Source organism: Amborella trichopoda, chromosome 3 (assembly GCF_054954075.1).
Source record: "Amborella trichopoda isolate Santa Cruz 75 chromosome 3, AtrichopodaSantaCruz75HAP2 v2.0, whole genome shotgun sequence".
In the NCBI taxonomy this organism is placed as follows: domain Eukaryota; kingdom Viridiplantae; phylum Streptophyta; class Magnoliopsida; order Amborellales; family Amborellaceae; genus Amborella; species Amborella trichopoda.
The window spans coordinates 16,471,458-16,543,546 of record NC_142338.1 but is presented as its reverse complement, the minus strand read 5'-3'; the positions used below and the strand labels follow the sequence as shown (position 1 = coordinate 16,543,546).

The 72,089-nt window shown below is 34.6% G+C and overlaps 3 protein-coding genes across 9 annotated transcripts; 2 read left to right on the top strand and 1 right to left on the bottom strand.

Annotated features, from left to right (window-relative positions):
* Nucleotides 1-14,324: 14,324 nt before the first annotated feature.
* Nucleotides 14,325-25,561, top strand: LOC18430455 (ATP-citrate synthase alpha chain protein 2). Of its 4 annotated transcripts, none has more exons than XM_088860241.1 (13): nt 14,325-14,468; nt 16,278-16,391; nt 20,633-20,809; nt 20,965-21,126; nt 21,455-21,535; nt 21,954-22,005; nt 22,112-22,226; nt 22,352-22,433; nt 22,522-22,617; nt 22,864-22,965; nt 23,710-23,826; nt 24,611-24,727; nt 25,200-25,561. In XM_088860241.1, exons 2-13 carry the CDS (start codon nt 16,293-16,295, stop codon nt 25,269-25,271), a joined length of 1,272 nt encoding a protein of 423 aa, XP_088716367.1. In that variant the 5' UTR covers nt 14,325-14,468; nt 16,278-16,292; the 3' UTR covers nt 25,272-25,561. The 4 variants fall into 4 exon arrangements, with proteins under 4 accessions (XP_088716367.1, XP_088716366.1, XP_088716369.1 ...); XM_088860240.1 differs by having other exon boundaries at nt 14,400-14,590; XM_088860243.1 differs by having other exon boundaries at nt 14,400-14,617.
* A 2,307-nt stretch (nt 25,562-27,868) lies between these two features.
* Nucleotides 27,869-47,054, top strand: LOC18430452 (tryptophan biosynthesis 1). 4 transcript variants are annotated; one of them, XR_016050812.1, is made up of 11 exons: nt 27,869-28,457; nt 29,647-29,790; nt 33,920-34,081; nt 34,232-34,315; nt 40,412-40,600; nt 43,594-43,684; nt 43,885-43,944; nt 44,203-44,321; nt 46,050-46,166; nt 46,377-46,511; nt 46,640-47,054. XR_016050812.1 is itself a non-coding variant. In XM_006840601.4 (10 exons), exons 1-10 carry the CDS (start codon nt 28,203-28,205, stop codon nt 46,670-46,672), a joined length of 1,272 nt encoding a protein of 423 aa, XP_006840664.1. In that variant the 5' UTR covers nt 27,869-28,202; the 3' UTR covers nt 46,673-47,054. The 4 variants fall into 4 exon arrangements, 3 of the variants coding, with proteins under 3 accessions (XP_006840664.1, XP_020520683.1, XP_088716365.1); XM_006840601.4 differs by lacking the exon at nt 46,050-46,166; XM_020665024.2 differs by lacking the exons at nt 40,412-40,600; nt 46,050-46,166.
* Nucleotides 47,055-55,294: 8,240 nt separating this feature from the next.
* Nucleotides 55,295-69,128, bottom strand: LOC18430451 (glutaredoxin). The gene is made up of 4 exons (XM_006840600.4): nt 69,022-69,128; nt 67,930-68,018; nt 55,812-55,910; nt 55,295-55,651 (listed from the first exon to the last, which is right to left on the bottom strand). Exons 1-4 carry the CDS (start codon nt 69,126-69,128, stop codon nt 55,581-55,583), a joined length of 366 nt encoding a protein of 121 aa, XP_006840663.1. The 3' UTR covers nt 55,295-55,580.
* Between the last annotated feature and the right edge of the window lie 2,961 nt (nt 69,129-72,089).

The window sequence follows — 72,089 nt, the reverse complement described above, 5'->3', positions numbered from 1 at the left end:
TGTTATGGGGATCATTAAGCCAAATACTTTCAGAAAAATTCCAAATATCACAGAGAAAATTCTCTGAATATAATAATGCTAGTCTAAAACGAGACTATCATTTATATTTCATGGCCCTATATCAGGTTCTCTGGATTTTAAAATGGTCCTACCAAATTTCGAGTGATGATTCAGACCGGTGGGCTTATATTCTAGAACTACAAAGGTAAATTTCGATTAAATGGTGGGACAACTATAAGAATGATTCTCTAGATCCGAGAAAAATCTGTATGAAGGCAATCCGAACTCTTCATCAAAATCAGATATGAGATTCTCCGACCACATTGCTCTAATGCAACAGAAAAATCCCACTATGTCAAAAGCAAAGCTCAGGAGAAAATTACTCTTTGCCCTGGAAGAAGAATTAGAAGTTAAAATATCAACTTTCTCAAATGATACAGAAACCGAAGATTTGGATCCTCCAAATGAAGATGATTGTATTGGGATATTTTTCCAAATAAATTAGATAAAATATTAGGGATGGTACGACTCCATCACCATTCAGGACACATATCCTAAAAATGATGGTAAAAGAAGACGGTCAACACATCAATTACTATTACTACAGTAGAAGAAGCATTATTGCCGACACTATTGCTACAGTTAAAAACGACAAGAATATTTGTCTTTTGCTTTGACGTGAAGGAAAAGGCATCTTACCTTGTCGGTGCGGACTTAAGAACGTTTGGAATCCGCCATCCCCTCTTCTATAAAAGGAGGACCATGCCTCCGAAGGAGAACACCTTGGGATTTCTTTTTACATATCATAGCTAAGGTTTTAGTAAGTCTGAGTAATTTCTGAGTGATTGTTGTAAGTTTGAGTGATTTCTGAGTAATTGTTGTAAGTTGGAGTGATTTCTGAGTGATTGTTGTAAGCCTAAGTACTTACTAGGAGTACTTTAAGTTGCCTCTCCCCTCAACTACGAGCTTTCATGTAAGTGCTTATCTCTGTTCTGCTTCTATACTTCTGTTTTATTTTATAATATAACGTTATTATGTTAGAATGTTATTCTTTCTATTTAATGAATTTTATTGATTCTCCTTCCGCTATTTACGGTAGTAAATTGGAATATTGATGGGATGTCTAAGAATCAAATTCTCGATCTCATGAAACATATGACTATGTATGCCACCTCATGTAAAGCAAGTGGACCACGAAATTGTTAAAGCCATTATATGTGGGTTTACTGGATGGCTTAGAGGATAGTGGGATTTTCATATGGACAAAGAAGCAAAAAATCAAATCCTAAATGCTACTAAGCAATGGGCTGTTAAAAGTGAGGTAGGACCAGGATAGGTCCTTAAGAACATAGTTACTGATGGAGATGCAGTAAATACTTTAATATATACCACCACACTTCACTTTGTATGGAGTACAGCTCTTTTATCAGCTAGATTTGAGGATCTACTTTCAAATCTTCGTTGTCTAACTCTCTCACATTTCAAATGATATAAAGATGTATTTTATTCCAGACTGCTATCCAGAGAAGATAGTAAAGCTGACCATTGGAAAGAAAAATTCATTGCTGGACTTTCTCATTTATTTGGAGAAAAGGTTAAAATAAGATTGAAAAATAAGCATAGAGGAATTAGTCCTTATTCTTTGTACACTCTTGGAGAATTATCAGCAAAAATATGTACTGAAGGTCTTGCTTTATACACAGACTTAAAATTGAAAAGACAATTGGAGAAACAAAGAATGACGAGGAAAAAGGAATTTGGAGATTTTTTTGAGCAATTCGGCTTTAATACAATACCAACTTCCAATCCCTCTCACAAACAGAAATTTAGAGACTCTAAAGATTCTAGAAAGATAAAGTCTAGATATTCAAAAGGAAAGAAAAATACCTTTCTTAAGAAATTTTTACATGTTCACTTCTTTAAACAAAAGGGGAAAAGGAAAATATCAGTTTACTATAACTGTGGAAAAGTAGGACACTATAAAGATAAATGTCATGTGAAAAAGAAAATAAATGCTTTAGAAATAGACCTTGAAATAAAAAAGTAATTATTTGATATCCTCTTAATTAAAATAAAGGATTTTGAAGAATCTTCTGACTCTGATGAAGAAATGCTCATCAAAGAGATAAATGATGAAGAATTGATTTTCTCCAGTTCAGATTCTGAAACAGATTCTGAAGATATAAATTGTCAGTGCAATTTTTTGAAAGACCTAAATTTAAATACTCTTACCAAAAAAGAAACTTTCATAATTGACCAAATTGATAAAATAAGTAATCCTGAGGCTAAAAGAGAATCATTAATTCATTATATCAACATGACCAAATAACCTTCAAGTTCTCTTGCTCCTAAACAAACTCTAGTTCTTACTAATGAATATTATAGCTTTAGTGATATTTTGAAAAGAGTTCAAAATAAAACTCAACACCAAAAAGAACCTACAATTCATGATCTAAAAAATGAAATAAATAAGGTCCGAAATAAACTAATAACTCTAAAAACTAGAGTACAAGTTCTTGAAGTAGCAGCCACTAAAAATGAAAGTGGGAATGAAGAAGAAAATCCTGAAAAAGAATTTAATAATCTAATGCATGATTATAATCACAATATGTTACCACCCGAAATGGAAGATACACTCCCAAGAGTAATAGACAATCCACAAACTTCCAATAACTGTAATATGTTAAGAAAAATACAATATTATAAATATGTAAACCTCCTGGATAAAGTAATAACCCAAAGATGGTTTACCAACATAAAAATAGTGGTACAAAAGGAATTCACTTTTCAAACTACTGCTCTGATCGATTCAGGAGCCGATCTAAACTGTATAAATAAAAGATTAGTTCCAACCAAATATTTCAAAAAAACAACCCAGGTTTTTAATACCTTTGATGGTAGTAAAATGATAATAAAATTAAACTCTCTAATGCAGCAGTTTGTAATAATGGTGCATGCTTTAAATTTCCTTTTATAATGGTTAAAGGATTGAGTGCAAGTGATACTTGGAACTCCCTTCTTAAACATGCTCTATCTCATTAAAATTAACAATACTGGGATAAAAGCTGATATTAAAGGATATGAAGTAAAATTTGACTTCATTGATAAACCAAGAATTCATGAAATAAATAGCATCAAAAATAAGATTTCTACAAGAGAAAGATTTATCTTTCATTTAAAAGAAGAGGTTAAGTATAAAACTATTGATGAAAAATTAACATCTCCACAAATACAAAGTAAAATCAATAACTTCAAAATAATATTGGAAAAAGTAGTTTGTGCTGAAATCCCTAACGCTTTTTTAAATAAAAAGCAACACATTGTGGAACTTCCTTATGAACCAGAATTTAATGAACATAAAATTCCAACTAAAGCCAGGCCAAAAAACTAAAATACAAGAAATTTGTAAAATACAAGAATAGTAGACTCTTAGAAATTTGTAAAACTGAAATACAAGAACTCCTTGACAAAAAACTAATCAGAAAAAGTTCTTCACCCTAGAGCTGTGCAACTTTTTATGTAGAAAAAGCTTCGGAGATTGAAAGGAGAGCCACATGCCTTGTTATAAAACCCTTGAATAAGGTTTTAAGAAGGATTCGCTACCCTATTCCAAATGAAAGGGACTTCCTTGATAGATTAGTCAATGCCCATATTTTTTCAAAGTTTGATCTAAAATCAGGATATTGGCAAATTCAAATTTTGGAGAAAGATAAATATAAAACATCATTTAATATTCCTTTCAGGCACTTTGAATGGAATGTAATGCCTTTTGGGTTAAAAAATGCCCATTCAGAATTTTAGAACATTATGAATGATATTTTTAATCCATATACTAAATTCATTATTGTCTAATTGATGAAGTCCTCGTATATTCTGATAGTATTGACCAACATTGGAAACAATTAAATATATTTTTAAAAGCTATAAGAAATGCCGGACTAGTTGTTTCTGCAAGAAAAATAAATCTTTTTAAAACAAAAATTAAGTTTCTTGGGCATAATATCTTTCAAGGGAGGATAATTCCTATCGATATAGCAATTGAATTTGCTTCCAGATTTCCTGACATCATAAAAGATAAAAAAGAATTACAGAGATTTTTAGGATGTCCAAATTATATTTCAAATTTTTATAAAGATTTAGCCTTAGATGCAAAACCTTTATTCCAGAGACTAAAAAAGGATCCTCCAGAGTGGACTAATGAGCATACCATGGGAGTCAAAAAATTAAAACAAAAGGCCAAAGAATTACCCTGTTTAGCTCTATCCAATCCTACAGCTTTTAAAGTTAATGAAACAGATGTTTCTGAAATAAGATTAGGAGGTATCTTTAAACAGAAAATCCTAGATGAGGAACAACTTATACGCTTTACCTCTAAAGCCTAAAATCCGGTACAACAGAAGTATTCTACTGTTAAAAAGGTGGCCATAGCAATAATACATTGTGCCACAAAATTTTAAAGTGACCTACTTAACAAAAAATTCTTCATACGGACTGATTGCAAATCAGCCAAAGACATTTTAGAAAAGGATGTAAAAAATCTCTTCGCCAAGCAAATTTTCCCTCAATGGCAAGATATTCTTTCCATTTTTTATTTTGATATTGAACATATTCAAGAGAAAAATAATCATCTTCCTAACTTTTTTACTAGGGAATTTTTGCATAGAGGGAAGGAGAAGCCAACAGCCGATGGATATAGTCTTTAGCTCAGAAAAAGGCCTAACTATATATAATAATCCAGGAAAACACCTGGCTATATATAATAATCCAGGAAAATCCGTGGCATCCTCGTCAAATCCGAAGGCTTTAATAAGAAAGCAAGCTCAAGAGATTCATATATCTCCTCAATAATCCCCTCTGAGCTACAATAGTCCAAACCCTGATAGAACTCTATTTCTTGATACAGCCTATATCCCACTGATCATAATAGAAAATGAACACAAGGAAAATGACCATGTTGAATTAGTCGTCATATATCTGCATCATTATCTACATCCTAATATGGGAGAAAGATGTAGAGAATGGTATGAAGCTATTTTAATGGAAACCGTGTCAGTGTCAATAGTACACCACTATATAAACAATGACTCGAAAATAACATATTCAAAATTTTAAATACATAAGATTATCTCTTATAATGACTGGGGTCTGAATCCCTTAATATCAAGGGCACTAATTACCAAAGGATTTAAAATCAAATCCTATCATTATTTTGAATACATTAAGGCATGGGACGAAGTCTTTGCCTACCAGAATGCAAAAAATACACACAGCTGGTATGTGCAGTTTAAAATAACTGAGCCAATAGAATTTCTAGACTGGTTTAAAAGTTGGTTCCTGTTTTGGGGATCATTAAGCCAAATACTTCCAAAAAAATTCCAAATATCATAAAGAAAATTCTCTGAATATAATAAAGCTAGTCTAAAACGAGACTATCACATATATTTCATGGCCCTAAATCAGGTTCCCTGGATTTTAAAATGGTCCTACCAAATTTCTGAAGATGATTCAGACCGGTGGGATTATATTCTAGAACTACAAAGGCAAATTTCAATTAAATGGTGGGACAACTATAAGAATGATTCTCTAGATCCGGGAAAAATCTGTATGAAGGCAATTCGAACTCTTCACCAAAATCAGATATGGGATTCTCCGACTACATTGCTCTAATGCAACAGAAAAATCCCACTCTGTCAAAAACAGAGCTCAGGAGAAAATTACTATTTGCCCTGGAAGAAGAAATAGAAGTTAAAATACCAACTTCCTCAAATGATACAGAAACCAAAGATTTGGATCCTCCAAATGAAGATGATTATATGGGGATATTTTTCCAACTAAATTAGATAAAATATCAGGGACGGTACGACTCCATCACCATTCAAGACACCTGTCCCAAAAATGACGGTAAAAGAAGACGATCAACACATCAATCACTATTACTACAGTAAAATAAGCATTATTGCCAACACTGTTGGTACAGTAAAAAACGACAAGAATATATGTTTTTTGCTTTGACGTGAAGGAAAAGATATCTTACCTTGTCGGTGGGGACTTAAGAACGTTTGGAATCCGCCCCTCCCTCTTCTATAAAGGAGGACCATACCTCAGAAGGAGAACACCTTGGGATTTCTTTCAATATATCATAGCTAAGGTTTTAGTAAGTCTGAGTGATTTCTGAGTGATTGTTGTAAGCCTAAGTATTTACTAAGAGTACTTTAAGTTTGCCTCTTACCTCTACTTCGAGCTTTCATGTAAGTGCCTATCTCTGTTCTTCTTCTATACTTCTGTTTTATTTTATAATGTAATGCTATTATGTTAAAATGTTACTCTTTCTATTTAATGAATTTTATTGATTCTCCTTCCTCTATATATATATATATATATATATATATATATATATATAGGAAAAGTTTATATAGAGCCGAGGCTCTAAACAATCAAATTTGAGCCTACATCAAAAATTTCACTAGAAGAGATTGTTTTGATGCCCAAATATCCTCAAATTGATCATCTTGACATCAATATGCATGAACATGATAAAAAAAAAGAAGTAGATTTCAAGTTTTAGAAATAGTATATTTTGTAACGCATTTTTTGACAATCAATTTTCAATATTTTCAAGTTTTCATTGATCTATAGATCTACACTGTTTTTTAAGCTTTAAAATTTATAAATAAGAATGGAAATATATTTTAAGGCTATCATAAATATTTTTAGTGTTGAAACTACATTTCTCGACACTATTTGATAGTAAGCTCTAATTTGATTGTTTGGGGCCTATGCTCTATACAAACCGCACGCTATATATGAGTAATGATCCTATGAGACCCTCTCACACTCATGTGTGGAGTACTCTAAAGGATCACCATTAAATTTGGTATAGATCTCTAGAAAAGTCAAGTCCCACACCCATGTGATAACTTTTTTAGAGATATGTGCCAAATTTAATGGTGATCATTTGACATCCTACACACATGGGTGTGGGAGAGTCTCATAAGATCATTACTCTATATATATATATGGAAAAAGATGGGATCAATCCACTAGCTCATATAAACATATGAGCCCAACGGCTCAGATTGAATATCGGCCGATCTAAAGATCACATATGTCCAGTAGTGTTTGAATTTTAATTTTTTTTGTATAAATACAAATAATTTAAAATTTTAGGAGTGTGTACATAAAAAATAGTTGAATTTTTAAAAAATATGAAAAAACTATTTTGTTTTTTATTAGGTGTACCTTGATGAGAAGAATACAAGCTTAAAATTTCAAGTGATTTGGATTTATAAAAAAAAAATTAAAATTAAAATACGAAATGATGTCGTAATTGTCAGATCGGTCGATATTCAATCCAGGCTGTTGGGCTCATATGTTCATATGAACTAGTAAGCTAATCTCAACTTTTTCCTATATATATATATATATATATATATATATATATATATATATATATATATATATATATATATATATATATATATATATATATATATATATATATATAAGAAGATACTACAAAACGTCAATAAGCGAAAATGAATAGTGATTTCGCCTACCCTCATCACCCTCATTTTGTACAAAAAAAATAAAAAATAAAATACTAACGTACAATCATGACCGTGCGATGAACTTTAGACAATGATGAGGGTAGACGAAATCACTGTTCATTTTCGCATAAGCATTAGGAAGAGTTTTCTATATATATATATATATATATATATATATATATATATATATATATATATATATATATATATATATATATAATATAACAATATAAATATTATATAAGATAATTAGTATATATTATATATAATATATAATAGGGAAAAGTTTTAATAAGGTTGCAACCTTAAAATGTAGAATCACAGATGCACTTAAAAAATCTATCGAAAATGTTGTTTTAATGTTGAAAAAAATCCTTTAATCGATTATCCCGACATCAAGATGTATGAATATTAAAAAAAAATGTTTTTGAGTCTTGGAAATAGTGCATCTTGCAACACATTATCTAGACCGTTCATTTTCAAGATATTGGATTGATTTGCAACCTTATAGAAACCGCACCCTATATAATATAATATAAGATATTTATATAATAAATATATTAGGATATTCTAAACTTTACAACCCTTCAAATTACAAAGGTTCAAGATAGAGAGAGTTGTGAAGGATGGATTTATTAATTTTGTAGTTTATTTTTTAAAAAACGTTACTTCTGTAGTGCAATTTTATAAGTATTGCTATAATACAAAATGTATTTCTGCCATCTCCATAAGGGGTAAAATTGAATTTTAACTGAAATACAAGGACACTTTATAAATAAAGTTTCAGGACACTAACTTCCAAAACGCCATTGTACTTTTATAAAAATTTCAAATTTGCTCTTGCTTAATGGTAAAGTTACTTATTTAAATAATTTTTTAATAAAAAAATAATGACTGTTTTGATAAATACATCTATTACAACCCCTTCTAACTTGAATCTTTATATTTTGAGGGGTTGTTAACTCTAGACAAACCCATATATAATATAATTATATTTATATATTATATAATATAATAATATTAATATTATATATTATATAGTATAATATAAATAGAGTAATAATCCTATGAGACCCTCCCACACCTATGTGTGTAGGACTCTAAAGGATCACCATTGAATGTGGCACAGATCCCTAGAAAAGTTATCACATGTATGTAGGACTTTCCTAGAGATCTGTGCCAAATTTAATGGTGATCTTTTGGGGTCCTACGTACATGGGTGTGGGAGGGTCTCATAGGATCATTACTCTTATAAATATAACATAATATTATATTATATCATATTGATAATATTAATATTATGTATTTATATCATGTAGAGTATGTAGTGATCAACAAAAAAAGTTCTAAAGATTAAATTCCTACCCCCACCCAAGTACTTATTCTTTCACTTTTTAACAAAAGAATGAGAACTTTTGTTGAAAGATTAATTTCCGAACTTTAGATGAAAAGTGTGAAACAAACACATAACTTTTTTAAAATCTGAAAGAATACTTTCAGAAAAACAAACACACATTTGGAAGAGAAAAGTTTAGGAAGAGTTTTAGAAGGCAGTATAAAAGCTATTGTACTAGAACGTATTTGGTGAATGAAAAAAATAATTTAGCGTATATATAGATATCGAAACTTCTTCTCTTTGTGTGTTTCTCTTTGGACATGGTTTCTATGAGCCCATAGACTCACAAGTAGAAAAGCGGGCCCCTTAATAAAAAAATTTTGGAATAGAATTTAATCCTAGTATTTAGAGAATATATACTCTTTAACATGTAGATTATAAATCTATACAAATAAATAAATTTTAAAAACTAAAAATGATATTTTTTAAAGAAAATATTTGAACCCTTGATTTTATTTTTCTTTAGATGACTATTATTTATGATGTAGAACTCCACTTTCTTTGGGGTATGGTGTAGAGCCAAGCCCGCGACATAGTAACTAGTACGGGCTTGGACACACCAAACAATTCTTTTGTCTTTTTGTATTGTGTGGTAGAGGTCTCGACTCCCTCGTTTTGCTCGTTTCGTCTTAATTTTCTTCTCAGTTAGTTTTTGCCCTTTTTAGAGCGCGGTTCTATTGTTGATCATTCGCTGCCGGTGATTTTCATTAACTTCTTTCATAGAAAATTGGTTATTAGTAATATTTGAGAAAATTGTTCTAAGGAACTCTTTTGAATTCACATATGTTTATATGCAAAATCAGGGAGCGACATGTGTCGAGGTCTACTCCACCTCAATTTGTGGTAAACAAGTTCAAATGGGAAAATGGGTGAGAGTGTGGGTTCCATGAAATTACAAATTACGAGAGATCCGCCTCTTGGGTTCGTTTTGTAATCCGTCTTTGTCGGCTTGAGATTTGCTTAAAACCAAAAAAAAAGAAAAAAGAAGTTTGAAATGTCCCATCAAATCAAATAGAGTTTTGGAAAATCTTTAGAAAAATAAATTAACTATGAAGGCAAATAGAAATATAAATAAAGGATGAAGTTTATGAAAACAAAATAAAGCTTCTCATCAAATCCTCTTTTGGAAAGCATTTTCAATAACAAAAATATCCATGATGGCTCTAAAATTAATTTCCAACGCCCATGATAAATTTCAAAAATAAAAAAAATGTAGAGATCTTGAAGATCTATGAACACTTATTTTTATCTGCAATGGATGATCTAGATAATTTGTTACGCTTTGTACTACTTTTAGAGCTTGAAATCCTAATTTTTTTTCACAACCGTTATGCTCAAGCCGAGATGATCAATGTAAAGGTTTTCCAATGCTTGAATTACAATTTTTGATGAATTATAAGGTGAGGCTTTACCTATTTTAATAGCCTTTCAAACCATTTTCCATAAATAAAACAACTTACCTAGTGTAAGCCTAGCACTTGGAGATGGGACCAAGATCAGAACTTGAAAGATAGGATTAGCCCCTGCCTTAATCCTTGAAATTTACTAGAAGCAGAGATAGAGTTGAACATGAACTTGAAGAGGGACTTGTGCTAATTGAGACCTAGGGCAACCTGGGACTTGGACTTCTGCTTGATTGGGCTTAGGTTATTAGGTTACTAGGAACTTAGAGACCTCTAGGTCTCCTGCAATCATTTGTGTGAAGCAGTGAAGCTTAATCTGTAAATTTTATATCACATTAAACCCTAAGGGAAAGGTTCATATAGAGCCGAGGCTTTAAATAATCAAATTTGAGCCTACTTCAAATTGATCATCTTGACATCAATCAAGATGCATGTACATGAGGAAAAAGTGGATTTCAAGTTTTGGAAATAGTGTATTTTGCAACGCTTTTTCAACCGTCAATTTTTTAGATTTTAAGTTGTCATAAATATGTCTATCTACACTATTTTTGAAGCTTTAAACTTTATAAATAAATATGAAAATATATTTTAAGGGTATTACAAAGAGTTCCAGTATTGAAACCACATTTTTTGATACTATTTGAAGTAGACTCTAATTTGATTGTTTAGAGGCTAGGCTCTATGCAAACCGCACCTAAAGCCTAATCTTCATATTGTAGAGCTTCTAAGCATGTTATCAATTAAGTATTTCAAGGCTTTGAGATTTCAAAACTTCCAGCTTCCAATAAATTAGAATTTTTGGTTTCCAGGACATCCCCAACTTCCTGTTACCAATTGTGCCCCCAAAACTACAATCGAAATTTCAAAGAGCTTGCAGCTTTTAGGGCCCCAAATAGGGGGTGCCCACTTTCTCCTTGTGGCAAATGTGGAAACTAACAAGACAGATCTTGCTTTCGGCCATTTAAAATGGCCTTTTATATATCACATCTACACTATCAAACTAGAATACACAACGTAATTTATTGCAACTCTGGTTTTACATTGGACAAGTATAAATAATCGGAACTCTGGTTCAACATTCTACAAGCAAGATCACCGCTTAATACAAACTTTTTCCTTTCCTTTTCGCTGTTAAGAGTGTCCAATAGCTATTTTAAAAAGGAAAAGTGTTGTATTTTTGGTCCCCAAGAGGAATATAACATCCATCTTAGAGATGGATGTGTATGGTCCTCCCATAAAAAGTTAAAACCAAAATGATATGTTATGTGGGGATGCTTCAGAATATACGTGGTTCGTCACATATGTGACTACATATACGTGTACAACAAACTAAAATTTACTATATCAATGAAAATTACATCATAGATTTTAGGACATAGAGTTACCTCTCTAACCATCGACAAAACCTAGTTGAAGCAACTCTTTTAGCCATGCTCTCCCGACCAGTACCATTCATCTCTATTCCATAACTAGATCACTGTCCAGGAAGAGAACCTTTAGAACAACCAAGGTTTTCTCTAACTAAGAGGAGAAATCACTGAAATCTCCACGAGAACCACTTCTCTACAAGAAACCAGCCTCTCACTCTGTAGGAAGTTCTTTCCATACAAAGTTTTCTTCTCTCAATGTTTCTTTCCATAGGAAGTTCTCTTCTCTTTAAGAGGAGGCCTTGCCTCTCATGCACAGGAAGCCCTTATCTCTCCTTTTAAAGAAAGCTATATTTCCTATATGATGACCTAAATAGGGCATACATGTTCTTTCTTTTTTTATCTCATATATATAACGTTAGGAATCCACTCTAAATAAGAACTTTCATATATATGTTACATATATCTCAAAAACCAAGAGATATATCCAAGAGTCCCAATCCTTTTGGATTTTATTTTCTTTAAGAAACTTATCAATATCAATCCCAATCCCACATAATATGGGATTTATTTATGTGGGTGATTTTGAATATCACCATATCTAACAATCTCAACCTTGATATCAAAATCACATGTTCACCATGCCAATATTCATTGGATAACTTTATAAATTCTTCATATTTTGTCAAATAAACTCATTCATCGTTCTTGGTGAAAAATAGTGCTTGATATCAAATTACTCCACCTTGAACCTTACATTCAAAACCTTTACTGCCATACCGACAACCCAACCCAATATCTGAAACTACTTGTTATGCGCAAAAGCTCCAGAATTTACGTGGTTTATCTTAGATATGACTACATCTATGGGCACGGTAAACTGACATCTACTATACCAATGAAAGTTATATAATAGATTTTAAGACATAGAGTTACTTCTCTAACCCTCGACAAAACCTAGTTGAGTTTGCCCTCTCTCATCTCTATTCCATAACTAAACTACTATTCAAGAAGAAAACCTTGAGAGCAACCAATGCTTTCTTTAACTAAAAGGAGAAGCCACCCAAAATCTCCATGTGAACTGCTTCTCTATAAGAAACTAACCTCTCACTTTGCATGAGACACCTTCTCAATGTTTCTCTCCATATGAAACTCTCTTTTTTCTACGGGGAGGACGGGGAGGCCTTGCCTCTCATGCATAGGAAGCCCATGCCTCTCTCTCTAGAGAAAGCTACATTTCCCATATGGTAACCCAAATAAGGCATACAGTCTTTTATTTTTCATACCATATATTAGGTTAAGAATCCATACTAACTAAGAAACTTCCTATAGATGTTACATATATCTAAAAAACTAAGAGATATACTAAAAAATTCTAATCCTTTTAAATTTCTATTTTATTTAGGAAACTTTATCATTATTAATCCCAATCCCACATAAGGGATTTCCTTATGTGGTTGATTTTGGATACCACCATGTCCAATATGGTCTATATGTTTTCCTTATGAAATTATCATCTTTAATTTTTAAAATTTATTTATTTTGATCAAAGAGACCCGAGAGTATGTCAACACAAAATTAGAACTTTGGAGGGATGCTCTAGAATCTAAAGGTTTTAAAATTAGACGAATTAAGTTAGAGTATATAGAATGCAAGTTTAGTAATAATAGGAGTAGATATGAAGAAGTTGTTACAATTGACGACCAAGAAGTAACAGAAGGAACGCACTTTCGATATCTTAGGTCAATAATCTAGAAAAATAGAGAGATTAAGATGTCGCACATAAACTTAGAGTTGGGTGGGCGAAGTGGCGATGTACAACTAAAGTTTACGTGATTGGCGTATACCAATGAAGTTGAAGGGCAAGTTCTATAGGACATATATGAGACCAACTTTATTTTATGGTGTGGAATGTTGGGGGCTTTAGAAACAAGATACCCATAAAATTAGTGTAACTAAGATAAAGATGTTTAGATGAATGAGTGGCAAAACAATAAGGGATAGAATTAGACATGAATACATTTAGGAGAATTTAACTGTGGCACCAATTAACAATAAGATAAGATAAAGTAGACTTAGGTGGACTAGCCATATGTAGCGTATAACCAGTACAACATCGGGAGGAGCGAGTTAGTTCCAGTGGAAGGTTAAAAAAAGGCAAGAGGCACGGCCAGAAGGATATGGTTAGATGTAGTGAGAAAAAATACGAGGATTTATCGCCTCACATAAAGTATGCCCCTGGATAAGGCACAATGACAGACTATAATTTATGTAGCTAACTATAATTAGTTGGAAAAAGGCTACAATGATGGTGATGATTTATTTTTAAATATACATGATCTCCATGATTACATATGCCATAGAATTTAAAGTCCTAAATCCATCTAAAAAAATAGATTTTTAAGAGGGGACTCATTTCTACATGTGAGTCCTAGGATTCACATAATCCTTGTACTTATAAAAATTTGAGGGTTCTTTGTACCCTTTTTTCTCAGGTCCCATCCGGTAACAGAAAAAAACCCCACTCACACGCCAGGGGCACAAGCGTCATTTCTAAGGTTGGCCAGTCCATTCTTCTCTATCAATTACACCCACTTGGATAATTTTGATAATGTTAAGGTTATTTTGTGTCAGATTCTCATAACAATGTCCACCTACTCATTAGAGCACGCCTGTTATTCTGTACGGAACTCGTTTTAGGGTAGTTAGAGAATAGCCGTTGGTGCTCAATCCTCCATTTTCAGAGCCATTTTAGGTGAGAATTTATTTGTTAATTTTTACTCTTCACGTCTAAAACCAAATTTTAGGGTTTCTATGTCTCGTTTCCTGCTACATTTTAACAAGAACGAGTCTTTAAGAGTTTTCTGCGACTCTCAGGTGCAGATCATAGCACGCTCGAATTGGGTCTCTGATTCCAAGTTCTTGAGTTTTTTTTTGTTTTTTTTTAATCTCTTTCTCTTTGTTTACCATATATCTGGTTTTTATGTTTTTCTGGTTTATTTGTTTTATTTTCGTGCTTTAGCATCTCCTCTGCATCTGCTTTTTATTAGTTCATTTTTCTGTTATTCTTATAGATTTTTTTGTTTTTTAGTTTCAAAGATCAGGTTTTCCTACACCATTTGACTTAATTTTTTGTGGAAACTCTGCTAATTGTGGCCATTTCTTCGGGGATCCAAGTTCCTTTTATGTTCTGCTCTTAAGAACCGTTGCGTTATCTTATAATAATCATGGATTCGTTCAAAATACGTTTTATTTTTATTATTTTCATAGAAAAATCACTTTCTTTGGAGGCCTGATTGTGTTTTGTTCTTGTGTGTTAAAATTTGAGATTTTTACATTTATGGGTTTTTCTTGTAAGTATTTGACTTTTCTTCATTTGTAGACGGAAGTGTTTAATTTGCGTTCTGGTTATTGTTTTTCCTAATGATTTTATCCTTGGTAGCTATAAGATTCGGTTTTCTAATTTTAAGGATCTGTTGCTTCAGCTCAAATCTGCATTTCTTTATTTAATTTGGCCGATTTGAAATTAAGTGTTAGTTTTTAATATCCAGAGATCAATATCGTCCATTAGTTTTCATTTCCATTATTTTTCTCTTTTATATTTTTTTTTTCTGATACGTCCTTCATTTATTTTTATTTTTTTTTTTCTTTTTTTTTTGCCTTCTTTGCTTTACATATCTGCTTTTTGTCTTTTCCCATTCTTTTCCTGACTGTATTTTACTTGTTGTTTTTGGCCAAATAATCTGGTTGCTTTTCTGAATTTTACTAATATGGTGCTCTTTTTATGGTTGTCACAGTTTAACCTTAAATTCCACATGTACGTTTCAGAAATGTGTTTATAAATTATTAAACATGCTTATTATGTTCTTCTCAGTGTTCAAAGACTCCGCTAAGCCCACTTGGACTCGGCTAAGTTACTCGATGGCCTAGGCGAGTCCAGAGAGCAACTCACCCTTGTTAATATTTTTTAAAAAATAATAATTTTGTTAAAAATCACTAATATATGACTTAGAAATACATTTTTACATGATTTATGTGGTTTTTTATGATGACTTGGGAACGTTTCTTATTACGTGCTCCAATTTCTTATTTTCCTTTTTTTTAAAAAATATTTCAAGGTATAAATCAAAAAATTCAATAATCCATCTCTTATGTACTTTTTCCATCTTTTTGTAGACTTTAAATGATTTCTATTACTTATTTTAATTTTTTCTGATTTTTAATTATTATTAAAGATACATTTTACTTTTTTCTTTGAGCTTTTCGGCATATTTTGTCCTTGTACAGAACTTGGTGAGTTACTTGGCCTGGGCGAGGGCTGACTATGAGGCCCAAGCCCAAGCCAAGTATCAAAACATTGGTTTTTATTGGTAAATCACACATAATCAGCTGCAATGAAGTAAATAAATGAGATATAGCTAGGAATTGATAGTTCGCTTTTGCTTATTGATCTTCCAAATTTATATTACATTTATTATAGTTTTCTTTAAAATGTCTGCCTCTTTCTCTTTTATCAGTTGCTTTTTATGGCATGTATTTCATTTCCTTTGGGATGCATTTGTAGGAAAACAATTAAATAATGGCGAGGAAGAAGATCAGAGAGTATGATTCGAAACGCTTACTAAAAGAACATCTTAAGAGGCTTTCTGGCATAGATTTGGACATCAGATCTGCACAGGTGTACATTGGCAAGAGATTGTTATTATTGTTATTTCATCTTACAATATTACAATGACATTTAACTTCCTTTTATAATAAAAGATTTTGATATTTGTATGATAGTGCCGCTAAAGATCCTGAAGAAAACATGGAAGATTACACCTAGTTGAGGTTCTTTCTTTCCCTTTCAAAACTACCATTAGATGTAGAAATAGGAAAAAAAAAAATAGTTTGAATTTACAATAATAAATACAAATGCACCCTTCTGGTACATATTAAAAACTATTTACCGTCAGGTGAGGTTTGAAAGTTAGTTTACTTCATATGCCCTTTTGTTTACTTCATATGCACTTTTGCTAAATCTCTCGATTTTGAAACCTCTTTGTTAATGCAGTACTTGTTTGTCTGATTATTTCTTGGGTTGCATGCTGCGTGTTTGGCACCCATGAATTTGGTGGTTCAATGGGCATGCAGTTTCTAAAATATATGAGGCTACATTTTGTGAGGTCTTACTTTCACCACAGATTAATTTATGCTTAGGACAGATGTAGTTATGGATAATTTTTGCATGATGATTAAGTAAATAGTTTTGAAGGGAAACCGATTTTGTGCCAAACAAATCTAGGCCATGCACTTTCAATATTCATAACCTGATACTTTTTAACTGGTGTGAGACAAAAGACTTTAGCTTCTTGCTACCTGTTGTATTCAAATCACTACATAGTAATATATTCATCAAACAATCAGGAGGCATATCTACTATACTCCCACACAAGGTGGAGTGTCATGCGCTATTTCTTCATTGCTTTTAACTTTCAAGATCTCCCTAGGCAATATTATTGTATGTAGTCACAATGCATAGGTAGTGTTGAAGCTACCTGCTCAAAACAAGAGAGAAAAGGAAAGGAAACCTTGAAGCTCTCCCATGCAATTCATGTTGACTAATGTTCAAGCTTCTTGAAGCTCTCAATCTCATGAAAATCATAGCCTTTTATAGTAATATCATGGACAGAGACACCTAGGAGAGATACCAAAGTGGTAATCAAGCCTACTCTATGTCTTCTTCTAATTCCATTCACTTCCAAGTGAGAGTTAGACCACTCAAACCACATACATATCTTGTTCCTTACCAGAAATGCCTTGATCATTCTGAATTCATATTTTATTCTAATGTGCTCCTTGAAGCCTTTATAATGTTTGCAATTACTCACTTAGTTTCTGTATTTCGTTCTGATGCATACACCTCCACCAGGCATTTGAACTTATATACCTTTGTTTGTTTCAAGCATCCGTTTATTTTGGGGAGATCGACTCTGAGTTCCAACTCCATCCCTATAGGCTCTATGTCATTTTTCTTGCGTGCAGTGCAGGGAGTAGGTTAACGTCCTTCCACAATCACATAGATCCTTCGTCAGAGTTCCACTAGTCTGTCCAGTTGGATGGACTTGGAATGCCGCCCTGTCTCCCTCATCAAGTCCTTCTCACACCTATTAGTACCTTGTTTGGGTTAGCTCCTGCTTGCACACAACTTTTCTTGGGTCTGGATTTGCTCCCAGTCTACTAGTTTTTGTTAGACTATATAATCTTACAGATATGCACGAGGTAATTCTGGATATTTATCTCCATATATTAAGATTGTACTACTATGTTAGATCATAAGGATATAGTATCATAATTTATACCCTGAGATATCATTGGGTTTAGCTGAAGTTTCTTTGGCTCCCATGTATGTTGGGTGAGAATGAGTACTGGCTAGCCTTTGTGTTCATTATTGGTTTCTATACTCAAGAAGTCGCTATTTGATCATGTCCTTCCACATATCATGAGCATCAGGGTAATAAGAAATAATATCACTGGGTTTTGTTCCCCCAGTGGCTTGCACCATTGTAGGGGCATGTGGGGGCAAATGGTTATGTACCTCAGCTATGAGATTTTACACTTCTTGTTCCTGACCCACTTGAGGTGGTTTCACTTGGGACACCTGCTTTGAGTCCTCTTGCAGTTTGTAGGAATTTTTATACATTGGCAGCACACATAATCACTTCAGAATTTTATATAAAACGAAGGTTAATTTGGAAATCCATCAGGCATGCTTGCTTTCTCCTTTCATTGATATAATACATAAAACAAGCTTCTTTTAGGTTAATCCTGTACACCTTGAGATAGAGTATGTATGGTTCTCTCCCAAGCTGGACTTTGCATACCTTTGGGCTAAGGCCACGATCCCACCTTAGGAACTTGATTACACAGTTCCTCCAAGGGATCTTAGAGGGAGCTGGGTTTGGAGAAATAGGGATTTTACTCCCTATAAGATGAGATCTCAGTCTACATACCTGTAGGATACCTCCAAGGAGATGAGCTATACTTTTAATTGAACTATAACGCCTCCCTTTGGTATTATGGATTTATTTCTTTTGAAGATGTTAAACTGTGGTGCATATCACATTGTGGAGCTCAAATCCCTCCAAGTCAAAATCTCAATCCTAGTCACAAGGGATCTCGCTCTCAGGTATCCTAGGATCTAGCTCCTTAACTTGTTGAATGTATGGGCATCGATCATAACCCTAGGGAGCTTCCACCCTATAGCGGTTAGGCGTTCCCCAAACTGATCCCAGTCCCGAACTCGCTCCTGCCTCCAACAACTATGGGACTTAGGAGAGGTCCCATTTGTTTGTAATTCTACATGTTTGTATTTGGGAGTTTTGCAGTTAGAGGATTTTGAATCTGGTGTTTTTCTGTTTTCTTTGCCCTAGGGTCTTCCAGGTCACTAACTTTGTAAAGAATTTCAATGCATGGTGCTGGTTTGATGTATTGTGACACTCACTCAATTTCTTGCTATTTATTTATGGGGAACTACGCTATTTCTTGCAATTTCTTTATGAGAAAGTATGCTAGAATCTGATTGATTATGGAGAACTGCATTCCATTGGATCATCACTATACATTGAAATACTGGAAAGTTAAAAGGAGAGAGTGGGAGCCACCAAAACGTACATGACCCCCATGGTGGGGCTCCTCTCTCTTCTCAACATCCATCATTTCAAGGGTGGGACTTGGTTTATACGTAATCTGTTGGTTTCCAGTATACTTTATTTTTATTTATTGCCAAAAGATATGCCGCTTCCATGGGAGGACACTGCCCATTTGCTCCCTTGGGTAAATCTTAAGCTAGAAATAGGACCATAAATTTTGGGGATGTGACCTCTTGAGTCGTAGCTATCAACCTCAAATAAATAAATAAATAAATATCAAATTGCATGTTTTATGTGTCGGAAAATAATAACGTCCCGAGTATGAAAAGGGAACATCCAATTTTCGGAGGACATGATCTAGGTGTTGAAGAACTAAAAATCTATTTTTTTATTTGAAAATTGCCATATTGTTATTCTTAGTTAGATCCCAAAACCTTAAATTCACCAACCAAAATCTACCAAAATATCTTTTTCACTCGAGAGAGCTAAAGTACAGTATTCGCGCTCCCGTGGGAGCATGCTATACACACTTTTATGCATTATTTTATTGATTCCTTAGTTGAAAGAGGCTGTATCTGTTTTTATAAGATTTAAAATTTACAGAATATAAGTTCAACAGATCTCCATCATTTTGATCCATTGCATGAATTCGAGAAAAGGGTCGTATTTCAAGGATAGCATTCCAGATTTAATTGTTATTTAGCTTGTGTGATACATAGATGTTATACATTGATTTGTTGGTTCTTACCAGTGCGATCATATGGTTCTTTACTTAGTGATTTATCTCCAGTAAGAAATTGGAAAAATGTGACTCTGACCATTTGATTGGACCTGTTACTAGAGTACATCAATGGTGGAACATATAGAAATGTTTGAGACCCTAGTTATATCATCAGACTTCTCCATCTAATATTCATGTTTGAGACCTAATTTTTGTGATATATATTTATACATACATACATACATATGTATACTATATATTCCAGAGTTTTTGTTGATTTATTGCCTTAGCTCCAAGTTCATCAGCAATAGTATGAACGAAATTGTTTCAGATTGCTGTTATTAATGACTCTAGAAGTCAATGAGTCATTTAGCACATGAAAGATTTGTTCTTTATTGCCACACGTTCAACTTTACACATCATGTGACCCTCTACTTTCTTATGCTCTAAGGACATTAAACAATCTTTGAAATCCTTCTTTCCTCTTGAGATTAACATAGAGTTCAATTTGGGGATTCACCACTAATTTTGACCTGGAGATGTGCTCTTTTGTTTTGAATGGCCTAGGTAACTGAATCTACAGATTTCAATGAGTTAGCAGACAAAGAACCATGGCTTTCTTCAGGGAAACTGGTCGTTAAGCCTGATATGTTGTTTGGGAAGCGGGGGAAGAGTGGTTTAGTTGCATTGAACCTAGATCTTGCCCAAGTTGCTTCATTCGTGAAAGAGCGTCTGGGGAAAGAGGTGTGAAATGTGATACTTCATTAGGGTTGGATTTACCTTGGATTAAAAGTTGCATTTAATGTGTAGTTTGCTCATGCTGTAATCGATTTACAATTATATCTTCTGTTCAAATTGAATTTAATGGGATTTGTTTCTTCTCTATGTTCCTTTTGCAGGTAGAGATGGGAGGATGCAACGCACCCATAACAACATTCATTGTTGAACCCTTCATTCCCCATGATGAGGAGTTTTATCTTTCAATTGTTTCAGAACGACTTGGATCCACTCTAAGCTTCTCAGATTGTGGAGGAATTGAAATTGAAGACAACTGGGATAAGGTAACTGTGGTGTTTAAGCTGTAGGTACTGCTTTCACATGTAGCTACTGCTTTCACTTGCTTTTCTTTTTACTCATTGTCCCATTTGCTGAAATTGCATTTATTTATACTTATTCCTGAAATTCATTTATTTAGACTTATTGCTGTAACTGCATTTATACTTTCAGAGCTGGAATCCTTTTCTGGTCACTCAAATGTACATTGCATTGTAGATAACATAAAATGCATTGCTAAATTGTTCAATACACACTCTGAAGTTTGGAGCATCTTTACTCCATATCATGCTGTCTATTCATCTGAGTTGTATGTGTTATAACACCGTTCTACAGGTGAAGACTACAACTATCCCAACTGAGGCTTCCTTTACGTCAGAGCTTTGTGCTCCGCTGGTAGCAACCCTTCCATTAGAGGTAATTGCTGTGCTGTCTATGGACTTGTATAGATGCATTATATCACTATTTGTGTATGTATGAGAGATAGAAAGATAGATAGATAGATAGAGAGAGTGAGAGAGAGAGAGAGATTTTGGGTATGCTCAGTATTGTTTGCAGCCAGATTATTGTCTCGAACTTCTTGTACGTTTGTCTTCTCCCAGTTGCTTTTCAAGCCTTTCTTCTTTTTGTTGTATGCATATACTTCATTGTCTGGATTTATAATGGTATTGTTACGACTTTATTTTATTTCCTTTCCAACAAAAGGCTGACAAGTTGATACCTAGTTATGGGTATCGATTTTTACCATCTTGAACAATTATGACAATCTTAAGTTTCTTGAACCATGTCTAATTCATGTGAGTGCTTCTGCTTCTACAAAATTCTACTTGTTCAGATACGCGGTACAATTGAGGACTTCATAAAAGCAGTTTATGCTTTGTTTTTAGGTATGTCAGTTTTGTTTCGAGAACCTATTTTTAGTGCAGTCAATGCTTGCTTCTAAGCTATACATGGTTAACTGATGAGTAACCTGGCCCTTATTTCCCATTGTAGATCTGGACTTCACCTTCCTAGAGATGAATCCCTTCACGCTTGTTAATGGCAAGCCTTATCCTCTAGACATGAGGGGAGAATTGGACGATACTGCTGCTTTCAAGAACTTCAAAAAGTAAAGAGAGAGAGAGAGAGAGATTCATCATGCTGCCCATTTACATAAACATGACAGCCTTAATCGCGTGTTTGAAAAGCTGCCAACTTTTCTCACAATCTTTTATTTTCCTTATTTTTATGCAGGTGGGGAAAAATTGAATTCCCACTACCTTTTGGACGAGTTATGAGTCATACTGAAAGCTTCGTTCATGGCTTGGATGAAAAGGTCAAATATTGTTTCTGCATTAGAGAAACTGGAGTTGTCGAGTTATAAGCAGACTGAATTTTTTACGGCTTTTATTTACCACTTGCAGACAAGTGCTTCTCTCAAATTTACAGTTCTGAATCCGCAAGGGCGAATTTGGACCATGGTTGCCGGTGGTGGTGCAAGTGTCATATATGCCGATACGGTGAGGCTCGAAGCTTCTTGTTTGTATATATATGACTCTCTGTGTGTGTATGTAGAGAGAGAGATAGAGTGAGAGAGTGAGCCTTGAAGCTTTGTGTTTGTATGTATGTGACTATTTCTTTTTGTGTGTTGACAGAGAGAGAGATTTCTTTCTCATTTACCTTGGAATAAGAATTATTAGGAAAATATTTTTTCTCATCTTTGTAGCTTATGTTTGTATTGCATGGGTGGAAATCCATATCTTCAGGTTGGAGATCTGGGTTATGCTTCGGAACTTGGGAATTATGCAGAGTACAGTGGAGCTCCAAATGAAGATGAGGTCTTGCAGTATGCCAGAGTTGTACTGGATGTAAGTTCTTTGTGTGGTATTTTATTTTATAGAATTAATACATTGTAGGAATTTCCTTGTACTTCTCACTATTAACTATTTATTTTAATGTAATGTAATATATTGCAATTGGCATAAAACATCATTCAATCTTCTGAATGGATTCAAATATTACTCTTAACTGTTAAAATCTGAGTAGTGTACAAAAGATGTTTGATATTGAAGATCGAATAAAGGTGCTCCATTTGCTTAAGTTTCTAAGGACTGCAGAGAATGTGACCTCAACTGGGTTGGGAGGACCTAAAATCTCAGTAGAACACACACACAGTGTCACACCATAAATAAGAGATGTGGAAACCTGAAGGCTGATTTAGATCAGTGTCAATGCAAGCATTGTTAATGTTGATGTAGAAGATCTTGAAATGTTCTCTAACGAAACACAGTCTACCTTTTAAAAACAGTTGGGAAACTTGAGTATGATTAGACTAGGAGTCAGAGAGAGAGAGGGAGAGAGAGAGAGAGAGAGAGAGAGAGAGAGATAAAGAGAGAGAGAAGGGGGTGGGAGTGGGAAAGTTGAATGCAGATGATGGTATGCAGGGCTGCAGTGCGATGGTTTCCAAAGATGTTTCCCAATAATATTCTTGCACCATCATATGCTCAAGCTTGTGGTTTCCATAACCAAAATAAGAAGAAAAAAAAGAAGAAAGCAGATAATCCTTTTCTGTTTCCAAGAATTAAGTATTGATGATCCTTTATGTTTTGCAGTGCACCACCGCTAATCCCGATGGCCGCAAAAGGGCTCTTGTCATTGGAGGTGGGATTGCTAACTTCACTGATGTTGCTGCAACCTTTAATGGCATCATTAGAGCCTTGCGTGAGAAGGTGATCTCTCTCTCTCTCTCTCTCTCTCTCTCTCTCTCTCACACACACACACACACACATAGGGGTGGCAACGGGTCCGGTTGGGTCCGGGTAGACCCCAACCCAGACCTGACCCAACAAGGTTACTTATGGACCTAGACTGGACCTTGACCTGGACCAGACCCGGACCTGGACCCAAACTCAAGTCAGGTCTAGGTCATATGGACCTAGACTTAGGTTGGGTCTGAGTCATTTTGACCTGGACCAGACCCGGACCTGGACCCAAACTCAAGTCAGGTCTAGGTCATATGGACCTAGACTTAGGTTGGGTCTGAGTCATTTTGACCTGGACCCTACAATTGAAAAAGAAAAAAAAATTATTTTATACATTGTGTGTGTGTGTATATATTACATTTTTATATATTCTATGTGGGGTGGGGTCAGGTCGGATTGACCTGACCCGATCCAACCCAACCCAACCCAACCAGCCAGGTCCAACACATGGACCCGGACTCTGGACTCATTTCAGAGTGACCAGCCAGATTGGCAGGTCGATTTGACCCGATTCCCACCCCTACACACACACATGCATGCATCCAAAGTCTTATTCATGCATATGCTGGGTATAAACTTATGAAAAGCAAAAAATCTTGCTAAACTTTATTTTAGTGCCTTAAGATCTTGGCCAGCTCGTGTACAACTTTTTGTTTTTTCAAATATTATTTTTTGTTTGTCTATTAATATTTTTTTAGAAGTTATGCCCAACTTCTAGATTCAAATATTGGACATGGTTTTGGGTTGTCAGGAGTCCAAACTAAAAGCGGCAAGAGTGCATGTATACGTGAGGAGAGGTGGCCCGAATTACAAGACCGGTCTGGCTAAAATGAGAGCCCTCGCAGAGGAAATTGGCATCCCCCTAGAGGTAGGTATTGTGGAATAAAACGGGTATTGTGGAATAAAATGAAGATTCATCCGAAAGGAAATATAAAACTGACACAAAAGGAAAAAAGTGTAACTTAACTAAGGAAAAATGCAAGCGGCGAATCTTTTAACTGTATAGTTAAGTGTCACTCTTAAGAATTTCTTGGAGATGTTTAGTTCTTAGGAGATTTTCGAAAGTTTGTTGTGTTGATGAACATCTTGTGAGAGCTTTCAATAGAAGACGGTGCAATATGTCAAAAGTTTGTCCTGTTGATAAAAATCTTGGCAGAATTTTAAAAAGATGAGAATGCAAAATTTAAAAAGATGAGAACGCAAAATTTGACAAGTCCTAAAAATTTTAAAATATTAAATGAGAAAAAATTTCTTTTCCTATAATTGAGAATATTGAATTTAAGAAACTCAATTAACTACTAAAGGTGTTCATTGAGAATGCTTCCTTTGTTCTTTTGCAGGTTTATGGACCTGAGGCAACCATGACCGGCATTTGCAAGGAGGCGATTGACTGCATCACTGCTGCAGCGTAGCATTTCAACTAAAGTTTGTTCTCTTTCAATTTCTATTTAGTTTAGTAAAATTTGCAGAAATAAAATTGTACTGTTCTCTAGTGGGTCTTGAACTTATGCATCAGTAGTTGTCTTGTGGAAACATTCGAAATTGCAAGCCAATGATGTTAAAAAACAGAAGATGCTGCTAATGTTACTTGAGAAGCGTATGTTTGTACTTTGTATTGAATAGAAACCAAGTAAGCTCCCTTTCATGAATGAATGTTACTGGTCTCACACACCCCTATGTGTGTGTCTCCAGTATATAGCCAGAGACTCTATGTTGCTACGGGGAGCATTCCCGACGTTTAATTCCTCAGCTTTCGTCTAGCTTCGCCCTATGTGTGGGTCTCCATTATATGGTCAAAGGCTATACTCCAGCAGGTGCATTCTAGACATTCAGTCCCTCAGCTAAAAACTTTTATTGCAACATTTTTAGGACCCCCAATTTTTGGAATATAACCACCTCAACCAAAGAATTAATTTAAAAGGGAAATGATTACATGTATTATAAAATTTGAAAAATTTTAAAACTTATTAGCCTTTAAATGCTTTTAAATAAAATTAACCCATTCTTTATTCTCCCCCTTCTCTTCACCACTTTCACCCCTCTCTCTCTCCTCTCCCCTTCTCTTCACCACTTTCACTCCTCTCTCTCTACTCTCCCTCTTCTCTTCACTATTTTCACCCCTCTCTCTCCTTTCTCTCTCTCTCGTGGATGGGCCTAGCGACTTTCCCCGTGAAGAGGAGGAGAAGGGTGAGGGTCGAACCAGGAAGGATGGCTATTTTGTGATACATGGTTGATGTTGAGAAGAGATTCCTGCAAATTTTAGGGTTTCGAAGTTCGTGGAATGAGAGAGGCAGTTCATGGAATGAGAGAGGCAGTTTCTATTATAATGAGTCTTGTAAAATCCATGTTTCAGTTTGATGTCGAAGAGCTTTTAGGGTTTCGATCCGATTGAGGGGGTGCTGAATACATGGGAGAGATAAACTCAATTGTAAAGAAAGGTAAAAAAGAAATATCTCAAAAATCAGTTGCATTTGTAACTCTAATCGTTATTAATTTCTTTATTTCTTTTGTCCTTTATTTAACTAGAAGTTTTCAATTTGTTCCCAATCCTCGATCTGTTCACTTCTTTTACTCTATTCAACTGTACTAGAAGTTCCCGATTTGTTCCCCCTGCTTTTTACCCGGGCTTGATATGCCATGACTCCTCTAGAAAGAGAGGGGTGCTTTGGGGGAACGTTGACCCAACTAGAAACGAGTTTTCAAACACTCGTATATAAAGTATGAACAATTGTTTCATGAAAAACAATTGTAACTCTAAATGTTTTTTTAATATAATTATTATTTTTAATTTTTTTAAAAAAAATTCATATTCATGATCTACATGTTAGAAATTATAAATTAAGATAAAATTATATTTAAAGAATATATTTATTACCAAGCGCACATTTTTACAATATGCGGGCTGGCCACATGCTAACCACATCCAGAAAAGTATTAGGGAAGACAATACCCATAAAGTTGAGAGGAGGGGGCATCAACAATTTTTCCTGAAATTAATTGTTAATGTTAAAAGAAAGAAAGAAACATTCACGTGGGAGAAAAATTACTTACGCCCATAGTGTGGTTGTTTACCACGAGCCCATTTACCTTTTGTACAAAAGAGGTCACAATTATTCTCATTCATTAGATGCCAAATTAGATAGTTTGGAGTGAGTCACGAAGTATGAGAATTATATTTCCTTTTTAACTTTGTTTCTAATCAATGACAATTTTGCCACCACCCATTTTGAATTGTAAGAGACAAGAATGATCGTGACCTCTTGTACAAAAAGTAAGCCATCTCTTTCTATACAATCTCATTTTCAAATATAAGGCTACTTTAATAAAAAATTTGTTTTCAGTGGTAATTTGTTGGTTTTATTATTTTGGGAATTTCATTTATGATGATATCATATATTTAGAGCATGAGTGAAGGTAAAGGAGAAAGTAGCATCCCCACCCCTAAATATGTAAGAAAAAAATTATATAAGGGTGGGCCTTAAACAATTAAATTAATACGCACCCCAAAAATTCAGTGCGAGGTTGTTTTCATGCTAAAAAATCTTCAATCGATTATCTTGACCTCAAGATAGATAGACATGAGAAAAAATAGATTTCACAGCTTCGAAATAGTGCATCTTATCAATTTTTAAGTTTTCAAGTATTTATAGATTTGCTCGACCCATACTATTTTGAAATGGAAATGGTCTATATAGAGCCTATGCGCTAAACAATCAAATTAGAGCCTACCTCAAATTTTTCACAACAATCAAATTAGAGCCTACTTAAAAAACTTTTACTAGAAGAAGTAGTTTTGATGCTTAAATATCCTCAAATTGATCATCTCTGGCATCAATATCCAGAGAAAAAAATGGATTTCAAGTTTTGAAAATAATGCATCTTATAATGCATTTTTAAATTGTTATTTTTTAAGTCATTCAAGTTTTCATAGATACACTATTTGAAGGTGGGCTCTAATTTCATTGTTTATGGTCTCGAATATATACAAACCACACTCTTTTAAAATTTTAGAACTTCCACATTTAGTTTTTTTTTTTTTTGAGAGTAGTAACGCAGGCCCTAACCGTTTTTAGAAATAATTAGCCGTTTTCGACTGCGTCAGTGGGAATGGTGCTTTTTCCACCATCACAGCTGGTTTATAGTATGGAAATAGCATCTTTCCACGTTATTTGAAGGTGAGACTTAATTGCTCTACAAACTTAGAGCATGCGGCCCCCGTGATACAGAGAGAGGGGCATTTACATAATGGAGGATTGAGATTGAGGTCCGAGAGACAGAGAGAGAGAGGCGGCAAGGCCTTTTAGGGTTAGAGCTTGGGTGGGGTCAGGGAAGGAGTAAATTAAATGGCAGCATTTGGTTACTTCTCACGCTCCTCTTTGAACACCACTTGCAGAACTGCTATTCTACAAGAACATCATCAACAGAGGGGCCTGAACAACATAATACGCATCCCTCCTCCTCCTCCTCCTCTATCAATAAATGTGCCATCTCTCTCTTCTCATTGTTCTATGACAAATGTTAGTGCGAAGACTGTATTTCATCACAGATGTTTTGCTGGGGTGCCATATGAATCCTCCTCCTCTCCCCAATTCAAAGAGGTCCGTGGGTGTGATTTTTTTCCTTTTTTTTTGAATTGCTTGTTCTCTCTCTCCCTAGTTTTTGTTGTTTAAGGTTGTTTTTTTGGCGACTTGTTGATGAGTGGTTGTACTTTTTAATTTATTTATTGCTTTTTATTTTTATTTTCTTTTATTGGTCTTGAAGGTTGTTGAAAGCTGTTGATTTATTGATGTATGAGTACATTTGCTGCCTTTGTTTGGGTCTTTTTTTTGGGATTCTAATTAATTGATGCATTTTAATTTGATTTATTGATGGGTCTCTTCACTTTTTTTTTATTCCCATTAAATTTTTTTATTTTTTGTAGCAACTTTTAATATGTTCATTGTTTTATTTCGAAAGCACTTCTTTTTTGGAAAATATTTCCATACCATCTTTTTTTTAGGTTTCATTTCAAAAAAACCAAGGTTTTAAAGTATATTTTTAGGCATAAAAATTGTAGATTTTATTTATTCTAACCCCTAAACTAATTTAAACATGTGTTTTCAGGCCAAACAAATTTAAAAAGATATATTTATTTTTAAAACCCATCCTCTTAAATTTTTAGAAAGAGAAAGGCTTTGAGGCTTTGGAGAATCTAGAGAGTGAGAGATGCATAAAGAGAAAGAAAGAGAAGTTTGGATTATATAAGTGAAAAGAGAAACAGATAGGTTTGGAAAGAGTATGTCTTTCTCAAATATGTTTAGGTTAAAAAATAGGTTTAAAGTGGTTAGGGGGTTGGAACATATTTTTTGAAATATCGGATTTATCTAAAAATGAAACCTAAAAACATATTTTTTAAAATATTGGGTTTAGCTAAAAATGAAACCTAAGGGATAGGGAGAGTTTTTTTTTTTTTTTCTTAAAAAGAATAATTCGACCTTAAATGATCTTTCTTGCGTGCATAAGTGGCTAAACTTTTTATTCTTTTTATGAATACTTAGTAGATGAAGTTTTTTTCCTACACAATTTCCAATTCTGTAAAGTTATATTTTTAAATTTTTATTTTATTTGTTGGATACTTGGAAGGCTAGCGGCTAGGTTAGTGTTATTGGTTGGCTCCTCTCCTTTTGTACATTTCTGGGAGAGCTTTTATTTATTGGTGGGTACGGTTTCTGGGATGATTGACTGGTTTGGTTGATTGATGCTTCTTTTCATTCAGAATTTCATTTTACCTGTGAATTTTGTTTATAGGTGCTTGAATCATTGATAGAAATGGAAGATTTATCAAAAGAAGAGGCAGAAGCAGCTCTTGATTATTTATTGAGTGAAGCTAATGAAGCTCAAATTAGTGCCTTTCTAGTCCTTCTAAGGGCCAAGGGGGAAACGTATGAAGAAGTGAGTACTTCTTCCCGTTAACCCTTCTTTTTTTTTTCTCTCCCAAAGCACTAAAAGAAAGGAAAAAAACATTGCAGGTGTTGCTTTATACTTGATACCACCAAAAGAAAGGAAAAGCTCTCTACTGATGTTGCTTTATGTTTGATTTTGGACTGAGTGATTATCATTTTTGCATGGATACACTATTGATCATTCAAGTTGCTCTATTTTAGATCATGTAATGAAGTATTGATATCTGCTTGTCAAAAAGTTGTTATTTTTTTTAAAGTTCATAATTAGTGCTACAAAAATTGCTTGTATTTGGCGAGCAAAGCATTGGTCTGATAGTATAAACAACAACAACAATGTCAACTGCAATGTTTCAGAAACGCTAGGCAGCCGACCTGGTGCCCAATGCCCAGAACCTCAGGAACCCTGAGGTGAAAAGTTTTTAGAAATTTCATATATGTGTTGTTCTAAAGAACATATATGGAGTTATTGGTGTTAATTTTGTATATTTTTGCACGTAGTATGTATTCTAACTAAATTTTGTCATGCAAATATATGCGCATGACCGTTGAAACATGTTCAAAACTTCAAATCATTGAAAATTTAGTGAAAAAAGTAAAAAACACAAACAAATCCATGATGTACTAGCCTCCAACTCTCAATCCAAAGTTCCAGACCGAGTATGACATACTCCATAGTGATGCACGGTCACAACTAGACAAGATGCTAGAAATATAAAAGAGAAGTATAAAACCAATAGTTCAAATGTCCAAAGTTCAATGCAAGACTCTTGCATGAAATAAAACCAATAGTTCAAATGTCCAAAGTTCAATGCAAGACTCTTGCATGAAATATAAAAGACGAGAGAGGAGATCTTTCTTTCTTCAATCATCACTAGACCAAATCTTCATAATCACATGTATCTTGGTCTCCATCTGAATTGAGTCCATCATCATCAGAATCATTACCCTCTTCAATAAATTGCTCATCTTCCTAAGTTTCTTCTGAATCAGCCTCCTCCTCCTCCGCTGTCTGCCTTACCTTTTATGAAGTAGAAGTACCAGCAGCAGTTGTAGCTCAAGTGGCCCTCCTAGGATCAAAAGCTGGACCCCGAAGCCTCCTCAACCATTTCCAGGTCAAAACCCTCATAGGGAAGACCTCTTCAGTAACTGGGTCTTCTTCCAACCACCCAATCACATTCTCCTTATCCTTTGAAGTGATGGGATCCCTCTTCTGCTGGTTGTACTTCTCCTTAGATCTCTGATTCACTCTAATAAGTACCAAATCATTGAGCTTCCTCTACTCAAGCCTATTTCTTCTCTTCGTATGCACCTAAAAGAAAATGATATGAATACTACTAGTGTACTACTACGTCTACTTGAGCCATCTAGATTGGTACTAATGTACACTAGGTTTATACCTTCCATAATAGAAAATGAACTTGTAAACATATTAACAAGAAAATAACTAAAAATGTCATCTCAAACAAACTCCAATTATACTCACAGCCAGAAGAGCTAGTTGTCAAACTCAAAATCCAAATAGCCATCATCTGGAGGTTTAGAGCACTACTCTCATGTCGGCTCCACCATCGGGCAATTTGAAATTACTATAAAGAATTTTAGCAAATTTGAAATTCAAGAATAGAACATAATTAGTCATTAAGAACTTGACAGAAAATTTTCGAATGAAATATATTATTTGGATCTAATTTGGTCCTCTGTCTCACTGTCATTTCTTTCCCAATCGACTTCAAAGCATACTTATACAAAATGAGCTCCTCAGTAGATCTTTTATCTTCGATGTCTGCATCAAGAACTAGTCTTTAAGGCACACAATAAATCCATCATGATTTTATCTTTCCCACCAATATCTAGGACAACATAAAAGACTTTTGGGTTCAAATCATACCCAGCTGCATGCAATGGTCTATAAAGCTGATATCCCACTTTTCATCTATAGTTTCCCAAATTGGGTCATACTTGGTCTCATCATTGCCAAAATTCTCTATTATCTCCTTCTTAGCTCCTTGTGCATCCTATATAAAGCTATTTAAGGTTGTCAGCATCAGCCAAGTGCAAGACCTTGACCAAGGGTAGAAATAATGCCAGTGAGTCCTTTAACCCACACTAACTTTAGAGAGAATAATGTCACGGGACCTCTTTCTTTGGGATCTATAGACCACCTACACCTACTTCAATCCTCTGAAGTAAACATAGATCTTGATGGGATCCTCATACCATATATGCTCTTAAGACTCAGGTAAGCAGTAGCAAATCTAGTTGTAACTCGGGCCTCACTAACTCCTTTTTTGCGAACTTGCGCATCAGGCTGAGGGTAATGGTGTGGCTGTAAATGAAGATTGTGACCTCCTTAGACTTCGAATGTGTCCCTTTGATACTAGACAAGTCGCCCATGGTGTCGAGCATAAGGTCTATGCAGGACAAGGTGTCCATAATATGTGAGGCCTCTTCTGCTAAGCAAATGAGCTACAACTAAATTAGGAGCAGCATTACTCTGTGACAACTTGAATTGCATGTTCCTCCCCGACCTCCTCAATGACCTTATCAATAAAACAGAAATATAATGTGCATCATGAACTTCTGCAGAAGTATCAATGAATCTAAAAAATATAGTACCCAAGGGACAATTCGCCAACAAGTTCATGATACTCCTCCTCCTATCACTCCAAGTGTCAATCGTTATGGAAACCCCGAATTGAGGCCTCCCATTTGTATGGGACTTGAGGTACTCCTTAGTGTGTTCTATTACTTTCTTCATTAGTGGTTCTGAAAGCTCATAAGAGGTTGGGCCTTTCAAACCTGGCCTAAATTGGCCAATTGTTTCTAAAATTGTATGAAAGCTACTTAAGCAAGTGGTATTAAAAGAATTTCCATCATGATAAAACCACCTAGCAATATATTGAATTACCCGGCCTCAATCTTCCTTTTTAAATATATTTTCTAGCACCACTTGCTTCGTCCCCTTTCCTTTCCCTTTCTCAGCTGTAGTCTCGGTGTTAGGTGTAAAAAAAATCAATGGGCCCTTTCATTTGAGGCATCGTAGATCCAAAAGAATTCTGAGAAATTGCCACCTGGCCCGCCTCCTTTTCCCCTTCATTATCCTTATTAGTGTTATCATCATCCAAAATGTTAAACCCCGCACTGAATTCTACCATATTCTCTTTTAGTCTTTTAATTTTTTTCAGCTTCCATGAAGTCAACAATCTTTTTCTTTACAAGATCGGAAACATTTTTACATGGGGCAACATCCCCTCTTATATCGGCAAGATGTTTATTAAATCTATTCATCCCGGCATTCGAAACATGTTCACAAAAATTAGACATTATTTTATTTTTGTCATTTTTAACTAGGTTAACATAATACTTCCATCCCAGATCCCCACTGCTATTAGATGTTGAGGAAGACATCTCAAATTCAAAAAGGAAATCATCAAATATTGATAGGAAACTAACCTTTTTGCCTGATCTTTGTTCTTCGATGTTTTTGATATGTTTCGAGCTAGAACTCACTGCAAAAATCTTGGATTAAAAAAAAAAAAACTTACTGTAAAAATCTTCAAATACCTTCACTAGCACCCTAAAAAGAAATTCCAACAACGAAGGGTAAGCTTTGGGATGCTTCTTCAAGCCTCAAGACTTATTTTTTCGATTCACATAATGCTCAAAATCAAATGATTTGGGGGCTTAGATTCAAATTTGTTTTGTTCACTTTTGGGGTTTAGAATACCACCAATACTCCTATATATAATGTTCGCAGGTCAAAATGATCCAAAGTGCTCTTGGGGGCCTCTCAGGCCCTTGGGGCCCACGCAGACTAGGAGCTGGGTGCCTGCCTGGGCCGCTTGGGTGGGTGCCAAGGTACTGGCCCCAAGGAGGGCCACCCAATCCTGAGAATCCCTCTAAGGCCCTTCCAGCTAGGCAGTGGACGAACTGTTTTTTTAGACAGTGGTCGATTGATTCATAATGTGGTCATGGCAAGCTGACTTCTTTTGGACATCATATCTTGTAGCTTCCATCAAATTTGTTATCAAAGTTGTATCTTGATACTTTATGATGAGGGAGATTATTTGTTCTCCTTTGTTTTGTAACTTTCTCAATATTTTATAATTTATATGCAGATTACTGGTTTGGCTAAGGCAATGATCAAATACTGCATAAGAGTAGAAGGATTGAGTGAGGCAGTGGACATTGTTGGGACAGGTGGTGATGGTGCGAACACAGTTAATATTTCAACTGGGGCTTCTATCCTAGCTGCTGCTTGTGGTGCAAAAGTAGCAAAGGTTAATAATTATTTTTTCTTTCTATAGCTAAGATTGAGGGTTTTTTTTTTTAATGTGTTGGGTGTCTGTCTAACTGACTTTTTTCTTACTTTATGATATAATATAAGGAGAATTGTGATAACGGTGAGTATATTGGTGATATTGTTGCAGCAAGGGAACCGATCTAGTTCTTCAGCATGTGGAAGCGCAGATGTTCTGGAGGAATTGGGTGTCATTATAGATTTGGAGCCTGAGGTTAGTGAACATAAAGTTTTCTTGATGTGGTTCAATTTAAGAGAGAGAGAGAGAGAGAGAGAGAGAGAGAGAGAGAGAGAGGAATAAACTACAAAGCTCTATAGCATTTTTCCTACAGTGGAGCGCTATTGATCTCAGCCATCCAATCTTGATCGAATGGTTGAGAGCACATCCACTGTTTTAATTTTAATTTTAGTTTTTTTTTTTCCGAGTCCAATCAAACTGACATTTGGGCTGTCAAATGACAGATTTGGCTGCCTAGGTGGGCACCCATTTCACTAGGCGGCCCTTTCTAGGAAACTTAGGGGTCTAGGCCCTAGGGAAGCTGTTTAGAGCGATTTGGTTGCCTCAACATGATCTTAGTAGCTATGGTTTTTTAGACACACTAGTAAAACACACTAAGTCCCCGATACTCCATATTTCATACGTATCTCAAATGTGAACTTGCCATTGAATTACTTTGAGTTTAAAAAAAAGAAAAAAGGAAAAAGAAAAAAATGCCCAATAGACCAATACCCATTCCTCAAAATCAACATTCCCCAATATCAATTCATTCTAGCCAAGTGAAACAAAGAAAAGAAAAAAAAAGTTCCAACTCCATGCTCTCAACATTACATCAAATGTGATCATGATGAATTTAGATTGGTAATTGAGTTTCATGATCACTACAACAATCTTAGTAAAATGCCACTACGCACAAATAAAAGCCTACTATGGAATATGAGGCACAAATCCAAACATTAACTAAAAAACAAAAAGGATACAAGAACAAAAAAAACCAAACAAGGAAATTAAATAGAAATAAACCATTTCGATTAAGTTTAAGAGATTTTACTAAGATTGGATTATCCAATCTTAGTAAAATGCCACTAAGCATAAACAAAAATCCACTAATGGATTATGGTGGCACAAATTCAGACATTAACTTAAAAAACAAAAAACAAAGAATCACAAGAAAATCAAATAGAAATAAACCATTTCGATTAAGTTTCGAAGATCTTACTAAGATTGGGTTACCCACTCTTAGTAAAATGCCATGAAACACAAACCCATTATGGAATATGGTGCACAAATCCAAAACATAAACTCAAAATAAAAATACAAGAACAAAATCCCAACAAAAAAAAGAAAGACACATTATTGGTCCATTTCCAATCAAGAATATGGGCCACAACTACAATCCTGAACTTGAAATAATGTACAAGAATAAAAAAGCCAAAGAAGGAAACAAAACAAATACTAAACCAAACATTCATGAATATCATGTAAACTATAAACAAAAAAAATTAAAATATATCAATGTTTTCTTTTGCATTAGATCTTGGCTTGAATCGATGACTGGTGAGAGCCAAAAGTCTTATTTCACAACCAAAGCGACTCACAAAAAATATCAAGCTGATTATTTTTCGATTCACAAGAAATCGAAAACTTTGAGATAAATTTTTAATCTTAAAACATCTTGTTTTTGGGGAGTTTTTCTCTCTCAAACGCAAGCAAAGTAGGTTTTGGGGGTTACAATGCCCCCTAAACCCTTTCCCCCCTCTTAGGTGGGCACCTAGGTGGGTGCCTAGGCACCCCACCTAGGCCCATATGCCGGTGGTAAACGCCTTTGGCCACCTAGGCGACCAGGAAGTCGAATTTTTTTAACACTGGTCAAATCAACCGTTCTAACAGGCACTCTCCTATTAACAATATTAAAAAAATGATTTCCTATAGTTTAAAATGGCTAAATTACCCCTGAAATTCTCATGAGTATTTTGGTCCTTTAAAATATTGGAAATATTTTTTTATATTTTTACCAGGAGTTCTATGTTTAGAAGGGTGGACACACTAAAGTTCAGTTTAATCGTATATATACATAACTGAAAATAAAATACTTTTATAAACTCTCAATCAGCTGATCAAGATTTGACAGTTCAGAGGATATGTACATTCTAAGAAAAATACTATAACATTCTTTAATTGGGTGCACTTCTGCGCTTTGCAGTTAAGTATATGGTTCTCAATGATTAAAATTATCACTACCCCATGATTGTCAAAATGGTACAATGAATTTATAAATAGAATTTGGTCGTGGCATCTTGATTAGGACAAATTCATTCTTAATTTTAGTTTTTGTTTAATTTCAAAGGATGTATCTTTTAATTTTAATTTTAGGGTTTATTTTTAGAATTTTTAAGTTTTTTTAAGGATTCCAGTTTTTTTTTCTTTCTTATTTTTAGGATTTTAAGAGTTGTTTAAAAAAGTAGTTAGAGTGCTTATTGAATATTCTATTTTATTATGGTAAAAATATCATCACAAATTTTGTTTTACTACCATTTCAATTAGAATTAGGATTTCTTGGGATCTAAGTAAGTTATTTTATTAGAAATTGGGGTCTGTGTGGAGAATTTAGTAGAGAATTTAGAATAGAGAGTTGAGTTTTGATATCTTATTCCAGGTTTAACCAGTGCAAAGCCGTTGAAGCTTGGAATGTAGGCTTTTCCTCTTTGACTTTCTAATCTATAGATTATTGGGTTTTCTTACCTATGAAAATCTTTCTACACCAATATCAGAGCCAAGTCTAGGGTTTACTGAATGTAGGTCAGGTTTTATTAATTTCAGCCTAGAGCTTGCTTATTTCAGCTAGTGTTTGCTCATATTTTTGCTCATGTTTCTGCCTAGGATTTGTGATTTTGGTGAACCTAAGGCAGCAAGAATAGGTCATGGAAGGGGACCTCTCATAGAACTTTCTTGTAATATTAGAGATGAAGAGAATGAGGATCTCAAGAGCCAAGTTCACCAGCTTGCATAAGAACTTGTGGGCATTACTCATGGGCAGATAGTGATCTTTCTTTATTGTTGTGCTTCACTTATAGAGTCAATTGAAGAGGAAAGTGATAGAAGACCCAGATGTGGGGACATCAGTTTAGGGTTTTCTATTTGAAGGTGGATGTTTCTTATTGTGACTAGCATAATCTGACTCACAACCAAGGGAGAGGTAATCTTGTTGCTTATGAATACAATTGGTTCATAATATTGAGGAAGCTGACCATGGAGAATCTTGATTTCCATTAAGTTGCTTCCAAAATTAGTAGGTTATAGATTGGGATTCACCACCAATCTTCGGTACATATTTAGATGAACAGTAAGATCTCTTAGGAGATCCAATCTATGATAAGCAAGATGAAGATTTCAAGGATGTCGAAGAGGTGGAGCATTCAAGAGATTTAGGGCATTGGAATTATAGTAGCATAGCGGAAGTGTGGTCGACTCTTAAACCGCAAATTGTGGCCTTGGATTCAGAGAGCAATGAAATAGATGTTGAAAAAGCCTCTAAAGGCCAGAAAATTGAGTTTGCATTTTTCTTATATATATTTTCAATGAATGTTCAGGGAATAGTTGAATTTAATATATATGTATCAATTCCTCAATATACGTCTCAGGATCCATTTCTTGAGAATTTCTTCTTACCACGAATAATCATTGAGCAATTAGGGGAGTCTGATGCAAGACAACATCATTCTTAATTTTAATGTTTGTTTAGTTTTAAAGGATTTATGCAATGGGCTGAAGATTGGCTCAGGCCATGTATTCGCCACTGGCCCGAGGCCAGATAAGTGATGACTCATATCAAAAACCTAGAAAAAGTAAGTAAAAAAAAGGGTGGGCCCTTGGTTAGCCACTTGCTCAAGAGAGAGCTTATGTGCTAACATGAGAGTGAGGGGTGCACCACGTCTCTCTCCCCTAAAGCCCTTTCTCACTCTCTCTCTCTTCGGTCTCTTTATTCTCTCTCTTCTATTTCTTTTTCCTCTTTCTTCCTCGCTGCACATCTCTCTGTTCTCTCTCTCCCCCCTCTGCCCTTTCTTCAGTCTCTCAATTCTCTCTTCTATCTCTCCTCTCTCTCCTGCCCCTTCAGATATCTCTCTCTTCAATCTCTTTGATCTCTCTTCTCTCTCATCAATCTCTCTTCCCACCCCACAGCATATCTCTCTTTGAATTCTTTCTCTCTTCTATCTCTCTCACAGCCTTACAGCCACCTCTCTCTCTCCCCCCTCCCTCCCTCCCTCCCTCTCTCCACCCCTAATAACTCCCATCGATAGAAGAAAGCAGGAGAAAGTAAAGTTGCAACCATATCTCTATTTATGTCCTGTATAAGCAGAGAGGGAAACTAAGGTTTTGTGAAGTTGCCGAGGTAAATATAGAAAGATGGTGCACAGAGTTTTCTTGCTTCGTAAGATAGAGGGTACACTTCCCTTTTTATAGGGAGGTGTACATTGTAGTCGGGACAACCTCTCTTTGGCCAAGGGTTGAGGCCAAGTTTGAGGGATTCGGGCAAGGCCTAGCACACCAGATGTGTGGGATACATTGCAAAGCCATTGAAACCTGGCTTGTAGGCTTCCTGTTAAATTTTCTAATCAAAATATTATTGAACTTTTCTTCCTTGTGAAATTCTTTCTATATCACATCTTTTATGTATCAATGGAGAATTGTTTTTATTACTTCGATCAAAAGAAACTTCTATGCCATCTTTTAGTTAGACAAATTTGGAAATGAGAATTTTAGCAAGAAACTTCCATGGCAGCTCTGTGTATGGAACAAACAAGTTTGATAGGTATATTTCCAGTTATGTTTTATTTATTTATTTTTGATAAATATGTTCTTTTACATTGCTATTTCTCAATAATTCTCAAAGAAACTTCCATGGCAGCTCTGTATATGGAACAAACAAGTTTGATAGGTATATTTCCAGTTATGTTTTATTTATTTTGTTTTGATAAATATGTTCTTTTACATTGCTATTTCTCAAAAAAAAATGCCCTTTTACATTGTTGTGAAACTACCTACAGGCTTTAGAGTTCTGAAACCTGATGGATGGCTTGTTGGGTTTTAAAGAGCTCTACTAGAGTTTTCTTGGTTTTTTAGTGATTCTTGGAGAGCTGTTCTAGAGTTGGATGGTTTTCACTTTATCCTTATAGTATGAATTAATATTGTGAAGATATCATGATGTCTGGAGGTTTTTGAGGAGCTCCATACTTGCTCTAGAATCAATAGGGGATGAATGCTATCATAATTAATTATCTTAACCAGAACGTATTTTGCCAAGAATATTTGCCAGCATGCTGGCTATGAGATAATTAATGATGACAGTATTCATCCCCTATTGATTCCAGAGCGTTGATTGCTCATATGACTGTTTGGCCTTGAGGCATGGACACTAAGCTTGGTATCATATTTAGGCTTAGATGTGGAGAAGGAACCTTATCATGTAGATTGGGCATTGCTGAACTTCATGTTGTAAAGGATATGATTGGCTGTGATTTGGTTGTTGGTGGAGACGATGGATATTTGCTTGCATTTCAATGGGCAGTTTCTCTATCTCGATGAACAAGAGGGTTATTTTGTAGCTTGAGAGGCCTAAAGCATGGGAAATTCATCCTTTTCTATTTATGATTATGTGCCAGGAACTTGTTAGGGTTGATGGAATGGTAGGTAAGTAGTGGAATGACTGAGAGTTGCACATTGTTATATGCTTATAGTTTATGAAAAATAAGGTACTTTATATTATCGATGAAGGGAATCCTAGTTTTTGAGATTCTCTGATTCTTGTGTAGATGCTTTGATCCTGCAGGGTTAATGATGACAAACACAATCATAACTTGATGGGAACCCTGTTTCCACTGTATGCAGCCTCACGAGGTTGACAGAGATACTTATTTGCCTTAGTTTGGTCAATAGCCTATAAACTTAAGATTTTCTGGTAAAGGTTATGAATACTTAAATATTTGTGGTAGAGTTCTAAATTAATTTTGTACAATTTCCATAATTTGCATACATGAATAATATTGTGTCCAAATCTTTCTAGTGTTGGATTGGTTGATTAACAGTTGACTAGAAATCTCATGTGCATTTCATTACTTTCCAATTTGACTGAAATTATTGGAAATTCCTTTGAGTTTGGAAATCCAAGGATTTTTCCAGTTTAATACTAAGAAGGTTGCATGAAAGATGTGAAATTGTTTCTGCAGGCATGTTGCATGCACACATGTGTGAGTGAGAAAAGTCATGATTTTCATTATGGGTATATTTTTTCGTTCTGTCTTCGTTGAAGTTTAGGGGGTAAAGAAATGCGTCAAAGACGTTGGCATTGGTTTCATGATGGCTCCCAAGTTTCATCCAGCAATGAAAGTTGTTGGCCCTGTAAGGAAAAATCTTAAAGTGAAAACAGTTTTCAATATTTTGGGCCCAATGTTAAATCCAGCTCGAGTTCCTTTTGCTGTTGTCGGTGTCTACGATGTGGATATAGTAAGTTTCTTCATCATGGATTTATAAAGTGTGATGCTATTCAATACCCTTCTTCATTATCTTATCTGTGAAGTTCAATGAATTTGATGCAATACCTGTAATATTATGCCTTCGAATCAAGATTGTAAGTTCATTTCTTTATAATTGATATTATGATCTTGTTACAATTATTGATTGGGTGCTACTTTAGTTTACTGTCATATCTTTTTTAGAAACCATATTTAAGATCAGCAGTTATCATGTGACTTGTAGATGAGCATGTGACCAGATGGTGTGCTCATGATCTGTGATGAACCTATTTGTCACCTCTTTCTGAAAGGAGTGACCTACTGAGCTTACAATTAATGAAATTGAGAATAGAAGTGTAGTATCGAATAGTTAGTCTTCTTGAGACATTGTTCTCTATTCATGCTTAAGCTGATAAGAATGAATATTGTTAACTTCATGCCCTTTATTTAAGTGGCCCCTTTCATCCTTTGCAGTGCTGTAAGGAGTCAAATTGTTCTGATAAATGATGCCATGATCTACTGGTCATTCATGAACCAATCATCGTACCTCTTTTTGTATTCTTTGTCTGTGGGAGTTGAATCTTTATTAGTATCATTTTCATACTGGCATTGATCTCTGCCAATGAATTTCACTCTTTACATTAAATAAGAAAAGATTATAGCTTCTAGTTCTCTTTGTTTTAAGGCTGGTTAGGGAGCGACCAGGTAATATTGTAGTTTATTCCATCAAGAATCATGGATAATTTGATATAAGTTGAACCCAGAGATGCCCTTAGGCTTTCGCTTAGTTGTAGACATATCAGTACAGGTGTGGTAGATCAAGGTTTCGAACTGTTTTAAGTTTGTCCCAAAAAACCAAACAAGCTGACCTACCCTTATTCACACACAAAGAAGTCACCTGTTGTGATTTTGACTAAGAGAACTTTGGGAGCACACGCAAAAAGCTAGATGAATCATAGAAACAAAGTTTTCAGGGACTACTCTAAAATTTTTCAAAACACGAAATTCAAGAAGAAAATAGGAACAAGTGTAAAACTTTATCAGAAGAGAAGAGAAAAAAGAGGAGGAAGAGTGGCATGGATAAGGAGGCAGGGTCATTCCACTGCTCCAGTCAATGTGGACACTTATGTACGTTATGTATACCTTTGAGGGTTAAAGAGAATTTTACTCTTATACCCTTATGTACATGAGAAATTTCTATGATGAACATTACATAAATAGAAGACATAAGGATAGTGAATATTATAATACAAGGACGAAAAATCTCATGGTGCTAATGGTCCCCCGCAAGCTGTGCCTCAGTTTGAGCCGTGGACAGCTTGGCTCTAAGAAACCATTGTCCATGAAGCTAGCTTTGAAGCATTCAATGCTTACCATCCAGCCTTGTTCTTAATTTTATAAACCCGTTTACAGCTTACTACATCCTTATCCAATGGTCTCTCTACAGTCTCCCAGGTGTGACATTCGTGCAGCGCTTTTATCTCGTCATTTACTGCTTCAACCCAATGATAACTCATTCTTGCAGTTTGAAATAAGAAGGTTCCAGTTATTTCTGAATCTCTAAGTTCTGTGCTGAACTGAAAAACCATCATAGTTGACCTATTATTTACCTGATGTCGCACACACTGAAGTAGAAGGCTGAGAAGGGTTGAATTGGTAGTCAGCAGTGGGGATTTGCACTGCTTGTGATTGAGGTTCCACAATGAGATCTTCGCTGATATGTGATGATAGGATCAATCCAACGATTGCGTGCAATGCTATTGTTGTTTGGTGCCCATGTTATGAAAGGATTGAGGAGTAGACTGATTGTCACCAGCATTGCTTATAAGTTCATGATTCCAGCGTTATCAGTCATGCTATCATGCCAGACTCCAGGCAAATACTAGAGGATATCCACTAGATGAGGAGTTGCTGCTTGATGACTGCCCTCCATCAGGAGGAGTTAACCAAGGCTGCATGATAATGATTATGGACTGCTGGAAAGAAGAATTAGCTTGCCTGACTGGAAATTTCAGCAAATTGAATACCAAGATTAGATAGTTCTATGGGAATAACAAAATGTTTCTCATATAAAACAAGATGTCCAGAGATGTAGATATGCAGATTTTGATATTCTTTATAATCGTCGGCATAGCTTGCAGATCAACATGCTTTTGCCGTTGGTGAAAATTTATTTGAGAAGATGCTATCAACTTAAACATAGTGAATGCAACGAAAGGCTTTGCCCATAATTTCTCGTCATCCCCACTGAATTACCCAAAAAGAAAAATTCAATAAATTGGGCTGCAGCCTTATAGAAACTTATCCCAAACTTTATTGTTAAAAATTTCATAGTTCCTATTTTGAAGGGTTTGTAGAATTAGCATCTTCAAGGCACTATAAGAATAAAATGTGGCTCATATTGAGGGCTTTTGCCCATAATTTCTTATCCCTTTGCTCGTCATCCCCACTGAATTACCCAAAAAGAAAAATTCAATAAATAGGGCTGTAGCCTTATAGAAACTTGTCCCAAACTTTATTGGTAAAAACTTCATATTTCCTATTTTGAAGGGTTTGTAGAATTAGCATCTTCAAGGCACTATAAGAATAAAAAGTGGCTCATATTGGGGGGTTTTGCCCATAATTTCTTATCCCTGTGCGAACAAGCTGGAAATGATGTAATTCTCAGAAAAGTTGTTCTATTTTTTAGAAAGTGATTGCCACTATTTTTCCTTCTAGATACAGTGCTATTGAAAATTTAAAGGATTAAGTTGCCTTCCCTGGTGTCATCAACCTATAGCACCATATGCTAATTGAATGGCTGTCGATTGGATAGTTCGATAGATAATGCTTTGAAATGGCAAAGCATGGCATTATAATGGAAGCTCTTTAGGGAGCTCATACCTCATTATTTGTCGCTAGGGTTTTATGGAACTATTCTTAGTTTGATTTATTGAATATCTTGGTATATGTTTATGATTACAAATATGAATATTTTTCACTTAGGTCGGTAAGATGGCAAAAGCACTTCAAAGTTTTGGAATGCAAAGAGCATTGGTGGTCCATTCAGAGGGCTTAGATGAGATGAGTCCACTTGGTAAGTTTGTGATTTTATTAATCACCCTTTACCTAGCATTCACGACTGAACAACAATGTATGTATTATTTTAACCATAGTTCTTAATTTCTCTGGCCAGCATGCTAATGATTTGAGCTTAATCTGCCCCCTCCAAAATTAGGGTTAAGCTTTTATTGGGCATCATGTTACTGATTTGATGTCTCATGCTGGTTTTGACAGGTCCTGGAATGATTCTTGATGTCACTCCTGGAAAAATAGAGAAGTTCTCCTTTGATCCTTGTAATTATGTTACTTTCATTATCACCCTCTATGAAGATTTATGCAATCTTTTTCTTTTTGAAATGCAGTTCAGAAAAAAAATAATAATAATAATTTGGGAAGATATAGTCCAGCTGGCCTCTAATGAAGCTTCTTCAAAAGTTATGATACCTTTAGAAGAAATATTAGGGAGTTAATGATCATTAGAACTAAGTATGTAAGTTACTCTATTATGGATCATTACCAGAGCCATTTTGAATGTGCTTTTTTGGTGTATAGTGGATTTTGGTATCCAACGCTGCACTTTAGAAAGTCTGAAAGGTGGGGGACCTGAATTCAATTCCAAGGTACTAAGGGACGTGTTATCGGGTGAGAGAGGGGCTATTGCAGACGCTTTTGTAAGTTCCTCTCTGCTTTTTATTGCTTAAAGGTTGTTCAGTTTCTCTTGAATTATGTCCATCCTCAGATTTGCATGTCATATGGTTGTTTATGGTGCTTTAGTGATGGTCTAATTCTTTTCTTCATCCTAGAGGGTATGAATCAGATTTATTTGGGTTCATAGTTCTGATCAATCAAATAGCAAATATATACTTTGATCATGGAGCATGCATTCCAGCATCTTTGATGGAGATAAAAATGTTTGGAAAGGTCAAATTGTTTATCCAAACAAATTACATATCCTGCATCTTTCCAATATAGAGAATATCATTGACAGTATACCTTCTTAGACAAATTTCATTAAATGCATGTGCATGGTGTTCTCTCCTTTCAAATATTGAGGATGTTTATGATAACATCTCTCTTGTCCTAAAAAAAAATTTCTGTAGAACAGTTCTGGTAGCATGTTTCTCTCTTGGTTATTCCAACAGTTGCTAGACACACATGCCTATTATGAAGAATGAAATGCTTACTGGTAGAATATGAAGGATGCTGCACTTCATTGATATGCTGTGTGCGTGTGTCAGTAAGGTTTGAACCTGGGATGTATGGTTGTAACTATCAACACCTATGGTCAATCAAGCCAGTATCCTCAGAGAAACATTTTTGTAGTAAACTTTCCTACTACTGTTAGTATTGTAAGAACCACTAGCTTTGATGTTTTCACACACACGTACATCCACCACCCCAAAAAAACCAAAAGAGCCATTTAACTGGCAGATCTAACCAGTAAGCCAAAAATTGCCAATCCTACTAGGAATCGACCTGGTTGGATCAGATCCAAGGGGTCTCCAATTTGGAGGTCAACGACTTGGCGACGTGCCCCTGTTTAATTAAAATTGCCTTCTTCATTGTAGTAAGCTGGGCAATTTTTAGGCCCAACTTGGGTGATTCCCTAGTCAGTCATAATTTCTCATCAATCGCGTGAGCTCAACAGTGCCTTTTTGGGTTTTTATTTATTTAGTTTGAAAGGAGAGGAGGAAAGAGACGGAGGGAAAAATAGAAAAGAGGCCCGGGGTGGGGGGTCCATTGAAAAACTGATTTAAGTGATTTTGAATCATTTTTTGCCTTGATGTTATTGAATTCAATGCTTTGGAATCATTTTCTTCCTAAATAACACTGATTCAGACAAATTTGACTTTTATTCAAACACTTCATTCAATTTTGAACTGTAAAGAATTCAAGATTGTATTTTGAATCCAGTGATTTTGAATTATTCAAAATCGTGATCTTATAGCTTACAAAAATTTATCTTGATTCAAAGTTTGAATCAAGATTTTTTATTCAGAATCCTTGATTTCTTGCCTAAATGGGCGAACCATTTACCTCTGATTCCAGCAAAAATTTCTGCAAAAATAACTTTCTGAATTCATTGAATGATTGAACTAAATTTTAGAATCACCCAATTTTCAGTAAAAATCATTCTCCATTCCTCACTATCTTATCTCTCTCCCCCTTTTTCCATTTCTCATTTCTCAGTATAGAACAAGTTGGGTCCTCCATTTACCAATTTTTTTAGAGAGAAACCCATTTCCCAATTTCAGGCCTCCGCTCTAACCTACATTCCCCCTTCATTTCTTAATTCCTTCTTCTGGATTTTTTCACAACCTCATTGTATAAAATCCCTCTCTTACAATTGTCTTATGATTTTTCCTGACCATTTGAGCTGGCTTGTGCAATCGGTGAAGCTGACTTAGCAATCCACAAGGCAAATACGATCCCAGGAGATAAGTCGGCTACAGAACCTGGTCTCTAATCGAACAATAGAGGACCATTCAAGCACTCTGGACTGTAGACTAATTTTGGTAATTCTGGTTCAACAGTTTTACTCGGCCTGAATGTCAGTAACCTTGCATAAATATCAGAACTTTCATCTCCTATCATTCATTCGCATAAACATAATCTTCTTTTCTTTTTCGGCTAGTGCATTTACATGATATTGAAAATATCACTTTTCCTTTTTTATTATTTCTCCTATAAACCCACTATAACACTTTGAATAACGACTCTTTCAGGTTCTAAATGCTGCAGCAGCACTCCTGGTAAGTGGACATGTCCAAACCCTGTCTGAAGGAGTTTCCATGGCTCGTGAAACTCAGGAGTCAGGAAAGGCCATCAAGACACTCGACTCGTGGGTTTCTCTGTCTAAGGTTAGTTATCAAAGTTTGAGCATGAAATGCTTACTCATCAGTAACTTGACCTTGTTACTTTCCTTTTAGGTTAAACTTTGTTCTATCTTTGAGATTCACACAAAACTTGATTGTTTGAAATGTTTCAGAGATTGAAAGAAGCAGCAGTCATAGTGGCTTAAACTGAGCAATTATGCCTGTTGGCTGCACTTGCAGAGAAGTGTATCATGCAGCAGCCGTCATACAAAATTTCAGTTGCAGCTGCCTGAGATTGGAAGGAGAAACCCATTTGTTACTTAGCTTTATCTCATAGATGTATATCAATCTTCATTGTTCTTTCAAAGAACTTGAACACACATAAATAATCATTTCTTAAGTTTTGACGAAATGATAATTGAACATGGAATTTAACATGTTTATAGAGTAAAGTTTGAAGATATGGTCTCCGCAAACTGGTAGGTTGTTTAAGCTTGCAATTAGAGATGAATAACGAACTCAAATGACCAACTTGTGGGCTATTGTAAAATGCAGTTACATATGAATATTAAACTGTCGTTATCTCTCTCTCATGTGGAATGTATTATGAATGCATATTATTCATAATACATATCTTTCGGTTGTCCGGTCTTGGGATAGTTCAGCCATAATCTAACATCTAACTGTTTGATCTAGATCTGATATCTTAGAGAAAATTATTTTTATTTTTTATTTACAATTCGTATGAACATAAAATTTGGTGCTTGTTATCATCTCAATGGGGGCACTTAAAAATATATTCTAGATCGAACTAACTGAGAAATGTTTTTGGTAATTTGATCAATTTATTTAGAAATATTTATTTTTTTAAAAGTTTTTTTGTAGTTGTAACTTATGAGTGGAAGGGACACTCCAAATTTGATTGTAGAAAATAAAAAATAAAATAGTATTTAAGCGTGACAATGTGATTAAGTCTATTTCAACTATTCATTCTGATCGGACGGCTAAGAGGCATATATATATATATATATATATATATATATATATATATATATATATATATATATATATATATATATATATATATATATATATATATATATATATAGGAAGTCACTGATGTATTCTAAATTGATCAAAATACTTGCGAAACACTTCAATGGTATTTTAGTCAATTTATATTTTTCGAATTATTTGTTCTATATTTTTATTAAGTGTGTCTTGATGAGAAGAATGAACACTTAAAACTTCAAATGATTTGGATTTCTAGAAACAAAAAAGAAAATTCAAATAAAAAATAAGATTGTAACTGTCAGATCAGCCTAAATTGAATCTGCGCCATTGGTTGACATTGTAGCAGTCAGCTTGTGGGCTGATAGAATCTACTCCCATGTATATATATGCTAGGGTGAGCCCACTAGCTCATCAAATAGTGTAAGCCCAATGGCCCATATTGAATTTAAACCAATCTGACGGACAGGACTGTATATCGGTAATATAATTTTAATATTTTTTATATTAAGGCGCGGCTAATAAAAAGATTAAAAAATATATAATTTAAATAAAATAAATTGACCAAAATACTCTCGAAACTTTTCAGGGATATTTTGGTCAATTTAATTATGCGAATTATTTTTTATATATTTTTATTAGATTATAATATTCTTGAAGAATAGACACTCCAAATTTCAAGTAATTTAGAAAAAAAATTGAAATTCAATTACAAAATACAATTGTGATTATTAGATCGGTCTAGATTCAATATTGGCCGTTGGACTTACACTATTCCATGAGCCCATGGGTCATATATATATATATATATATATATATATATATAATCAATAATCCAATTCAACGGTTGTATCATAGTATAATGCAACGACACTTCTAGAAAACCATGTTTGTGGTATTTGTATGACTTCAAAATTTGCAGACATACTCTCTTCATCTCAATAATCAATTCCCCGAAAATAAAAAAATTCAATTTGAACCCTAAATATGATCAAAATGAGTCCCCTCCAAAAATGAATCAAGACCATTCATTTTGTGAATTTCAAGATCTTAGCCTTTATAAAATCACAATCATTTTTTCCTTTTTTAACTTTGTTCATCTAATGATAACAAAGCCATCCAAAAAAGTTGGAAATGAAAAAAATCATTCTAAGGACTAGATCTAAGCATCTCACCAAAATGAACGGCCTATGTTAATTGGGCTAAAAATATACTTTCTAGGTTGTGTTTTAAAATTTTTCTTTTTTATGTGAATGTTCATTAGAATGGAAAGAGTGAATATTTCAAATTTTGGATCAAACAAGTGGCTATAAGATGGTTTTTTAAAGTTGTTGCATCGTATTATTATACAACGATTTCATGAAATCATTGCCATATACATATATAGAGCAATGATCCAATGCGACGGTTGTATCATAGTATAATGAAAAGACACTTCTAGAAAACCATGTTTGTAGTATTTTTATGACCCCAAATTTTGCATACACATTCTCTTCATCTCAATAATCAATCCCCTCAAAAAAAAAAAGTTCAATTTGAACCCTAGATATAGTCAAAATGACTCCCATTCATTTTGTGAATTTCAATATCTTAGCCTTTATAAACTTAAAATCATTTTTTTCTTTTTTAACATTGTTCATCTAATGATAATAAAGTCATCCAAAAAATTGGAAATGAAAAAATTCTTTTAAGCCCTAGATCTAAGCATCTCATCAAAATGAACGGTCTATGTTAATTGGGCTTAAAAAATGCTTTCTAAGTTGTGTTTTCAATTTTTTATTTTTTGTGATTTTTCATTAGAATGAAAATAGTGTATATTTCAAATTTTAGATCAAACAAATAACCATAAGATGGTTTTTTAAGGTTGTTGCATCATATTACTATACAATAGTTGCATGAAATCATCCCAAATATATATATATATATATATATATATATATATATATATATATATATATATATATATATATATATATATATATATATATATATATATATATATATATATATATATAGTGCGGTTTGTATAGAGCCTAAGCTCTAAACAATCAAATTAGAGCCTACCTTTAAATAGTATCGAGAAATGTGGTTGCAACATTCAAAATCTTTGTGAAAGCTTAGAATATATTTTCATCTTTATTTATAAAGTTTAAAGGTTCAAAATGGGTGTAGATTGACAGATCTATGAAAACTTGAAATCTTGAAAATTGACGGTCAAAAAATGCATTACAAAATACATTATTTCCAAAACTTGAAATCAATCTTTTTCTCATGTCCATGCATCTTGATGTCGAGATGATCAATTTGAGGATTTTTTGGCATCAAAACAATCTCATCTAGTGAAATTTTTGAGGTAGGCTCAAATGTGATTGTTTAGAGCCTAGGCTCGATATAAACTTTTTCTATATATATATATATATATATATATGGGTGCGGTATAGAGCCTAGGTTCTAAGCAATTAAATTAAAGCCTACCTTCAAATAGTGTCGAGATATGTTGTTTCAATATTGGAAATCTTTGTGATAACTTTAAAATATATTTTCATCTTTATTTATAAAGTTTAAAGCTTAAAAAATAGTGTAGATTGACAGATCTATGAAAACCTAAAAATCTTGAAAATTGATGGTCAAAAAATGCGTTACAAAATGCACTATTTCCAAAACTTGAAATCGATTTTTTGCTCATGTCCATGCATCTTGATATTGAGATGATCAATTTGAGGATATCTGAGCATTGAAACCACCTGATCTAATGCAAGTTTTGCAGTAGGCTCTAATTTGATTGTTTAGAGCCTCCGTTCCATATAAACTTTTCCCAATATAAATTCCATAGCCTAGTGGCATACAGAAAGCTTCCCTTAATATGAAGGAAAAAGTTTATATGAGGTTGCAACCTTAAAGTGTAGAATTAAAGATGCACTTCAAAATTCCATCGAAAAAAGTTGTTTTAATGTTTAAAAAACCCTCTAATTGATCATCTCGATATCGAGATGTATGAATATAAAAAAATAAAAGATTTTGAGTCCTAAAAATAGTGCATCTTTCAATATATTATCTAGACTGTCATATGTTTATAGATCTATTTGATTTTAATCGTTTTTGGATTTTAAAATGTTATAATTGGATATGAAAATAGATTTTCAGATAATCTTAAAAATCTTTTACACTAAAATTACATCAAATTTGGAGATGCGCCTTAATTGAATTATTTAAGGTTGCAACCTTATAGAAACCACACCCTAATATGAATGCATGCAAAACGAGCAGATGTAAATGTACCTGTATAAAGGAAAAGGTGCGCAACTTTTTAAAGGTGCAACAGGTGCCCGATTAAATCAGAAATAGTCGGTTTCAATTTCAACTCATTTTGGTGAACTGGCCAAGTATTTTAAAAAAATAAATATAAAATCTCAAAAGTAAGGGATTTTATTTGTAATATATTTTTAAATTTTTATCATTTTAGCAAAGATTGAAAATTTTTTGGCCATTAATACTTATTTTTACATTTTCCCATCTTTTTTTGAGAACAAATTGATTATTTGATATCCATTTTTCATTAATTTTGAACTTCATTTGGATGCGTTTTGTTTCATTATGCTTGAAATATATTTTTTATATTTAATTATATTTTTTTGTATTTTTTGAACAGTTTTTATACCGCCCAAGACTTGTCCGGTTAGGCCGGTTGAATTGCTTCCAGCCTCATATCCAGTTATCTATTCCGGTTTGAGTTTTTTTACACTAGGTGCAACTCAAATCCTATTAGAATTATTGTTTTGGCAAAATGCATTGATCATTTCAACCTTAACAATTATGGATTTAGAAAAAAAATAGATTTCAAGCTTTAAAAATAATATATCTTGTAACACGTGGTCCCTGTCTACTGTTTTGTGGTTGATGAGAATTTGAGTTCCAATGCAAAACATTACATAACATTGAGTATAACGTTGAGCTTCACCTCAAATCTTAGTCTAGAAAGCAATTTGGGTAGCTAAAATATCTATGACGACTCTAAAATCAATTTTCAAATACTACCTATAAAATTTAAAGCTAAAAAAATGATGTAGATCTTGCAAATATGTGAACAGTTGAAAATAGATTATTTAGATGCATTACAATATATATTATTTTTAAAACTTGAATCCTTTTTTTTTCATAACCATAGTGGTCAAAGTCAAGATAATCGATTTGAAAGTTTTTTTAGCGTAAAAACTGCAATTTTCAATGAGTTTTGATGAGGCTTTGTTTTTCCATAAGGCCATGCGTTTTTTTAACATTTTTCTTATGTTGAAATCCGTTATGATTCAGGGGTACTTTTACTAAATTTATAATATCTATGGAGCACTTTGAAAATTCTAGTATATTAATGTAGAAAGTTTATTGAATCATTCCACGAATCGAACTATTCAACCCTAACCCTTTATCTAATTTAAATAGCCCACACATCAAAACGGGTTTTGAAATTTATCAAGTTCAAATGTTTGAGAACGCAAACACATTATCTTTGCCGTAGTGAAGTGCATACATGAACATTGATAGAAAAATCTTTCTTAACTTGAGGAACTTTCCTTACTCATAGCTATAGAAATGATGCCCACTAGCTTATAGCTACATATGAGAATTTGGACCGATCTGACTATCACAATCTCATTTTGTATTAAAATTTTAATTTTTTTCAAAAAATCCAAATCATTTGAAATTTTAGACGTCTATTCTTCTAATCAAGCTGCAACTAATAAAAATATTAAAAAAATAATTCAAAAAAAATAAATTGATCAAAATATCTTTGAAATATTTTTGAGGTATTTTGATCAATTTATTTCTACAAATTATTTTTTTGATATTTTTATTAGATTATCCTATTTTTAAAGAATGCATGCTCAAAATTTCAAGTGATTTTGATTTATAGAAGAAAAAAATAATATTAAAATTCAAATACAAATTGTAATCGTGATCCTTGGATCGGTCCAGATTGAGTTGTTGGGCTCATATGTAACTATAGGTTAGTGGGCTTATATAAATATTGGGTTATGTTAAGGTGCTCACACCATAAAACATTTTATATTGTACTCAATAAAATTTATATACTTATATATTCTTGTTTTATACATAGAACAATTTTGCACATATGTGTATATAAAGATAAGGAAAAAGTTTCTATACTTTTCCTACAACGTAGAGGATCTATGCATCCCCTACCATCCAACCGGCCAAATTTGATCAAGAGAACCACTCACCGTTTGATGTTAGATCCGACGTTTCAAAGTATTTTATTTTTAGTTTTTTTACACAAATTTTATGAATATAAAATTTGGTACATGCCATCTTCCCATTAGGGCGCACCTATACAAAATATTACAAATAATTTTGTGATAAAATATAGTGACCAAAATACCCCTTGAAACTTTCAGGGGCATGTTGGTCATTTTATTTTATTGAAAATATTTTTTTATATATTTTTCTTTAGTGCGAGTTTAATAGATGATTGGACGTACAAAATTTGGTGTTAAAATAGTTTATAGGAAAAACAAATAAAAATAAAATAGTGTAACGACATGACATTGTGATTGGAACAACCTTAACCTTCCATTCAGAATTGACGGTTGAATAAAGGGAAGTATATAAGTTTTATGTTATAGGGGAAGCATATAAAGCTTGCTCTAAATATAAAGCCACCAAAAGACGACACCTATAATGAATAGTAATATACGTAGTTCCCAACCGTCAGATCTTCATCGCGTGATTCAAAATACATGTCATTATCTAAATTTTAATATTTTTTCAAAAAATCTAAATTTTAATATTTTTTTAAGAACAGATTGATAGATGAAAATAAAAATACTTTCAAGAATTTAAAATGACCAAATCGCCTTTATAATTTTTAAGGGATATTTTAGTCCATTTATATTTTGAAAAATATTTATTTTATATTTTTCTTGTGCACCCTATGTTTTAGTACACACTCCCAAAATTTCATCACAATCTGATTTCCCAAAACAAAATTAAAATTTAGATGATGATATGTATTTCGAACCACCTGATAAAGATCTGACGACTAAAATTCCACCTATATCATTATTCATTATAGATGTCAAGCAATTGATAATTTTTTCCTATATATATATATATATATATGATGTCACACTTCATATGGATGAGGTCACATCCCTTCTAATGATCAAAAATACCCTTAATAAATAAATAATCAATGTACAAAACAATGGTATAAAAATGTCCAAAATTGTAAATTACTCCATAAGATAAACACCCTAACATAACTCATATATATGGGCAATGATCTAATGTGTATGTGGTTTGCATAAGGTTGCAACCTTAAACACTCAAAATAAAACGCACATCCAATCAGATCTTGATCAGATTGTTAAAAACATATATCACTATTTAAATTAATCCTTCTTATAAAAAATAAATTGAGATAAATTTTAGACGTATACTAAAAAATATATAAAAAAAATGTAGTTTGTATAGGCTGAAGCCCTAATCATTCAAAGTAGGACACACCTGAATTGAAGCCCTAAACAATCAAAATAAGACATATTCAAATACTATTGAAAAATGTCGTTTCAACACCAAAAATCTTTATGATGGAATGAAATTTTATTTTCATCTCCAATTATGAAATTTCAAGCTAAATAAAATGTAGATAAAATAGAAAGCAATTCTATGATCGCTTCAAAATCTTGAAAATTGATTGTCTAGATAATATGTTACAAGATGCACTATTTTCAAAACTCTTCTTTATTCATGTATCTCAAGGTCGAGATGATCGGATTTGAGAGTTTTTAGTATCGAAACAACTTCTTCTACCAAAGTTTTGAGATGCACCTTAATTTGATTGATTAGAACCTCATCATTATATAAATTTTTTCTATAAAAAAAAAAATTAAAATTCAAACACTAATATCCCTGTGAATATTTTAGGGATATTCTGACCATACATTTTTTGTAATCATTTTCTTATATTTTATTTTTATATACGAAAATGATTACAAAAAATGTATACACAAACCCCAAATTTCAGATAAAAAAGTTAAAAATCAAATACTATTGACCGTTCATGGCCATCTAATGGAAATGAATCATGAGTTAAGTACTATAGAAATTCACTCGGGCATCTATAAGTAACTATATATTGTCCGTGTTTAGCGTGAATCTCTCTCACTTACTCAACACAAAATAGATTCTATAGCCAAATCTAGTATGCTTCACATATAAGGCATAATAACCATAGCAAGTCGCTCATGCATTACATGCATTTCAGACAGCAATCAATCAATCTCTCTCTCTCTCTCTCTCTCTCTCTCTCTCTCTCTCTCTCTCATACATACACAAAAAGATTCAACAATACATAAACGCACACAAAATGGATTCTATTGTCGAATCTAGGACGCTTCTCAACCCTATTATTCAAATTATAGTCCCAAACTTGAGTTCAGATCCTAGAGGTAACCAAACCGCAAGGCACAGCAGTCATAAAAGTTCAAAAGTCCAAGAAAATTGAGTACGACTCACTTTTATTTCCAAGAGTGAATGAAGTTTGAAGAACTTTCCAAAGTACCGAACAATTTAAGGATTAATACATAACTTCTTAATGCAAAACACAGTTGAACATACACAAAGTTTATACATAACATCAGATAATTTGAAACTCAACATGTCCACACAGCATATCTTAAGCCTCATCAGGATGTCTCCACAAGTCACTACCAGGCAATAAACATTCAGTTTTCATATTCAGATTTGTCCCTAAATTGACACGCACATGCAAAAAATTCTGTAATGTTTTTCAGCCAAAATTTATGAGAAGTTACCTATGCTGCTTAAGTTTATTACAATTACAGATATTAAATCCATCGTCGCAAGACAGAGAATGGGTAGGCCAAAGGTATACAGGGAGAAACACAACATATACATTCAATTACACAGCAGTTTAATATCATTCTAAAAGAAAACCACACAGGAATTTAAAACATGGCAAGAAAACCTCACTACAGTATGCTAAAGGAGCAAGAGACTACAGCCACTTTTCCAATCTCCTAATATGGGTTTTTACATTTCCCATTTATGTATTTCCTTTAGCTTTTATTCAGCGACTGCACCAACCTTTGTCAACATGGGCACAAGCTCCCCCTTTTTGTGCGTGGCCACGCATGCTGAAACAGTCAAGTGTATAAAACAATGGCTGACTCAATTCATGCACCCAAGAAAAAAAACAAAACAAATTTCAAGCAAAAAATAGCTAAAAGAAACTAATTTCAAGTTAATTAAAAACCAAGAAAAGGAACGACAAAAAAGCATGAGAGAAGATCTAACCGTCGCAACCGCCTACATGCTTGCCACCAATGAATACATTGGGGATGGTCCACTGTCCTGTCCATTCCTCAAGGGCGGACTGCATGTCACTTCCATCACCTGCAAAATATATCAAGTCCTTTTAATATTCTTTTCTTCGTGAGGTCCAATGAGAATTATTTATCAGTACTATATTTAACATCCCTAATTGCAATCATGTGTGGTAGAGCTCACATTAATCAACTCCGATATCCAACACAAGATCAAAAACTCAAATAAGGATTTACACAATCTTCAGTGTTCAAGTTTTACGTTCACTTTACCCAAAGAGACAAAAGTTTACGTTTCAAAGAAAATGATATGTAACATGCTATTAGCTGGTTACACATGCATGTTAATGTAAATGGGTATACCAAGACCATAGGTAAGAATAACAGGTGCAACAATTTTGGAAAAGCAATACAGGTACATTGAGGCATAAATGCCAAAATATAAAATCATTGATACATCAATAAAAAACACATCAAACATACAACAATATTTACGCATTATAAACCACGTATCATTAGGTTTATAGTTATTTACATACTTACATATTCATGTCGAAAGAATATTGTTTATCATCAATGATCAAAAGACAACAGTCATGCTTAGAAACCAAAACTTCCTCTCCCAACTTTTATCGCTTTTTCTCTTGCATCATCTTTTAACCCTTTGCTTTTAAGGTATCATCTTCTAATCAATTGCCCCATCTCTATTTTTTTTTATGTTTTCCTCACTGGCAGTCGTAATAGTTGCCAACGAACGGTATTTAAGGTCCATGTAGAAAGGGAAATCAGCTTATACAGGAAAAACACCATGAAGTTCAAGGTGGAATTTCATCTTGTCAAGGTCCACACCGTTAATTAAAGGTACATCAAGGATGAAGAATCAATCCAAAAATAATCCATCATTACTTTCTGCAATTACCACCGGTTTTCGTCATAAGCTGGTTGAACCCACAAGGGTCATTGAATTATAATTACGATGCTTCTGGAAACATGTGAAATTCACTGCACTCAATGCATAACGTTAGAAGGCAGTAAAATCAGAAGACTGGATCAGCTAGAGCTAGCAAAAAGCTTTAAATTATTAGAATTTACTAATTTTAGATGCTAAGCAACTTGGAAGCGGTTGTCGCCAAGGCTTTAATAGATATTTTCACAATTAAACATATGAAGAGAAAGCAGTTTCCTAGAATTGAGTACTGAAGCACCTTGAAGGAATCTACTTAGAATTGGGTACTGAAGCACCTTGAAGGAATCTACTAGAGTTGAGTGCAGAAGCACCTTGAAAGAATAAGGTAATACTTTTGTTTGTCCCCTCCCTGAAAGAGATGGGTGTTCCATATGAGAGTTCCCTTCATTAACTTTCAAGGATCCATTTTCTAGGATTCTTCATAGGTGTTAAGATTGAGAGAGATGAGAGAAAGTAATATTCAAGCAGAAGATAAAGTATATATGTCTTTGCACTCTATACAAATTGTGGGGCAATGTGCCATATATATACACAGATCCCGATGGAAGTTACAATACTGATAGGTCAACATGTATAGCAATTATAGTAGGAAATCACCCAAATATGACGACTGTTACAATAGGAAAATCACCCAAATAAGATAATAGTTTTAATAAGAAAAATACCTAAGTATGGTAGAATACTATATACCTTATCAACACATGCACGTTTCCATAATGAGCATGATATCCATGATGGCTATTGGCATGTTCCTTTAATGGGTGTAGGCCCCATAATGGTCACTACAGTTCCCCTCAAGCTAAAGAGCATATATATCATAGATTTCAATATGCCAAAGTATCCATTAGTCGAACTTGATTAGAGACCTCGGTAAGTACGTTTGCCAATTTGATTCTTGGAGCAAACAAATGGAGTACATATCGTCTTTAATGTAAAGTGGAATGAGATGGTCGACTGTATTAAGAAAGTGGCAAAAGAAGTTTTAGGAGAAACTAGAGGGAAAAGAAATTTATCCAAAGAAACCTGGTGGTGGAGTGAGAAGGTTCAGAAGGCTATTAGTGACCATATTATAAAGCTTGGTAATGTAACAGAAATGATGAAACTTCGAAGAATAGGAAAATGATAAGAAAAATGCTAAGAAAATAGTACGGCTGAACTTAAAGCATATGATAATCTATACAATAAACTGGGGACAAGAGAAGGTGAAAAGAAGTCTTCAAACTAGCAAAAATGAGTGAGAAGTGTAGTGATCTAGATCACATTAGATGCATTAAAGTGAGGGTCAGAGGATGCTGGTGAAAGATGGCGAGATCAATAACAGGTGAAGAATTTATTTTCAAAAATTGTAAAATAACAAACACTATGGGAACACAATGTTAGGAGGAACATAAATGAGGGCGGAGGTCAAAGTTACATTCGCAGGATTAGAATATCTGAAGTGAAAGAAGGTTTAAGAAAGATGAAGATAGGATTGGCATACATTGGCTTACCAAGTTGTTCAATAATAAAGTGTGTTGAGAATAGAGAAAATGCCAAACAAATGGCGGAAAAGTATTGTGGTACCTATTTACAAGACCAAAGAAGACAGAGAATTGTACGAACTGTCGAGGGATTAAACTTATGAGCCACACTATGAAGCTATGGGAGAGTGTGGTTGAGCAATGACTCAGGCATGAATTGAGTATATCAGAAAATCAGTTTGGTTTTATGCTAGAGGTTCCACTATCGAAGTCATTTTTTACCTAGGCAACTAATTGAAAAGTTAAGGGTGAAGGAACAGACCTCCACATGGTCTTTATTGATTTGGAGAAAGCACACGATAGGGTACCTAGATATTTAATTTAGCAGGTGTTGCAAAAGAAAGGAGTCACCAGAGGTTATATTGACATTGTGATAGATATGTACGAGAGAGTGCTAACTAGTGTGTGGACAACTAGTGGAGAGACAAGTTCTCAATGACAATGGGCTTACATCAAGGGTCAACGCTGAACCCATATCTCTTTGTTTTGGCTATGGACGAGTTAACAGGCACCTACAAGTTTTTGCAGAAGACATAGTTTTGATTGATAAGACTAGAGGCGACATCAATGCAAAGTAAGAATGTTGGAAGGATGCTCTAGAATCTAATGGTTTTAAAATTAGCCGGACTACGACGGAATATATGAAATGCAAATTTAGTAATAAAAGGAGTAGAAACGAGGAAGTAGTTAAGATTGATGGTCGAGAAATACTTAAGAGAGATCGTTTTTTATATCTAGGGTTGATAATTCAAGAGAATAAAGATATTGAGGAAGATATCACAAATAAAATTAGAGCTAGGTGGGCAAAGTGGAGATGCACATCCGGAGTTTTATGTGATCATTGCATACCATTGAGACTGAAGGGGAAGTTTTATAAGACGGTTGTAAGACCAGCCATGCTTTATGGGATGGAATGTTAAGCGGTCAAGAAACAACATATCTCTAGGATGAACATAGCTGAGATGAGGATATTGACATGGATAAGTGGAAAGGCAAGAAAGGATAGAATTCAGAATGAATACATAAGAGGGAACTTAGGTATGTCTTCAAAAGGTGATAAGATGAGGGAAAGTAGACTTAGGTGGGCTAGACATATGCAGCGTAGACCTAATACAACACTAGTTAGGAGGCACGATTTGGTTCAAGTGAAATGCTCTAAAAGGGCAAAGGGAAGGCCCAAAAGGATATGGATAGATGTAGTGAGAAAAGATATGGTGACTTTTGGTCTTACTAAAGGTATGGCCTTTGATAGAGAAGAATGGAAAAACATGACTCATGTCGCCTACCCCCAAATAATTGAGATAAGCTTTGCATGATGATGACAATGGTCTTTGAAGTGACCTTTTCCCTAACGAAGTGACAGTCGGCCTCAATACGCTCAGTCCTTTCATGGAATACAAGATTTGAGGCAATATAAATTGCCGCTTGATTATTACAACATAGAGCAATATGAGTTGACACATTAACACCTATCTCTTGAAGAAGAGAACATAGCCAAATTATTTCACATGTAGAACTTGCTATTGCTCGATATTTGGCTTCTGCTGAAGATCAAGCTATGACACTCTGTTTCTTACTCTTCCAAGTGGCTAAATTACCACCGGTTGTCATAAAGTAGCCACTGGTACCTTGTCAATCAAGGGAACACCTGGCCAATTTGAATCGCAAGAACCTTGTACATCAAGGCAACCATGACTAGTATAAAGTATCCCTCTCCCTAGAGCATATTTAAATATCGTAAAATTGTGATAAGCACTTCCAAATGGAGGGAGCATGGTGCATGCATAATCTACCATGCACCATTTACAACATATGCAATGTCTAGCCATGTGACAACCAAATAAATAAGTCTCCCCACTAATTTCTGATATAGACCAGGATTCCTCAAGGGCTCTAACTGCTGATCATACAATTAGTGATAAACACCTATGTGAGATTCTACTAGTTTGGCTCCAAGCATTCATGTGTCATTGAGGAGATCAAGAGTATACTTTCTTTGTGACAAAAAAAATCCTCGTCTAGACCTAGCCAACTCTATTCCAAAGAAGCATTTCAATGGACAAAGATCTTTGATGTCAGAAACATCCCTAAAAAAGTGTTTCACTTTTTGAATCTCATGATCAGTATTTCTTGTGAGCACTATATCATCCACACAGACTATCAATATTGTGGTAGAATAAGAATCTCTTTTAATAAACACTGAATGATCAGAAACACTTCTCTCAAATCCGAACAAACATATTGCCATACTTAATTTTTTGAACCAAGCCCAAGGTGATTGTTTCAATCCATATATAGAATGATTGTTTCATATAGATTTCATAAACTTGTAGACATTCCCTTTCTCCCCCTAAGAATAAAATCCTGGTGGTAAAGCCATATACACGTCCTCTTGCAGATTCCATGCAAAAAGGCATTCACTACATCTAATTGGTGGAGTGGCCATTTCATATCTATTGCAATAGATAAAAGTACACGAACTGATTTCAATTTTTCTACAAGAGCAAAAGACTCATTATAGTCAACCCCATATAACTATGTAAAACCCTTAGCCTCCAGATGAACTTTGCATCTCTCAAGTGAACCATCTAGTTTGTGCTTCATGATATACACCCACCTACACCCTACCACATTCTATCCTTCTGGCAGATCAATTACATCCCAAGTTTGTTGCTTCTCTAAGGCAATCATTTCCTCAATCATGGATGTTTGTCACTGTGGATCAACCAATGCATTTGCAACTTTAGTGGGAATAGGAAAAGAGGAAATAGAGCAAAGGTACATAGGAAAGGAAGGTGAAAGTGAAGCAATAGAAAAACTTACTAATAGGATGAGAAGTACAAGTCATTTTTTCTTTCATTAATGCAATAGGTAAAGTGAGTTCAGAAGATATAGGGGTAGGAGAAGAAGTACCTAACAAGGCAACGAGTTGGGTTGATCTTTTATATCAAACTTTCCCTTGTTCCTTTTCTAAGTGTACAAATGTAGCTCTTTCACAGTAGATTCCACCTGATCCCTGGTTGGATTACTTGAACAATATGTGATCGTTGGAAAAGGAATAGGATTGTCAGGTGGCATAGTGGATATCGAATTTCTTCAGGAAGGAAAGTAGGGTATATTCTTAAATAAGGTAACATCCTATGAGACATTTTTCATTTTAGTTTCTTAAAGTTCGAGCATCCTAGGAACACCCATCTAGTAGATTGAAGTCCTGATTTATTCCTAGCTGATCCAAGGTATGCACAGAGCAGACACAACCAAAGGTTTTTTATGGAAGAGAAAATAGAGGAAGTGCATGGTGGAGAAGTTTGAAAGGATATGCATTATCTAGAATAGGTGTAGGCATATTATTGATCATATAGGCAGCAATAAGAACTACTTCATCCTAGGAACCTTCATTTCTATTAAGATTCCTTTCACCAATTCTAAGAAGTGTCTATTTTTCCGTTTTCCACACTGCTCTATTGTGGTGTATAGAAACCTGATGTTTGAGTTTTATATATCATGTTCAAGAAAATAATTCATTAGTCCATTGTATAGATACTTTCTCCCATTATTAGAACGGAAAATTTTTATATGGATCTCAAACTGGGTCCAAACCATTTTATGAAATATTTTACCTATTGAAAGTACTTCATCTCTATTTTTCAAGATAGATCCAAGTTTAATGAGAGTAGTCATCGATAAATGAGATAAAATACAGACATCTAAATACAAAAATAAATGGAGCAGGCCCCCAAACATCAAAAATGAACAAGATGGAATGGCTTCGAACTTTTGTTTTCACTAGAAGAAAAGACGGTTCTACAAAGTTTAGACAATTGACGAGCCTCACATTGTAAGTGAGGAACATTCAAAGAAACAAACTTATATGAAGATAGTAATTTTAAAGATTTCAAAGACCTATGGTCTAAGCAAGTGTGCCACAGGAGGACTTGCTCATGACTTCTAGACTCAGAGTTGAGAGCAGTAGCAGTGCATCCCATGTTGAACAAGTATTGCCCGTTGTCTTCATGACCAACAGCAATCATCTTGTTCATTTTTAGGTCTTGAAAAACACAATGTGAGGGATAGAATGTGACACTACAATCAAGTTATTTTATTAGTCTGCTAAAACGGAGAGAAGATTTGAAGGAAAAGGAGGTGTGTATATTACAAAGGGTAAGGACAAGGATGATGAAAGTTTAAATGTTCCACTCCCAGAGGCATTGGTCATGGATCCATCAACAAGTTTAACTTCACTAGAAGCACGGGAAAAGGACAAATAACCAACTTTCTTACCAATCATATGATCAATAGCCCCTGAACCAAAAGAGGTGGAGTTGGAAGCAAGATTTGTAGTTGCACATGTACGTAGTTGCCACCGGTGTCTTAGAGTTGATTGAAGCCTTAAGAGAAATCAACTGGTGTTTCTAAACTTTGATGACCTAATCTTTGGGATCGGACACATTGAATTGTCGGTCTAAGGCTTCCTCCCCCTCACTCGATACAATATGAGCACATGCATTCCTTCATTCAAGTCCCAACAATGCTTTCGGGTGTGTCTCCTCTTCCCTTTTTACAAGAGAAAGTGGAGCACAATTTGGTCCTTTGGTACCCACTTTTCCTTGCTTGAAGCTTGTTGAAAAGGTCGGTCACTCATGATGGATGATTGAGCTCTATCCTCCTACAATATCCATTCTACTGGCCTCCCCCATTACATAATTATAGACTGATTCAAGTGAGGTCAGTTTGTCCTTTCCTAGAACCTATACTACTCTGAAGTTCAAAGTCAAGATGTACCCTTGCTGAGAACTCAAAGATCCTTCGTTGCTCAACCTGTATTTTAATGTCATCAACGATGGGATCAATAGGATGGTAGTGGTCTAGTTCTTCCCACTTATGACTTATTATCCCAAATTACTCATCCAAAATCATTTCCCCTTGCTGCAAATTCATTGTTTCATGATACAATTGGTAAATCGTAGCCATATCATCACATTGTCGTATGTCTTAGCTACCACCTCTCGTATATCCTTTGCAGTATTAAGAAACAACAATCCTTTGCTGACAATTAACTGTATGGAATGAAGGAGCCATGCCATTATTGTCAATTTCTCACTTCCCCATTGATCATGGGATGAATCATTTGTCGGAGGCACTTTCACTTTTCTTGTAATATAACTCAATTTTCTCTGGCTTCTTATAAACATTTTGGCATATTAAAACAATTCTATGTAGTTTGTCCCATCTAGCTTGACTGTAGTGTTGATCAACCCTATGTGGTCAGATTGACTGAGTCCCAGGGAAATATTATGCTTGATTTCTAAAAATTTCCTTCACTCCAACTTGAAACCTTAAGTTTTTTTTTTTTTAAGGTATTAATTTCTTAGTTTCAAAGTTTGCAAATATCCCCTTTTTCTGCTTTCTTTGGGCAAGAAAGATTGGGATATATTTATGTGATTTTTGTGTGGGGTGAAAAAAAAAAAAGGGTCTAGGGTTCTTCACTAGAATTGGAAATATGTAGTTGTTGGAAATGAAAAGAGTTTGGGATAAAAACTTACTTATAGGCAAGGAAAGCGAGATGATCTTGCTGGAAATATTAGGTTGTTGTTGATACACCATAGCTTCAAGCCAAAGAAGAAAGAAAAATTATGATTCTAGGGTCACTGAAAGTAATAAATAGCCTAGGGTTTTTCAAGCCCTGCTCTGACACCAGAATAAGATTGAGAGAGGAGAGAGTAATATTTGTGGTGACTATTATGGGTCCCACACCCATTAAAGAAAACTCCAGGAACCATCATGGATATTTTTTCCACTATGGAAACCTGCATGTGGTGATAATGTCTATAATATTCCATCATATTTGAGAGCTTTTCCTATTGTAATAGTTATCATATTTGGGAGATTTTCCTACTGTAACATTTACCATATTTGGGTGATTTTCCAGTTGTAATAGCTATACATGTTAACCTAGCAATATAGTAACTCCCATAGGGATCTACGTATATATAGAGCATAGTGTCCCACGATTTGTATAGAGTGCAAAGATATCTATATTTTACTCTATCTTGTGCTTGGATGTCACTCTCTCTCTTCTCTCTCAATCTTAGGTTTTGATGAAAATCAAATAGATGATTTAAGAGTAGAACCAAACATACACCACTTCTTGGGGCTTGGCTCTTCAAGTAAAACTTCTAGCATCATAGTGGATAGCTTTGTTTGGGAAAAGAAAGATAGTGTCCCTAAGAGAATCTACGCAAACCAATAGCTACACTAGGTGAGCTCATTCAAAAAGCTCAATCCTCAGGCACAACAACCTTTTGCCTGCAACAGTGAAGTCTTGGTGTGGATGGCATATGCAACACTAAGAATTGAGCAAGGCATATATCATAACACTCCTAACTAGACTATGGAGTCTTTCTATGCTCGTTGCACCCACCTACAATAAATTGGTAATTTGCTAAGGGCCTGTTTGGATTGCACCCAAACCTACGTTAAAGGTTGTTAATTGCAGCCATCAACCAGTCTTTTAGTCCTTTAGAAGCCCATATTTGGTAGGAACCACCAGCAATTAGGTTCCAACGATTAGCGCCATAAATAATTCAAGGTTATTTTATGAAAAATATTAACATGAAGCAGCAAGTTCCAGATAGAACAACTATGTGGTTATCCACGAGGGCAACCAGACCGGAGCAGAATGTGTGATCAAATGGGTGAGTTGTGCCACGAAGGATGCTTAATGCATTGTAGGAAATCTATGATATTACTGACCTGTTAATAAGGGTGGCAACGGGACAGATGGTCGGGCCAGGCCGGGCCTGGGCCAAGGCAAAAGAGGCCTGGCCCATTCCTCTTTTTTTTTTATCTTTTTGCTTTGGTTTCTTTGACTTAGCCCTACCTGGCCCGGCCCAGGTACGACCAGGGCCAAGCTTGGGCTGGCCCTAAGGGGAATAGGGCCGGGGGAGAACCAAGGCTAGCCCAGCCCAGGCCTGGCATGTTGCCAGCCCTACTTGTTAGCAGTGCCCTTTTGTCATCCCCCTGGAGCAGTCAATGGGATTGCCAACCTACCCTATTATTTGAGTCGCACTCTAGGTATCCCTTTGACTCAACCATTGTATCACATTTGCCTATGAATTAATAAAATTTTGCATTTAACACATGTCTCCCTAATTTAAGCCCACCCTACAAAAAATAAAGTCCCCTGCCTTTTCGACGGTATCATACAAACCCATGTTCTTTCTTTCTCATTAAGCCCCTTACAAGATCAAGCCTCCCTCCCTCCCCTATAAAGGACTCTCTCTATAAAGGACTCTCTCTATCTATATAAAGGAGACTTTTACTCATTTAAGAGAAGTATACCTTCTCTCAACCAACATTATCTTCTCTCTCTCCCTTCTCTTGCAAGCAAACTTCTGCTTCTCCAGTGGATTTTTCACTTTTTAAGAGAACTAAATGGCAGTTGGGTTTTCGCTGGTTCACTATGTAATTAAAGTTTCTTCAGAGGTGGGTTTTGTTTCCTTCTCTGGTTTGAAAGTGATTTAGAAGTGGGTTCAAACATAATTGGTAAAGGAATCTAGAATGTTGTTAGAGGCGGTTTTAGTTGAGGGTCTTAATTTTGGGAGATGTATAGACTGCAATCTAGCTTATGATTACACATTTTTTTGTTCTGTGTTTTTTTTGGGCATTTCTCGTTTATTAAGTTCATTATATTTCTTCAAGTTTAGGCCATTTTGTGAAATTTCATATGATTTGGTAATTTAGGTTCGACTTGAGTCTTGAAGTTGAGAAAAAATGTTCGTGTGAAATTGTTTCTTCTTCTCCTTTTTATTTTTTGTAGTCTCTTGGAAGGATGGGAAGAAGATCGAATTCAATGCACATATATGATCAAACGACCATTTTTCCTTGGAATCTTCTAAGTGGATATTTCTCATTCTTTGTGCACTGACATCTTGGTCCCAAATAGCTTTAGTATCCATAACTGGCGATTCATATGTTGAGAAAGAAAAAACAATTATTTGTATGGTCACCAAAACGGTTTTTGTATGGTGAGCTTAAATTAGCAGGAGGGATGGAAATTTCCTAAAAAAATAGGCATCACCTAATTAATATCTCCACTTAGCAAAATGAAGCCATGTTGACACACGAGTGTTGCATGCAATAAGAAACACGTATGAAAAAATTCAAGGGCGCTTGTAGTCACACTCTTGCCATAACATATGACCAGTTTCATTTTTTTCGAAGGGTTCTCCAAATATGCAACTTGTTAGGGAAAAACAATGCAACACGTCTTAGACTCGGGATAAATTTGATGAACCTTAAAAGTTCATATAAATGTCGCTGCTCAATAAGATGAGGACAAATGAACTAACAACTCACTACATATTGTCCATGGCAGCTTGAATAAGAAGTCCAAATTCCAAATCTAATACTTCAATATAAAAGTCAAATCCCAATGATACATGCTGTTTATATTAGTACTTAAGTTTTCAAAGCTCGAACATAAAGCCGTGCTACCCATTATACACGCAAATTCATGAGTGACAACATTTCTTTTGCTGAAGAAGTACCAAAAGCATAACTGATTTACATACATTTGACTGTTTGGGACCTTTGGGTACAATTGTTTATTTTTGTTGGTTAACCAGTAGAGATCTAAGCAAATGCATCGATTGATCAGAAAAGTAGGTGAATATCATTCTTGGCATATCCTCATACTTGTAAGGTTAGGCTTCAATCAGGTATTCCTATTATGCATATGTTCTCTTCTTTTGCAGATTAACTCTTTCCTCCCTCCATTCAAACCATTTCAACTCAGCCAACTTCCCGATGCTTAGTGTTGGTTCTACTCAGTAGACAAATCAAACATGTAATTAAGGGAAAAAAAAAGGCACTATTAACAAGTACTGAAATTCATTCAATCCTAGAGAGGTAAAATAATTATATAAATTCCCTTTCATTACTCAATCTAATTGAGCCCTCTCAACAGGGACTGTCTTCCTAGCCTCTTAGCTTCAAATTTCTATCTTTCAAATCCTCCTTAGAGCTTCTTGTACTTCTGTTTCAATGTCATGGTTATCACACCTCATCTAGTTACCATTCCTTTATTTATTCACCATCCTACATCCAAGAGCACTCTTCCTCAAAGGAAACGTGAAGCACTTGAGCAAAATCAAACTTGAGATAATATGCCCTTTCCTACCAGTAAGAGAGGTTAAAGTAGAATAATAAGGTCGAGGCCTTAGCATACGAACCATCAAAACAAAGAAGGCTCAATTGGCAACCAAGGGACCTATGGAAGGACCATGGGGAGAGAAAAACACAATACATCAATTGGGGACTTTCGTTTTTTCGTCTGCCTACCACGTGTTTAGTGGCATTAACATGAAATCTTGATATCATGCTATCGAATGCAGAAGGTGTCACACATTAACCACAATCCAAGTGGTTGGATAGGATCCAACATGCCCCCATTCCACGCAGATGTAAAGAGATGAGGCGCATTTCAAGTCAAAATAAAATAGAATTATTTAGGCCAGTAAATCCATGATCCAAAAGCAAGGAAATATAGTGAATAACAAAGAGAAAAGAAAGAAAGAAATAAGGAAAAGCAACAGACTCACTCTCCACATCCAGCTCAACGACCTTGAAGTTTGCTCCTAAATTCGACAGAAGCTGCTTCACTTGCACACAGTATGGGCAATAGGTCTTGCTGCAAAAACACATGAAACCACAGTCTTAGTAAGATCCGATACATTATGGTTTTGGTCTTTTTTTTTTCTTGCACATGTGATTTCTTACAGTTAGACCAGAACTCATAAATCCAAACTCTCCCATTGGAACAATATGCTAGCAACAAAACTGAAGCATGCTGAATGAAGGAAAGAAGTTTTGGATATTTCATCTGGAAATATAAGCAACAATAACATTAATCGAGATAAAAGATTGAACAAATTGTATATAACAAATTAAATAAAAATATATCTATTTGTGGTTTAAGAGAAGAATTTGGGAAAATAATATAAATTGAATTCTTTGAAGAGAATCAAGAATGCAAATTCTTTGAGGTAATGAAAAACTAGAGTTGGAAAATTAAAGAAAGTGTAGCGAAAAACCAACTTTGAAGTAGCTTGAAGCGGAATACAGGAAGCAAAATACAGGTACAAAATTAATATTGGCTCAGAAAAATTAAAACCAAAGAAACAACTTTAAATTCTCCCCGTATTAAAACCTATTTTTCCACAATAGAACATTAAGAATCCCAATTTACCAGCTAGTCCAAAAGATATTCAATAACAAATAACTATTAACCCAATATTATTCCCAAAAAAAAAAGACGACAAGAATCATGAGTGTCACTGTTGTTCACTCATTGGAAATCCATTGGTAGATTTTAGCTAAATCATCCAGAAATTTCCAGAAAAACCCTTTGAATATGATAACTTACCCAAGAAAAACAAAATAATCTGATTTACAATTAGGACACCAAAAAAAAAAAGAATCCCAAAATACCAGAAATTCGCAGAACCCATTGGATTAATTACAATAATTACATATACAGCCCAAAAAGGATCCAAATCCACTACGAAAATCACATTGAACCGCTCAAATTGCCTAATTGCATCAAAAGAAAACCCCAACAATCCCAAAAGAAAAGGAAACCTAAAATCAAAAGAAAACAGATCATAAAAATAGGATTATGAAAACAGAGTTACCTAAAAACAACAACTGGGTTGGAAGAGACGATCTCCTTTGCCTTTGAAACAGCCATTGCAACGCCTTCTGAGTTTCCGCTTGTCCTGCTACTGAGAAAGCCTCCCATATAGAGAGAGACAGACGAAAGATAGGCTAATAATAGATGGGGCCGCAGTCCTCAAAGCGCGACGAATAGAAGGGGCCGCAGTCCTTAAAGCGCGCGCACAGAAGTGTGTTACGCTTGGACGCCAGACCGTATGAAGTATGAACGGACGTATCAACTATTATGATTCTATGAAGCTATAGTTGGCGGAAAAGGTCATAATAAATACACCTACAATGAGCCTATTCACTTTTGAGCCTATTCACTTTTGATTAAAGGTGGTGGCAATTAATCTTAGGCATTGAATGTTTATTCCATTTACCGGGCTCAAAGCTGAAAAGAAATTTTTCAAACTTTATGAGACATTCAAGCTACCAGATTTTATATCGCATAGTTATAAGTGACTTTCTTATACTAAAAGTAAATGTTCATTTACCTTAAAAAAATGGTAAATGACCTCATTATATATTGTGTATATTGTCTATCATGTTAATATGAAAAGTATATATTGTAATATGTGTATTTGGGAAGAGTAGATACAATATCTTATATTTATAGTAAATTGTTGTCATTTATAATTTATCTATAAAAGATAAGTATGTATATTTATATGTTTAATGGATACTGAGTCTTTTTAGAGAAACCTGAGACTCTTCACATGATATCAAAGCCAGATTCATCTTTGTTGTGTCTATTTATCATTTGAGCTCGCACCTCATATCTGAGTTATCTGTTGAATCGTGTTTTGACTATCTGATATGCCCTCTTTGTCGAGTCGTGTTGCCGAGTCGTGTTCGACTCTCTGATCTATCCTCTCTGTCGAATCATGTTTCAACTCTATGTTGAGTCGTGTTTCGACTCTTTGATTTGTCTCTATGCTGAGTTGTATTTCAATTATCTGATCTATTTGATCTCTTCCGCCTCTTTTTGTTTCTTTCGAATCCTCTGATCTGAGCCCCACTATCAAGTTGTTTCAGAACAGTCGATCAACAATCTGAGTGGGCTGTCAATAAATAAATAAAAATTTGCTTGGGTCCTATTGCTTCTGTTAAGCTTATGTTCCCAAAACTTTGCTCTGCAAATCCCATTCCCAATATTTGCTTCCCCTACAAATTCATCTGCAAATTCCATTTTGTATCTCATTTGCTTCCACAATCCTATCCACCTTCAAAGCAGTTGTTGTCCACTGTTGTTCGGTATTGCCTCTTAGCTTTTCTGTTTTGTGTCAGGAATTTCTACCTGTTTGATTGAGCCTACTCTGATATAGCCCTCAATTCCTGTGGCCGTCTGTTCTTAAGGTTTGTTGATCCGCCGCTACTTTATATACTTGTTGATCAAGCAATCTGAGCATGACAACCATTGTTTCTACTGGCCATGCTATGCACCTGAAGATCCAACTGTTCGTTTCTACAATTAGTGTTCAAACTCCAACTGCTTTCTCTTATAGCATCTTGAGTTTGAAGAAGAGTATGAAAGGAAAGAATATATTGTCTATAAAGTTAATATCGAAGGTGTATATTGTAATATGTATAGTTGGGAAGGGTACATACAATATCTTGTATTTATGGTAAGTCTCGGTATAATATAAGATTTACTTTTATTATTGTTATATGTAATTTGTCTATAAGAGACAAGTGTGTATATTCATATGTTTAATGAACACTGAGTCTCTTTAAAGAAACCTTGACTCTGTACAAATACGATTCCTACAATAAAGCTTGGGCTTCATAAAAAAAAAATAAGTAAAAACTTCAACTCAAAATCTATCAAAATTGGAGTTTGGGAAAAATTTAAAATCCATCATCGGGGCCTTTGATGTGGCAACAGGTTGAGCCTTAGGCCAGCCCAGGGCGAACCATGCTAGGCGTCTCTTACATTGGCCCAAACCTAGCCCTTAGGACACATTTTGTGGCCCATACCTTTAGGGTCGTGCCAATGGGGAAGAGCCAAGCCACTTGGCCCATTACCACCTACCTAAATATTGTAGTTGTGAAATAATTGGAATTTCAAAACCTAAACATAATATATATTGTAATTCATGTTCTAGACCGTCCATTTTCAAGTGTTCACGTATATCATTTTTTTAGCTACAAATTTTATAATTGGCGGTGAACGGTGATTTTAGAGCCATTAAAGACACTCCTCATGCCCAAAGTGTTTTCAAAAGGAGTTTTCGATGGTGGACAAAGGTTTAAAGAGAATGACCATGTTTTTCTAGTGAGTCCGCATAGTTGCATATCTGCTTTGGTTTTGATCATTTTGGCAACTGCTGCCAATCTCTTTATGTCTCATAAGTTGGGCTTATGTGGCCTTTAAAGGCATTCTGAGAGTTTGTATGAGGCATTATATATAATGAATCATAAACTCATTGGGAGTGTGGTCCTCTTATGGATTATACTAGGTAAATGTAATTTGTCGATACTCAGACTAAGTTTAACATGCTAGGCCAGCTGAGTTAGAAACCCAAAGTACCTAGGCATAGAGATGAAACCGAAGAGGGTTTAGTGGATTAGCCCTTTATGAGGTCGGAGTATGCCTGACAGAGAACCAAGTGATTGTATAACCCTTATGTGATGAATGGTCTATAGAGACATGATTAAAACTTCATCATTGTATCATCACACGGCATGTACATAGATAGCCGTATTGATAATAATCCACCATTGAAGGTAAAGCGTGTACATGTGCAAGAGATTATCTCTATGGATCATAGAGTCATAGTTGCATCATGGTCTGACGGATCATGGTTTGTCTCTAAGGGAGAACCTGAAATCCACAGACTGTGATTATGTCCCTTAGCCCATTGATTGACTTTGGCGGTCCAATCATGAGCCACTGCAGTGGACTGTGGGGTCACAAGAACTACTTGGTTAGTTTGAGAAAGCTGGTGTGGATCGTGGTCCACAGTCGAAGGTGGAATGCTCCTATGCGTTGACTAAATCTTAGACCTATTCGGATATGATTCCCATCAAAATTAATATAATT

Coding starts and splice junctions, on each gene's coding strand:
- LOC18430455 (XM_088860241.1), top strand. CDS start 16,293: ATGGCGAGGAAGAAGATCAGAGAGTATGATTCGAAACGCTTACTAAAA. Junction 22,434..22,521: donor TTCATGGCTTGGATGAAAAG/GTCAAATATTGT, acceptor TACCACTTGCAG/ACAAGTGCTTCTCTCAAATT. Junction 23,827..24,610: donor TTAGAGCCTTGCGTGAGAAG/GTGATCTCTCTC, acceptor TTGGGTTGTCAG/GAGTCCAAACTAAAAGCGGC.
- LOC18430452 (XM_006840601.4), top strand. CDS start 28,203: ATGGCAGCATTTGGTTACTTCTCACGCTCCTCTTTGAACACCACTTGC. Junction 34,082..34,231: donor GTGGTGCAAAAGTAGCAAAG/GTTAATAATTAT, acceptor ATATTGTTGCAG/CAAGGGAACCGATCTAGTTC. Junction 46,512..46,639: donor CGTGGGTTTCTCTGTCTAAG/GTTAGTTATCAA, acceptor GAAATGTTTCAG/AGATTGAAAGAAGCAGCAGT.
- LOC18430451 (XM_006840600.4), bottom strand. CDS start 69,128: ATGGGAGGCTTTCTCAGTAGCAGGACAAGCGGAAACTCAGAAGGCGTT. Junction 68,019..69,021: donor AACCCAGTTGTTGTTTTTAG/GTAACTCTGTTT, acceptor GTGTTTTTGCAG/CAAGACCTATTGCCCATACT. Junction 55,652..55,811: donor GCATGTAGGCGGTTGCGACG/GTTAGATCTTCT, acceptor TGACTGTTTCAG/CATGCGTGGCCACGCACAAA.